Source organism: Triticum aestivum, chromosome 3D (assembly GCF_018294505.1).
Source record: "Triticum aestivum cultivar Chinese Spring chromosome 3D, IWGSC CS RefSeq v2.1, whole genome shotgun sequence".
Lineage (NCBI taxonomy): Eukaryota > Viridiplantae > Streptophyta > Magnoliopsida > Poales > Poaceae > Triticum > Triticum aestivum.
In genome coordinates, this window is record NC_057802.1 from 555,578,206 (window position 1) to 555,650,294 (window position 72,089).

General features: G+C 44.7%; 5 protein-coding genes across 5 annotated transcripts; all 5 read right to left on the minus strand.

The window, feature by feature from the left end:
- Positions 1-1,631: 1,631 nt before the first annotated feature.
- On the minus strand, positions 1,632-6,328 carry LOC123080448 (uncharacterized). Its single transcript, XM_044503376.1, has 2 exons — positions 6,104-6,328; positions 1,632-3,927 (listed from the first exon to the last, which is right to left on the minus strand). The coding sequence occupies exon 2, from the start codon at positions 3,919-3,921 to the stop codon at positions 1,840-1,842; it is 2,082 nt and encodes a 693-aa protein (XP_044359311.1). The 5' UTR covers positions 3,922-3,927; positions 6,104-6,328; the 3' UTR covers positions 1,632-1,839.
- A 2,189-nt stretch (positions 6,329-8,517) lies between these two features.
- LOC123080449 (autophagy-related protein 18a-like) lies at positions 8,518-10,207 on the minus strand. The gene is made up of 3 exons (XM_044503377.1): positions 9,970-10,207; positions 9,023-9,149; positions 8,518-8,933 (listed from the first exon to the last, which is right to left on the minus strand). Exons 1-3 carry the CDS (start codon positions 9,995-9,997, stop codon positions 8,843-8,845), a joined length of 246 nt encoding a protein of 81 aa, XP_044359312.1. The 5' UTR covers positions 9,998-10,207; the 3' UTR covers positions 8,518-8,842.
- Positions 10,208-10,889: 682 nt separating this feature from the next.
- On the minus strand, positions 10,890-15,813 carry LOC123080450 (uncharacterized). The gene is made up of 2 exons (XM_044503378.1): positions 15,508-15,813; positions 10,890-13,208 (listed from the first exon to the last, which is right to left on the minus strand). The coding sequence occupies exon 2, from the start codon at positions 13,200-13,202 to the stop codon at positions 11,106-11,108; it is 2,097 nt and encodes a 698-aa protein (XP_044359313.1). The 5' UTR covers positions 13,203-13,208; positions 15,508-15,813; the 3' UTR covers positions 10,890-11,105.
- Positions 15,814-31,892: 16,079 nt separating this feature from the next.
- Positions 31,893-36,553, minus strand: LOC123080451 (uncharacterized). The gene is made up of 2 exons (XM_044503379.1): positions 36,369-36,553; positions 31,893-34,188 (listed from the first exon to the last, which is right to left on the minus strand). The coding sequence occupies exon 2, from the start codon at positions 34,180-34,182 to the stop codon at positions 32,101-32,103; it is 2,082 nt and encodes a 693-aa protein (XP_044359314.1). The 5' UTR covers positions 34,183-34,188; positions 36,369-36,553; the 3' UTR covers positions 31,893-32,100.
- Positions 36,554-38,930: 2,377 nt separating this feature from the next.
- On the minus strand, positions 38,931-44,357 carry LOC123080452 (autophagy-related protein 18a). The gene is made up of 4 exons (XM_044503380.1): positions 43,194-44,357; positions 40,274-40,475; positions 39,327-39,453; positions 38,931-39,237 (listed from the first exon to the last, which is right to left on the minus strand). Exons 1-4 carry the CDS (start codon positions 44,253-44,255, stop codon positions 39,147-39,149), a joined length of 1,482 nt encoding a protein of 493 aa, XP_044359315.1. The 5' UTR covers positions 44,256-44,357; the 3' UTR covers positions 38,931-39,146.
- Between the last annotated feature and the right edge of the window lie 27,732 nt (positions 44,358-72,089).

Consider the following 72,089-nt stretch of genomic DNA (forward strand, 5'->3'; position numbering starts at 1 on the left):
ACATGCAGTGCCCCCTACCTCAGATCACCGTCATGTCGACACATGACAATGTTAACACAGTCTACATGTCTACGAATCGACGCAACGTCGGTGAAGTAAACACATCAAGATTGACTCAGCACTTGGACGCCGACCGCGGGCACATACAGAATCCTTCTTCAACCAGATACGGTGTCCCTCACCTCCTCCATCAATTGCGTACTAAAATCAGAAAATAGCCTGCTAAAAAACAGAAAATAGGAAGAAAAATAGCCCCGCAGGCAGCCATCATGAGTGGTTGGTTCATGGCTGCTAATTAAACAAGTTCTTTGTTTCATGTCATCATGCACATATGGGGGCCGGGCTGCTAAGAACGTATCTTACGATCTCTGGGTGGAAAGTGTGCAACATGCCAAAGTTAGCTCGATCAGGCAATGGATTACCAGTCCACCTAACTGGGGCCTCATCCGTATCGATGAGTAGTTTCGGACCTGCGATTAGCGTAGGTACGTGGAGGCGGCCCACCACAAACACATGGAAAATCATTTCCTCAAGCAGACTGCTTTGACAACGGCCTACTCTACAAAGAAACAGAAAACAAATCGCTAGCTCCCAGCAACCGTCAACGGTCTGATCCGTGAATACTAATTAAGAAATTGTTATATTATGTTTTGAGGGAGGCTGCTAACGAAGGTGTCGACTCCCCGGTTATATTAAAAAATGCCCAACATTTCAAATTGTCAATCGACTGAGCTGGAGCTATCAGGCAACGACTTTTGCACAGAACAGGTCACTACAAGGCAGCGCCCTCCACTCCATGCAAAGCCTCCTGTCTGGATGTTACGATCCTTGACACCGGCGTCACGCACAGAGGATTCGGGTCATAATTTGGATACAATGGGAATACAAATCAAAAGAGAAATAAAGGAGGAAGAGCAATGGAGGAGGGAAAAGTAGCCATGCAGCCATGCTACAGTTCAGTTCATCATCGATGCCTCCTGTCAGGCAACACACAGGTTCAATACATGGGCCAAGCCAGACATCAAATAGGCTTGCAGGCCCGAACTGTCTACCCGCTACTATCCTGTTACCAACCCAGGACCCAGGTCGTGACACTCTGTCGCCAAGATTTGCTACCCTGAGCGTCGCACAACCATGAAGACATTCGCATTGTGTGTCTGAGCTTCCAAACAGTCCATGTGTGTTGGTACTGCTAAGAAGAGGAGTTAGCTTGATTAGGGATGTAAATGATGCAATAAACGCCGTCCACAAGTCATGTTTAGTTAGTTTTTGCTAGCTCGATAGATCATAAGTGGGCTTAAATAGGACCCGGTTTACATCCCTAAGTTAACTTAAGCCTGTATGTACTCTTTTGCTTTTATGAAGAACAATGACTATGCTTACCGTTTTGAATTCAACTGTATAGTGAGTCCAAAATGGGAGCAACTAGCCTGAGCCCAAAACATCTGATTCCAGGGGCACAATCATAAAACAGTTTGCCTGCAATATGAAAGAAATCTTATCCCTAGTGCAACGAAAACAATCAAGCCCCCAACAAAAGCAAGTTCATATCACAACTCCACGAGGCGTTGTGCAACCAAAGCAACAAAATCAAATCCTGCTCCAGCCGGCTGCAACAGACCCATGGTACATACATAACCAATCCACATGGTATCATTAGTAGTACAAGCGTACACCAGATTATAGAGTTTCAGACAGGAAATACAACACATAATCACAATATTACACCAAACCAACAAGCGCAATGTCATCATAAACGCAAAGCCTTAAATATACAAATTGTGATGGATACACATAGACTGAGTGTAGCTCCTTGCAGCCTCGCCTTGAGACCTTGGTCTAGGGGATTATTGTAGTACTGGGACGCTCAAGAATACCGGCATGCATGAGCAAAGCCCAGACGTGAGTCACAAACTTGCCTCCTTCCGCAAGAAGTTCTATGTGACCAGCTACATTGTTAGATGGGGCAATATACACCATCATCTCGGCCCAGAAATCTGCCAGTAGGTCCCACCGGTTCGCATGATTGTCCATGCTCTCCAGCGCTTTCCCCAGCACAGCACCATAGGTGAACAATTTTCTTCCACCACCTACGACATACTCTAGTTCACTAAGTTTTCCATACTTTTCCCTTGGAGAGACGAGGTCATGTAGCATTTCTTTTGCTTCTTTTACCATCTCATCGAGAGCACACTTTGTTTCTGGTGCACTGCCTGGAAGCAACGTTGGTGCAAAGGCGACCAAGTAGGTACAATACTTGGACAAGATAGTGGCGACAACTTGATTCGGGTGCACATCGTGTGGGCGTTTGATTGTATCCAAGATCTCACAGAAGCTAGTCGCGACATGCCATGCCAGTATGGTGTCGGTCAGTGTATATTCATCGTTGATCTGGCATGCACCGCATAGTTCATCACTCATGCCGTGTCTCATTAGTGCGGAGGTTCCATGTGAAAGATGGCCGTTTGTCGAGTTTCTGATAGTCCGTGCCACTGCCCTCTTCACTTGCATTGGCAACTCCACAGGCTTGCCTGCTTTCTCAGTTGAAAGGAGATGCTTCAACTGACACCGGTAGCTGGAACTAAAGGAATCAAGAACCGAATATTGGCCAATAGTGTTGCGCCAATAACGAAGCCACTTGTGAGGTCGTCCATAACATAAAAGAAGCTTCTCAATACGGGTGTTCCCTTGCCATGATGGATGTGCTACGTACTTACAAACAAAGGATATTTTTCCCCAGTCAGAGACACAGTAAGACCATATCTGCAGGAACTGAGATACCGATAGTGCAGCCAACGCTATTAGGGTAACCAGGACATCTTTTGTGCTGGTTTCTACAAAACGACTGTCCAAAATAGAGCCGTGCCGGTTCAAAACACTAAGAGACCATGCACCAGCCGCTATACTGACCAATGTGAGGGTGAGTGAAAGAGCATAATACCTTAGCTCATTGCCATACATTATGAAGGCATATTTGGTGAACAAGAAATCGTAGAGGAAAGCCAACTCTGCTTCAATCACTTGAAATGCTCTTTGCAATAGCCCATCAAGAACAAGATCACGAGTCTTGTCAAGCCCAGATTCAGGACAAGTGTAGCCAAAGTATCGCCGAACCACCAGATGGAACAATGCGAATGAGAGACACAGATCCTTGAGACGACGGATAGGAGCACTATAGTAAGATGACAAGATACCGATGTTGTCACACCAAATGTTATCCAGTGTTATTGCATTTTCTCCAATTGTTGCCCGCCCAGAATGGATTAGAACCGGGTACTTGTATCCCTGCATGGTACGAGGGTCGTAGGATGTGCTGAGTATGTGCTCACCCTTCATGTAGCGGGCCAGCCACTTGATTCCATTGTCCGATGATGGTTTGCTTGCTAACAATGCAGCACCAAACTGCTCAGCCGTTTTAATTCCCAATAGAAATCCCACGACGAACAAGCAACCAATGGGAACAAGGCGACTGGAACTATGCTTCATACCGAATGTATAAATAAAACCACCTGATACCGTGGCACTGCACATCGTGAACAAGAGACAATCACAGTAGAGCTTCATGAGTTGCTTGTTTTGATCGAGCTTCTGGACAGACATTGAGCGGGTGCCTCCAAAAAGCATGGCCAGAAACATTGCCCACACCGGGTACAACTCGTTTTTAATTTTCCCCGCCTGCATCAGTCCCACAGTGTAGGAGAGAAGTGGGAAGGATAATATAAACACTCCGCCCACTCCATATCTTATAATGATGCTCCGAGATTGACGCCTCCTGGGCGAGAGAATGGCAAGGGCGATCATAAACACAGTCGCGACGATGACAAAACCTTCCACGCGGTGTACACTCTTCCTTGGTTCTAGATTATTGTTGACCCAACCCTCTGTGTAGTTTTTGCATACTTCTTCCATGATTGTATTCATTTCCTTCTGCATATGTTATTCAGGTAGAGAGTGTGAGTTTGATATACCGATTGGACAAAGGGAAATGCATACGAGCACTGGTGTGCATGGGGGTCGGAAGCCAGCTTTTATTTTGAAGATGCATTTTTCTAATTCTTAGGGGGCATGCACAACTGACAAGGGCTCCAATGGCATTCGGGAGAGGGGACCCTCCTGTGGGCATTTGGGCCGGTCCAATTTGTCATCCCAAACATTTTTTATATTAACTTTAGTTGACGTGAGGTGGCAACTTCAGTTGTTAAAACATGGCAACTTTGCCCCAGTTTGTTTTTTGTCAGAAAATTGTCATGTTTGTCAACCTTGCATGAACTAAAATTGCCACGAAAAATGTTCGGATTGCCATGCTTAAAATCCGAACGTTCAGGATTTATCATTTCTGTAAATCAAATATGCATGCATTGAGTAGTTTTTGAACTGTACATTTTTTGAGTTTTTTTTAAGTATACATGTATGCAAGCAAACAATTTTCTTACTCCACTAACAATAGATGGGCCCTTTTTCTAGTTCGCCCATGGCCCCTCGAAGATTAGGACCCTGTTTGGATCTACGCCCCGAGCTGCCCTGCCAAAAAATTGGCGTTAACCTGCTCGTGCGGGCGCGTTTGGATTGTCACCGAATAATTGGCACGCCCTGCATTCTTTAGCTGTACTAGTTCACTTTCACGCTAATATTTTGGCCAGATGCGGGCGGCCAAAACGGTCGCCAATTAATTGGCACGCCCGCAGTTGGCAGGGCCAACACCGGTGCGATCCAAATAGCCCCTATATATGACCGGCCCTAGTTTTTTTTCCTTCTACTTTGCTGTTGAGCTTCGCACTGACACATGAAAGTTGCGACAGCAGACAACAGCGAGTCTGACGTGTAAAACGCTGCAAGTTTCGGCTACAATGATCTTGTATTTTATCTGTCTATATCTTTTAATCCTTTAATTAACCTATCTATTAATTTTTATTAATAAAGGAAGGTGATATTCTTAGTCCACCATGCTATTTTGTAGTAAACCCTCGGATGTTTCTGGTAATCAAACAACAGTTCAGTTTAAGGTAGATTTTTGCTTTTGTAGAAAATCCCTTGATAATTATGGTAATCAACCTGCAAGTCAGTTTTAAGTCAGATTTTTGCTTTTGCAAAACCCCTATGATATTTGGGTTAATCAACCTCCAGTACTTATCAAATGCTTTTAAAAAATATTCATATATTTAAACTCTAACTTCATATTTAACATGTTGTATATGTGTAGAATTTGATATGATGTTATTTTACTTGTTAACCATTTTAAAAATGCTATTAAGGGTGCAACCTTAGTCAGTAATGCATGATCCGTCTTTCTTTCACACTGGTTTTGATCCGGATTGGAAAGGAATACCTCGGAAAACAAGCATTGAGCATGAAAGAAACCACCTATTTGTGCATGCACGTCTTGCCAAAACCTCACGGAAAAAAAAACCAGATCTCTCGTCTTGTACCAAGAGATATACGCCTTAGGATTGACAACATTTAAACGCGTTATGATTGTGTGAGCACTGAGCCTACCGTCGGAGAGGGTGGGAAGGATGATATGTGGCAGCAAGGATGGGATGCCATGTGTTGAAATAAACAACATGCACCTATTGGGGTCTTGAGTCGTGGTTACTGGGTTAGGATAGTGTGGTATTTTTTCCTGTTGGAACCTTAATCAGTAATTTCTAAATAAATATTAAAATTCTGATTCTTTATGTTTTTTTGTTAGTGTAGCAAGCATGCTTGACAATTTTCAAGTGAAACAAATAGTAGCGCATCATCGGTGGAAAAAAAGTTAAGTATAACATTTGGTGTTCGACTTGTTATTTTTGCATATGTCAAAATGCTTAACCTTTTCCCATCAAAATTTGCAGGTAACATTTGAGTGTGACAATGACCACATCTAATTTTTTAAATAAAAATACAAAAAATATTTTTGGTTGGCAGGTTCCGGAATTGGATTTCCGAAATATCACAAACTAGATTTCCCAAGATAACCTGCTATATCGTGCGGCAAAAGAGAAAATATCACCCGCTAGACTTCAAGACAATCTGCTATATTGTGCACGACCGAGTGGGTTTGTGCACGTTCAGCAGCAGAATTAGCTCCAGTATGCATGAATGGATTGAGGTGAGATCTTACCGGTGACCACTGAAGAGCGTACGTCCTGGTGCGGCTGCAGGAGAGGGACGTTCGTCTGGACTCCGGAGGGTGGAGGCTGGCTGATCTCCGGCTCTGGTTTGGAACACGAAGGAAGCTGGAGTAGCAGTCTAGCAGAATGAAGGTGGAGGGGGAGGCCTCTCTCTTTGTGCCCTACACTAAACTACACTGCGCAGGTCAATAATTGGAACCGAAACTCTGTTTCAGCATTGCCACTGTTTTAGCGTGGCCCAGCAACCAGCATTCAGACTCGTTTCTAAACAACAAGAATAATGTTATCAACCTACTGTTACGATAAGATCCGTTGTCCCACACGGATCTACCTACTGTTAATCAGCTCGGCTCCTAGCTCCACAATGATATTTATAAGAAATAATGTTATCAACCTACTGTTACGATAAGATCCGTTGTCCCAGGCACCTAGGCACCATGCAGGTAAGGCCCATACGATTGATCACTTTCCAAATATTGTTGAATACCATACCTGCCATAATAATGCATGTTATTATAATACCTTGCAATTTATTTCCATCTATAAAATGGCATCCTAGTTTCCTTATAAATATGTACGCATTATAATACCTTGTCTATGCTCTCTTGCTTTTGCCTTGTATTCGTAACCAGAATACAACGCGCACACACATATGCTGCACCCATCTTTATATTTTGGCTACTAAAAATAAAAAGATACTGCCATGCATGTAGAAAGATTTTGTCCTAGGTATCATATACCTAACACTAAGAATTTGTGTACATATAATAGTAGGTATATAACAGAAACATATAAATAATATACCCAAGGTACGATTGAGAGAAATGATACCTAAGAAATATATATCCAAAAACATATACCCCTGAATGATAATTAAAGTATGACAATGATAAATATATTTTTAAGTGCAAACTCAAGTCCCCGTAAAAAATATATATGTGCAAAAAAAAGTATATACCCATAAGTACATACTCAAGTCCTCGTAAAATATTTTTAAGTGTATATACCCATAAATGTACGTACCCCAACGTGAAATTTATGTGATATACCAAAATGTAAAATTTATTTGTACATACCCAACGTGAAATATATGTGTACATATCCCGACGTAAAATTTATACGTAAATACCTGACAGAGATGTATCCAAGGTATGATACTCGAGGAATATGATACTCGATAAATTATTCTACCATGAATTATGATATGTTGTTCATTGTCTTTGTTTCGGCGGCGACAATGACAGCGCTGAATAAAGATTCTTCAAATCCTTCCTTGACATGGCCATCGGTCCTATGGTTGGGGATGGATTTGGAAACCAGTCTGTTGAAGCAAGGATGGCGTGGCGGCGGCGGCATCCTCGTGGTGGACCTGTGTCCTCGGGCTCCGCCGTTGTGACGACGTTTGCTCCAGCATCGGCGCGGAGCTTGGGAGGTAGTCCAGGAGCGGATGCAGATTGTGGTCTGCATCGACGACATCTGGAAGACGGAACATGTGCTGGGTTCGTGGTTCGTGAATGGCAGGTATGGTTTCCTTCTGCAACGTCTTAGTCGCGGTGGGGTGCCATATCTGGAGTTCGATAGCGTGTCCGGGGTGTTGCCCCGGTCTGATTCGTTCAACGGTAAGGGCTTCACTTTTGGTGAGCCACCTTGGAGGTCCGCAAAGCTGCATATCAGCGATGAAGCCGCGTCGAGCTCGGGTGAGGAGGTGATCCATCATTCTTTTCTTCGGTGGCGGCTGTCGTGGTGCCGGAGGCAGGTGATGGGCGTTGGTATCAAGCTCAGATATGTTTTGCTATCTTTTTAGTTTTGTCATGTCGGTCCTTACGTGACTTATACTTTAATCTTTATGATATGAATGAGACACGTATTACCATGCAAAAAAATTATTAATAGGCCAATAATTATTAAGTATTTCTCACATACCTTACTACACGTTCATGCTTTGAAATTAGGAAGATTTAATGCATTGATGACTATCCATTAATTTAAACTATAAATGGTTGCTCCAATCTATATTACTTGTCGCGGCTTTACTCTACTACAACTTTCTACCAAAGCTGAACTAAAGTTACGACAAGTATATGGAATGGAGGGATTACTATTTTTTGCAACTAAACAATAATTTTACCTCAAAAATTGATCCTTATACTATGAAAATTTATGTACGCTCACTTGGGGATTAAGCCATTGACTTTCGCGGTAAGGAATGCCGAAAGCAAGAAGTGTCACAAACATGGGGCAAGTGGCCCAAGGTACCCTGGCTGCTGGGCTGATGCGTGGCAGGGACGCGTTGAAGGTGTGTTGCGAGTTATGAGAAGAACATTATGGCATCATAGTCAAAGAACTCGGGAATGCAAAACTCGTAGGAGTGGTACATTTGCAAGTCTTGCGCTCTTCATTGCAGTTCAGCTCAAGAGATGTGTCATTTCAATTTTATTTGAAGAGCAACAAGAGACCTTAGCAGAAAGACTTTCATGCCAAGGACATTGGTAAAATTCAACTAGCAAAAGTATTGTTAATCGAACACTCATAGATAAAAGATGCATTCTATCATTGTTCATCTGCACAAGGCTCCTTCTGACCCTCCACAGAGCACATTATGGCATCGTCACCAAAGGCATATATTTACACATAACATTAGCCCTCGGGTGAGCCGAGAGCTTACAGAGATACTGTACAGACAGCCATGGCACACAATGCAGACAAATAGTTGCTGCTTTATTATCTTGCTACGGTTGATCTGATGGTTTTAGGAAATTGTGGCATTCCAGCTGCTGCATTTCTCCTCCATTGACTGGGTCAAACTGGCACCGGTAGAAGCTGCAAGCCAAAAAAAATAGATACAAAGACCAATTGTTGGAAATCTAATCTTTTATTTCCAGAATTAGAGTTTAATTTCATGTATGTACCTTCCGTCCATGCCAACAACTGCCACGGTATTCTTCTCATGGCCAAATGCGACGATGTATTGCTCACCCTCATGGAGCCTGAATTGAGCAACAGACCACTCCGAGTGGAAATATTTAGGTAGCACACCTGCCATCAATGAAATAGACATGCTTTAGTAATAGATGAAAAACTGAAAAGTGTCTTCAGCACTTCAATCTCAAGATCCAGGTCAACTTCATGCAATCCCACTCGCACCTAAACATGCACTCAAGACCCAAAAAATATTTAGTTTGTGCATGCTCTAAACCATCAAAATACAGAACATAACCAAATGCAAGACACCAACAAGTGCAGACCAATCATGCTATGCTCATTTCCAAGCTTCGAGCAAAAGAACATATCAAAAGATATGTAAAGCAGTAACTTGGAGAAAGATAAGGAGTACGGGGCAAAAATTATCATGGGAACTAGAACCTAAAGAACATTTATGTATACTAACTACACAGTAAACCAATCAAGCATTATACGCAGTGTCAAACATGCTCAGAGAAACAGCTAACCAAAACGTTTTTCAGTACCCTTCATTTAAGTAGAAAATGCCACAAACAAATCTGAAAAGCTAAAAGGCTTGTTGTAATGGGGAAACTCCGCCAAAAAAAAGTGTATTTCATTATTGGACGTCAACAGTTCTTTAGTCTTACTTGCAATAGAAAGAAAGGAAATACATAGTATGCAGCAGTGAATACGGTTGATACAGCATTTGCTACAATTTAATTCATAACAGGAGCAACTCACCATTTATACGTTAACTATAAAAGCTTAGTTCTTGGTTTGTAAGTTATGAAGATGATTTTTTCAAGCGAATTACATGTAATGACATTAAACACACAAGAAGCTGAGAATAACTTCATTATTGCAAACAAGAAGATGTATGCAACTCAAGATATCTGAATGATTAGGAATTTACCTTTAATAAAGGAGAATGATGGACTCATGTGGGGAACATCAGCGTCTGGAGCTGGCAGAGGCTTATCATTTGTGGTCAAACCAACATTTATCTTTAAATTGAACACATGAATTGTTCCTTTATCACTAGATACAGCCAAATACTGTAAATTATTTGAGAAAGCCAAGCTATATATCTCTGCTCTGTCAGCACCTCTCCTTACCTGCAACAGAACAAAGCAGACAATAATTAAATGCTATATCCCCAGCAGCAAAGGTAAGGTCATGTGAGAGACTTCATGCATCATAAGTTTCCCACTAATTAGGAGTTCGCAAATTATAACTTGATATGTGGTGACCAACTCAGTGTCCTTCGTCATCATAATTTGGCAGTAATTTCAGAGTTCCACAGCCACAGGCACAACTTTGGTAAGTTAAATATTGGCAGTAATTTCAGAGTTCCAATCATAATTTGGCAGTTTCATCATAATTTGGCAGTAATTTCAGAGTTCCAATCATGCTATATAAGGGATGTAAATGATGCAATAAACGCCGTCCACAAGTCACGTTTAGTTAGTTTTTGCTAGCTCGATAGATCATAAGTGGGCTTAAATAGGACCCGGTTTACATCCCTAAGTTAACCTCAGCCTGTATGTACTCTTTTGCTTTTATGAAGAACAATGACTCTGCTTACCGTTTTGAATTCAACTGTATAGTGAGTCCAAAATGGGAGCAACTAGCCTGAGCCCAAAACATCTGATTCCAGGGGCACAATCATAAAACAGTTTGCCTGCAATATGAAAGAAATCTTATCCCTAGTGCAACGAAAACAATCAAGCCCCCAACAAAAAATAGTTCATATCACAACTCCACGAGGCGTTGTGCAACCAAAGCAACAAAATCAAATCCTGCTCCAGCCGGCTGCAACAGACCCATGGCACATACATAACCAAGCCACATGGTACCATTAGTAGTACAAGCGTACACCAGATTATAGAGTTTCAGACAGGAAATACAACACATAATCACAATATTACACCAAACCAACAAGCGCAATGTCATCATAAACGCAAAGCCTTAAATATACAAATTGTGATGGATACACATAGACTGAGTGTAGCTCCTTGCAGCCTCGCCTTGAGACCTTGGTCTAGGGGATTATTGTAGTACTGGGACGCTCAAAATACCGGCATGCATGAGCAAAGCCCAGACGTGAGTCACAAACTCGCCTCCTTCCGCAAGAAGTTCTATGTGACCAGCTACATTGTTAGATGGGGCAATATACACCATCAACTCGGCCCAGAAATCTGCCAGTAGGTCCCACCGGTTCGCATGATTGTCCATGCTCTCCAGCGCTTTCCCCAGCACAGCACCATAGGTGAACAATTTTCTTCCACCACCTACGACATACTCTAGTTCACTAAGTTTTTCATACTTTTCCCTTGGAGAGACGAGGTCATGTAGCATTTCTTTTGCTTCTTTTACCATCTCATCGAGAGCACACTTTGTTTCTGGTGCACTGCCTGGAAGCAACGTTGGTGCAAAGGCGACCAAGTAGGTACAATACTTGGACAAGATAGTGGCGACAACTTGATTCGGGTGCACATCGTGTGGGTGTTTGATTGTATCCGAGATCTCACAGATGCTAGTCGCGACATGCCATGCCAGTATGGTGTCGGTCAGTGTATATTCATTGTTGATCTGGCATGCACCGCATAGTTCATCAATCATGCTGTGTCTCATTAGTGCGGAGGTTCCATGTGAAAGATGGCCGTTTGTTGAGTTTCTGATAGTCCGTGCCACTGCCCTCTTCACTTGCATTGGCAACTCCACAGGCTTGCCTGCTTTCTCAGTTGGAAGGAGATGCTTCAACCGACACCGGTAGCTGGAACTAAAGGAATCAAGAACCGAGTATTGGCCAATAGTGTTGCGCCAATAACGAAGCCACTTGTGAGGTCGTCCATAACATAAAAGAAGCTTCTCAATACGGGTGTTCCCTTGCCATGATGGATGTGCTACGTACTTACAAACAAAGGATAGTTTTGCCCAGTCAGAGACACAGTAAGACCATATCTGCAGGAACTGAGATACCGAAAGTGCAGCCAACGCTATTAGGGTAACCAGGACATCTTTTGTGCTGGTTTCTACAAAACGACTGTCCAAAATAGAGCCGTGCCGGTTCAAAACACTAAGAGACCATGCACCAGCCGCTATACTGACCAATGTGAGGGTGAGTGAAAGAGCATAATACCTTAGCTCGTTGCCATACATTATGGAGGCATATTTGGTGAAGAAGAAATCGTAGAGGAAAGCCAACTCTGCTTCAATCACTTGAAATGCTCTTTCATAGTCCTGTTCTGTTTGCAATAGCCCATCAAGAACAAGATCACGAGTCTTGTCAAGCCCAGATTCAGGACAAGTGTAGCCAAAGTATCGCCGAACCACCAGATGGAACAATGCGAATGAGAGACACAGATCCTTGAGACGACGGATAGGAGCACTATAGTAAGATGACAAGATACCGATGTTGTCACACCAAATGTTATCCAGTGTTATTGCATTTTCTCCAATTGTTGCCCGCCCAGAATGGATTAGAACCGGGTACTTGTATCCCTGCATGGTACGAGGGTCGTAGGATGTGCTGAGTTTGTGCTCACCCTTCATGTAGCGGGCCAGCCACTTGATGCCATTGTCCGATGATGGTTTGCTTGCTAAGAATGCAGCACCCCACTGCTCGGCCATTTTAATTCCCAATAGAAATCCCACGACGAACAAACAACCAATGAAAGGAACAAGGCGACTGGAACTATGCTTCATACCGAATGTATAAATAAAACCACCTAATACCGTGCTGGCGCACATCGTGAACAAGAGACAATCACAATAGAGCTTCATGGGTTGCTTGTTTTGATCGAGCTTCTGGACAGACATTGAGCTAGTGCCTCCGAAAAGCATGGCCAGAAACATTGCCCACACCGGGTACAACTCGTTTTTAATTTTCCCGGCCTGCATCAGTCCCACAGTGTAGGAGAGAAGTGGGAAGGACAATATAAACACTCCGCCCACTCCATATCTTATAATGATGCTCCGAGATTGACGCCTCCTGGGCGAGAGAATGGCAAGGGCGATCATAAACACAGCCGCGACGATGACAAAACCTTCCACACGGTCTATGCTCTTCCTTGGTTCCACATATTTGTTGACCCAACGCTCTGTGTAGTTTTTGCATACTTGTGCTTCCATGGTTGTATTCATTTTCTTCTGCATATGTTATTCAGGTAGAGAGTGTGAGTTTGATATACCGGTTGGACAAAGGGAAATGCATACGAGCACTGGTGTGCAGGGGGGAGGAAGCCAACTTCTATTTTGAAGATGCATATTTAGTGTATATAGGCTGTAAAGATTTTGGAACTACATCAAATGCTAATTCTTAGGGGACATGCACAACTGAGAAGGGCTCCACTGGCATGCATGTCACTAACAATTATTCCATTCGTTCATTATTATAAGATGTTTTAACTTTTTTTGAATCAAATGTATATAGATGCATTTTAATGTGTTTGTTCACTCATTTCAGTTTGTATGTAATTCATATTGAAATATCCAAAACATCTTATAACAATGAATGAATGCAGTAATAGTTTCTGAACCACATTAAACGTTGGTGCATACAAATCAACTGATAAGCACCCCATCAACATGCATGCATGTCAATAATAGCCAATTGTGGTGAGGAGATCGTGTGATCCATGGTACAATGAACTAGGACGATCCCCCACACAAAAAACTAGGACGATGGAAAATCTAGGAATTTTGATTTGGGTTTTATTTATTCTCTAACAAGAGTATTATATTGTTTGGAATTAGCACAATGAACTTCCCTTGAATTGATAGTTATCTAACATATTTATTAATTTTAAAATCACCCACTATGCCTAGCCTAAATATGTTACTGTAATATGACGTACCTAAAGAAAATGAATTCACAATGAAGATAATAAAATAGATTAAAAAAATATGCATGTTACCTATCTAAGTTACTTTCAACAATGACTAGGCTTAAAATGAATGTGAGGCTCGCACATTAGCTTCCTCTTTGACCAATCTTCACTTCTTGTCCGTGACAAAAAAAGTCCGCTCTTTGAGCCCATCGGGAGCACCAAGTGCCACCACGCACCAGGACGTCGTCGCAGCCCCTCAATCCGGCCAGCATGGCAGCCGCCAGCCGCCGTATCCGGCTCGCGCGCGAGCTCGTGGGTGCAGCTACTGCTAGTCGCGGCCGCCGCAGCCGCCACCGCCACCGCCATAAAATACTGCAGGTGCTGCTCGCACATATTGCGTCGGCGGTGGCCAACCTCATAGATTCTTGTGCTCTGAATTCCGGCGACCTCGAACTCAAACTAGCGCACGATCTCCACTGGCGCAACCTTGAACTCGAACCAGCGAGTATTTCGGCGAGCGTTAACTTCGCCTACAGGCTACAGCATCACAAAGTCCTGCCCCATGCACGACTGTGGGCCAAAGGTTAAGGCCAGCATCGCGCTTGGGTGCTTCGTTGCTTTGCCCACGCTGCTTTTCGGCAGGACGGTGTGGATGGTGCGGCTTTGGCAAGTAAGTGTTGAGATCTACTCTTTCCGTCCCATAATATAAGAACGGATTTTAAACTAATATAGTTTGAAAAATGCTATTATATTATGAAACGGAGAGAGTAGTTACTGGTTGGTTGCCATTCTAGAAGTCTAGAAAAGTCATTGGCGGATGATGAACATAAGAACACTACCTATTTTATTTTAGGTTGCTGTAATTCTAAGCCGCCTTACGTTTTGTGTTTCTTAGCATTAACTAATTCTAAACCGCCTTAGTTTTTGTGTTTCCTAGCATGAAGTTGGACATAAGAAAGTCTTAGCCTCTACTTATACTAGACGATACCCCGCATGTTATTGCAGAAATGTTTTGCAATATATTCAGTGAGAATTGGTTGTATGAAACATGAATATGTATAGTAATAATATGAGAACTAAAACTAAAAAAATGGTTTATGGTGTTTGGATATTAATTGTATAATATAAATATATATTCAGTAAGAATTGGTTGTATGAAACATGAATATGTACGATAATAATATGAGAACTAAAACAAAAAGAAATGGTTTGTGGTGTTTGGATATTAATTGTATAATATAAATATATATTCAGTGAGAATTGGTGGTATGAAACATGAATATGTATGAAATAATATGAGAATTAAAACTAAAAAAATGATTTGCGGTGTTTGGTTATTAATTGTATAATATAAATAACATAATAGTATCTAAATTCCCATGCATGTTTGCATGTTGAGGTGCCTTTTTATTATGCATGGTTGCATGTTGTGGCGGGTCTTTCTCCATGCTTGTTGAATGATGAGATGACATACTTACATGTTGAGCGAAATAGCTTAGTGAAGGCTAGCTATTTAGATATAGAAGATACCAATTACATAACATGACGTGATGGAACTGACTAGTAGACAAGCATAACTTCAAAACGGAGCACCAAACGAATGAGCAGCAGTATATTACCGTAGCGGCCGGGCTTCGTCTCCGTCCTGCAGGCTGCAGCTAGGGCGCGTGCGCGTCCAATCCTGTCCTTTGGGCTAGCAAGGAATTAATTAATTAGGGAAGCAGTGGGAAGAAAACATGCAGGCTTGCTGGAAGGACCAAGGAGGCATATATTGGCAGGTGCGGCGAGGGGGCCGTCTATCTCCAAGTCGTCGCCCTTGTCGTCCAGTACCGCGCGTCGCTGCGACGCGCAGCACACGTATGACGGGCGAGTGGCCACAGAGGCATCCTGCCCTGCTTCCTCCCTCCGTGCCTATCTCTTATCACTCGCTCGCTTCTTGCTCCTCACACGTAGCTATTCCCTGTCTCCTCTATCTGTCACTGTGTATCCATGCATGTCACTTCGCTCCAAACCCTCGCCTATGACGACGGGCAGTCCTGATCTTGGGTGTTGCACGCCACGTGCGAGTGCGACCTGCCCGCCTACCAGATCCAGGTGGTGGCCATAATATCGGCGCTGCCGGCAAGCAGTGGCACTCAATGCAGCTGCAGCTGCTATCAGTCTTTTCTTAGAACGAAAGCTTAAAAAGAACCCGACTTTGAATTAACAAACCATCAACCGGCCAGGGATACAAAAGGCCATCGGTACAACCAGTTAACAACTGCGAACAGCCGCTGACAAGAACAGAAAAGAAAAAACAGCAGATACAAAGTGTTGCCGAAGCAGCTTACAAGCACCAAAGACTATAAGCCTTATAAAGATAAGCAAACTAAGCACTAGCTAGGAGTCGATGGAGTCTTCCATGTGAAGTAGATCAAGATGAGCAAACGGAGGGGTTCTTCCTACGGAGCCAAAGTCCAGCGATGGTCGCACCTGAAGAAAATATGCCCTAGAGGCAATAATAAAGTTACTATTTTTATATTTCTTTATTCATGATAAATGTTTATTATTCATGCTAGAATTGTATTGACCGGAAACCTAAAATACATGTGTGAATATATAAAAAAATACTGTGTCCCTAGTGAGCCTCTACTTGACTAGCTCGTTGATCAAATATGGTTAAGGTTTCCTAACCATGGACATGAGTTGTCATTTAATAACTCGAGCATTAGGAGAATGATATGATGGACAAGACCCATCCGTTAGTTTAACATATTGATCGTTCAATTTTATTGCTATTGCTTTCTTTATGTCAAATACATATTCCTTCGACTATGAGATTATGCAACTCCCGGATACCGGAGGAATGCCTTGTGTGCTATCAAAAGTCACACGTAACTGGGTGATTATAAAGATGCTCTACAGGTATCTCCGAAGGTGTTTATTGAGTTGGCATAGATCGAGACTAGGATTTGTCACTCCGAGTATCGCAGAGGTATCTTTGGGCCCTCTCGGTAATACACATCATAAGAAGCCTTGCAAGCAAAGTGACTAATGAGTTAGTTATAGGATGATGTATTACAGAACGAGTAAAGAGACTTGCCAGTAACGAGATTGAACTAGGTATGAAGATGCCAACGATCGAATCCCGAGCAAGTAAAATACCAGTGGACAAGGGGAATTACGTGAAGGAAATATGCCCTAGAGGCAATAATAAGGTTATTATTTATTTCCTTATATCATGATAAATGTTTATTATTCATGCTAGAATTGTATTAACCGGAAACTTAGTACATGTGTGAATACATAGACAAACATATTGTCACTAGTATGCCTCTACTTGACTAGCTCGTTAATTAAAGATGGTTGAGTTTCCTAGCCGTGGACATGAGTTGTCATTTGATTAACGGGATCACATCATTAGGAGAATGATGTGATTGACTTGACCCATTCTGTTAGCTTAGCATTTGATCGTTTAGTATGTTGCTATGCTTTCTTCATGACTTATACATGTTCCTATGACTATGGGATTATGCAACTCCCGTTTACCGGAGGAAACACTTTGTGTGCTACCAAACGTCACAACATAACTGGGTGATTATAAAGGTTCTCTACATGTGTCTCCGAAGGTACTTGTTGGGTTGGCATATTTCGAGATTAGGATTTGTCACTCCGATTGTCGGAGAGGTATCTCTGGGCCCACTCGGTAATACACATCACTATAAGCCTTGCAAGCATTGTAACTAATGAGTTAGTTGCGGGATGATGTATTACGGAACGAGTAAAAGAAGACTTGCCGGTAACGAGATTGAACTAGGTATAGAGATACCGACGATCGAATCTCGGACAAGTAACATACCGATGACAAAGGGAACAACGTATGTTGTTATGCGGTTTGACCGATAAAGATCTTCATAGAATATGTGGGAGCCAATATGAGCATCTAGGTTCCGCTATTGGTTATTGACCGGAGACGTGTCTCGGTCATGTCTACATAGTTCTCGAACCCGTAGGGTCCACACGCTTAAAGTTCGATACGGTTATATTATGAGTTTATGTGTTTTGATGTACCGAAGGTAGTTCGGAGTCCCGGATGTGATCACGGACATGACGAGGAGTCTCGAAATGGCCGAGACATGAAGATTAATATATTGGACGACTATATTCGGACACCGGGATGGTTCCGGGGGTTATCGCATATATACCGGTGTGCCAGGGGGTTACCAGAACCCCCGGAGGTTATTGGGCCTCATGGGCCCAAGTGGTGGAAGAGGAGAGGTGTCCAAGGGGCAGCCGCGCGCCCCTCCCCCCCCCCCCCCAAGTCCGAATTGGACAAGGAAGGGGGCGGCGCCCCCCTTTCCTTTCCCCCTCTGTCTCCTTCCCTCTCCTCTCCTACTCCAACATGGAAGGGGGGGTCCTACTCCCGGTGGGAGTAGGACTCCTCACGGGGCGCGCCAAGGGTGGCCGGCCCCCTCCCCCTCCTCCACTCCTTTATATACGGGGAGGGAGGCACCCCCTAGAGACACAACAATTGATCCCTTGGATCTCTTAGCCGTGTGCGGTACCCCCCTCCACCATAATCCACCTCGATAATATCGTAGCGGTGCTTAGGCGAAGCCCTGCGTCGGTAGAACATCATCATCATCACCACGCCGTCGTGCTGACGGAACTCTCCCTCAAAGCTCGGCTGGATCGGAGTTCGAGGGACGTCATCGAGTTGAACGTGTGCTGAACTCGGAGGTGTCGTGCGTTCGGTACTTGATCGGTCGGATCGTGAAGACGTACGACTACATCAACCGCGTTGTGCTAACGCTTCCGCTTTCTGTCTACGAGGGTACGTGCAGGCCCGGCCCTAAGGGGGGGCAGAAGGGGCGGCCGCCCCGGGCCCCCGAGTAGGAAGGGGCCCCCGATGGCTTGGTTATCTTATGTGTGTGATGTTTAGGAAAGAACTGTAATTTTGTTTGGAAATAATTATTTCCTGTGTTGACAGATCGCCTGATTCTAGAAAAGGTAAGGAATTATTTGCCATGTAAAGACGGACTGATTTTTATGTGTTTGACGTTTAGGAAAGAATTCTTTCCCATGTAACAGATTGACTAATCAATTCTCAATCAAAAATGGAAAGAACTGTAACAAACCGATTAATTATGGCCTTACCTCACGCGAGTGGTGTTCTCGTCTTTCTATTTCTTCTCTTCCAAAATTGGCAATGAATCGGCCATGCCAATGCCAAGTTCAATGTCATGTCACCCGCATCGTCTAATTGTGATTTTCCTCTGCTGGACGTGATTAGTGGACGAAGGTAATGCGATTTTTAAGATTCCATCAACCTCCTCTTCTTTTTATATAGTCTGGTATGATTGTTCGGTTCATGAAGTTTTAATCCGGGTACATATCTCTCACACACTCCAATTTAATGTATTGTTTGGGAATAGAAAAGGGAAACTGGGATTTCTGTTCGTGACTCGTACGCAGCAGCAAAAGCTTGCAAGTTCTATTTTCAAGCCATCAAGGTACCTTGTTCCATGTCGCTTTCTTGGCATTTTTTATTTACTTAGAAGTGTTCTTAATTTGTTGTATCATATGTGTGTGCTACTTAGCAAGAATGCTATTAATTTACTTGGAAAGTATCCATCCGACAAAGAGAAGAAAAAACATGCATATGAGTTGATTGAGTCCTAGAAAAGTCTTCTACTGCTTCCCCAGAAATAAAGAAAGTACTTCTGCTAAGGATTCAAGGAATTAGCTTTAGTTACTGTTGAAGAATGACCTAGCGAAATATTATAGGATGATAAAAATTTGAGTTGGCACAGAACAGTAACTAATTCACCTAATAAAAAAAGCATCGATTGAAAAGAATAAAAACAATATAAGTATCAACTGAAACAAGCAACCAACTTTTATGTGGCCTTTTTTTGAATAGTTGAGATGGCAAGGCAACATAAATTGTAGTGTAAAATGAGTATTAATTTGCAATTGGAATAGAAAAAACATATATATTTATATGGCTTTAGGGCCCCTTTTTGATATCTTGCCCCGGGCCTCCGAAATCTCAGGACCGGGCCTGGGTACGTGGACACACTCTCCCCTCTCGTTGCTATGCATCATCATGATCTTGCGTGTGCGTAGGAATTTTTTTGAAATTACTATGTTCCCCAACAGTGGTATCAGAGCCAGGTTTATGCGTTGATGTTGTATGCACGAGTAGAACACAAGTGAGTTGTGGGTGATACAAGTCATACTGCTTACCAGCATGTCACACTTTGGTTCGGCGGTATTGTTGGATGAAGCGGCCCGGACCGACATTACGCGTACACTTACGCAAGACTGGTTCTACCGACGTGCTTTGCACACAGGTAGCTGGCGGGTGTCAGTTTCTCCAACTTTAGTTGAACCGAGTGTGGCTACGCCCGGTCCTTGAGAAGGTTAAAACAGCACTAAGTTGACGAACTATCATTGTGGTTTTGATGCGTAGATAAGAACGGTTCTTGCTCAGCCCGTAGCAGCCACGTAAAACTTGCAACAACAAAGTAGAGGACGTCTAACTTGTTTTTGCAGGGCATGTTGTGATGTGGTATGGTCAAGGCATGATGCTATATTTTATTATATGAGATTATCATGTTTTGTAACCGAGTTATCGGCAATTGGCAGGAGCCATATGGTTGTCGCTTTATTGTATGCAATGCAATCACCCTGTAATTGCTTTACTTTATCACTAAGCGGTAGCGATAGTCGTAGAAGCAATAGTTGGCGAGACAACAACGATGCTACGATGGAGATCAAGGTGTCGCGCCGGTGACGATGGTGATCATGACGGTGCTTCGGAGATGGAGATCACAAGGACAAGATGATGATGGCCATATCATATCACTTATATTGATTGCATGTGATGTTTATCTTTTATGCATCTTATTTTGCTTTGATTGACGGTAGCATTATAAGATGATCTCTCACTAAATTTCAAGATAAAAGTGTTCTCCCTGAGTATGCACCGTTACCAAAGTTCGTCGTGCCCAGACACCACGTGATGATCGGGTGTGATAAGCTCTACGTCCATCTACAACGGGTGCAAGCCAGTTTTGCACACGCAGAATACTCAGGTTAAACTTGACGAGCCTAGCATATGCAGATATGGCCTCGGAACACTGAGACCGAAAGGTCCAGCGTGAATCATATAGTAGATATGATCAACATAGTGATGGTCACCATTGAAAAGTACTCCATCTCACGTGATGATCGGACATGGTTTAGTTGATTTGGATCACGTGATCACTTAGATGATTAGAGGGATGTCTATCTAAGTGGGAGTTCTTAAGTAATATGATTAATTGAACTTTAATTTATCATGAACTTAGTCCTGATAGTATTTGCATAACTATGTTGTAGATCAATAGCTCGCGTTGTTGCTCCCTGTTTATATTTTGATATGTTCCTAGAGAAAACTAAGTTGAAAAATGTTAGTAGCAATGATGCGGACTTGGTCCGTGATCTGAGGATTAACCTCATTGCTGCATAGAAGTATTATGTCCTTGATGCACCGCTAGGTAACAGAATTATCGCAGGAGCAATGCAGACGTTATGAATGTTTGGCAAAGCTCGGTATGATGATTACTTCATAGTTTAAGTGCACCATGTTTTACGGCTTAGAACCGGGACTTTTAAAATGTTTTGAATGCCACGGAGCATATAAGATGTTCCAAGAGTTGAAATTGGTATTTCATACTCATGCCCGTGTCGAGAGGTATGAGACCTCTGACAGTACTTTGCCTACAAGATGGAGGAGAATAGCTCAACCAATGAGCATGTGCTCAGATTGTCTGGGTACTACAATTGCTTGAATCAAGTGGGAGTTAATTAATCTTCCAGATAAGATAGTAATTGACAGCATTCTCTAGTCACTATCACCAAGTTACTAGAACTTCGTGATGAACTATAATATGAAAGGGATGACGAAAGTAATTCCCGAGCTCTTCGCGATGCTGAAATCGACGAAGGTAGAAATCAAGAAAGAGCATCAAGTGTTGATGGTTAACAAGACCACTAGTTTCAAGTAAAAGGACAAAGGGAAGAAAAAGGTAACTTCAAGAAGAACGGCAAGCAAGTTGCTGCTCAAGTGAAAAAGCCCAAGTCTGGACCTAAGCCTGAAACTGAGTGCTTCTACTACAAAGGGACTAGTCACTGGAAGCGGAACTGCCCCAAGTATTTGGTGGATAAGAAGGATGGCAAAGTGAACAAAGCTATATTTGATATACATGTTATTGATGTGTACTTTACTAGTGTTCATAGCAACCCCTCGCTATTTTAATACTGGTTCAGTTACTAAAGAGTAGTAATGTTGGAAATATGCCCTAGAGGCAATAATAAAATGGTTATTATTGTATTTCCTTGTTCATGATAATTGTCTGTTGTTCATGCTATAATTGTATTAACTGGAAACCGTAATACATGTGTGAATACATAGACCACAACATGTCCCTAGTAAGCCTCTAGTTGACTAGCTCGTTGATCAATATATGGTTATGGTTTCCTGACCATGGACATTGGATGTCATTGATAACGGGATCACATCATTAGGAGAATGATGTGATGGACAAGACCCAATCCTAAGCATAGCACAAGATCGTGTAGTTCGTTTGCTAGAGCTTTTCTAATGTCAAGTATCATTTCCTTAGACCATGAGATTGTGCAACTCCCGGATACCGTAGGAATGCTTTGGGTGTACCAAACGTCACAACGTAACTGGGTGGCTATAAAGGTGCACTACAGGTATCTCCGAAAGTGTCTGTTGGGTTGGCACGAATCGAGACTGGGATTTGTCACTCCGTATGACGGAGAGGTATCTCTGGGCCCACTCGGTAATGCATCATCATAATGAGCTCAATGTGACTAAGGAGTTAGCCACGGGATCATGCGTTACGGTACGAGTAAAGTGACTTGCCGGTAACGAGATTGAACAAGGTATTGGGATACCGACGATCGAATCTCGGGCAAGTAACGTACCGATTGACAAAGGGAATTGTATACGGGATTGATTGAATCCTCGACATCGTGGTTCATCCGATGAGATCATCGTGGAACATGTGGGAGCCAACATGGGTATCCAGATCCCGCTGTTGGTTATTGACCGGAGAGTCGTCTCGGTCATGTCTGCATGTCTCCCGAACCCGTAGGGTCTACACACTTAAGGTTCGGTGACGCTAGAGTTGTAGAGATATTAGTATGCGGTTAACCGAAAGTTTTCGGAGTCCCGGATGAGATCCCGGACGTCACGAGGAGTTCCGGAATGGTCCGGAGGTAAAGATTTATATATGGGAAGTCCTATTTTGGCCACCGGAAAATGTTCGGGATTTTTCGGTATTGTACCGGGAAGGTTCTAGAAGGTTCCGAAGTGGGGCCCACCTGCATGGGGGGACCCACATGAACGTGGGTAGTGGGGGCAAGGCCCCACACCCCTGGTCAAGGCGCACCAAGATCCCACCTTAGAAGGAATAAGATCATATCCCGAAGGGATAAGATCAAGATCCCTAAAAAAGGGGGATAACAATCGGTGGGGAAGGGAAATGATGGGATTTCTTTCCCCCACCTTTGCCAACGCCCCAATGGACTTGGAGGGCAAGAAACCAGCCCCCTCCACCCCTATATATAGTGGGGAGGCGCATGGGAGCAGCACCCCAAGCCCTGGCGCCTCCCTCCCTCCCGTGACACCTCTTCCTCCCGCTGCGCTTGGCGAAGCCCTGCCGGGATCCCGCTACTTCCACCACCACGCCGTCGTGCTGCTGGATCTCCATCAACCTCTCCTCCCCCTTGCTGGATCAAGAAGGAGGAGACGTCCCCGCTCCGTACGTGTGTTGAACGCGGAGGTGCCGTCCGTTCGGCGCTAGGATCATCGGTGATTTGGATCACGACGAGTACGACTCCATCAACCCCGTTCTCTTGAACGCTTCCGCTCGCGATCTACAAGGGTATGTAGATGCACTCCTCCCCTCTCGTTGCTAGCATCTCCTAGATTGATCTTGGTGACACGTAGGAAAATTTTGAATTTCTGCTACGTTCCCCAACAGTGGCATCATGAGCCAGGTTTATGCGTAGATTCTATGCACGAGTAGAACACAAAGTAGTTGTGGGCGATGATTTGTTCAATTTGCTTACCGTTACTAGTCTTATCTTGATTCGGCGGCATTGTGGGATGAAGCGGCCCGGACCGACCTTACACGTACTCTTACGTGAGACAGGTTCCACCGACTGACATGCACTTGATGCATAAGGTGGCTAGCGGGTGTCTGTCTCTCCCACTTTAGTCGGATCGGATTCGATGAAAGGGTCCTTATGAAGGGTAAATAGCAATTGGCATATCACCGTTGTGGCTTTTGCGTAGGTAAGAAACGTTCTTGCTAGAAACCCATAGCAGCCACGTAAAACATGCAACAACAATTAGAGGACGTCTAACTTGTTTTTGCAGGGTATGCTATGTGATGTGATATGGCCAAAAGGATGTGATGAATGATATATGTGATGTATGAGATTGATCATGTTCTTGTAATAGGAATCACGACTTGCATGTCGATGAGTATGACAACCGGCAGGAGCCATAGGAGTTGTCTTAATTTATTGTATGACCTGCGTGTCAATGAAAACGCCATGTAATTACTTTACTTTATTGCTAACCGTTAGCCATAGTAGTAGAAGTAATAGTTGGCGAGACAACTTCATGAAGACACGATGATGGAGATCATGGTGTCATGCCGGTGACGAAGGTGATCATGCCGCGCCTCGAAGATGGAGATCAAAAGGCGCAAGATGATATTGGCCATATCATGTCACTTTATGATTTGCATGTGATGTTTGTCATGTTTACATCTTATTTGCTTAGAACGACGGTAGCATAAATAAGATGATCCCTCACTAAAATTTCAAGAGATGTGTTCCCCCTAACTGTGCACCGTTGCGAAGGTTCGTTGTTTCGAAGCACCACGTGATGATCGGGTGTGATAGATTCTAACGTTCGCATACAACGGGTGTTGACGAGCCTAGCATGTACAGACATGGCCTCGGAACACAAGCAAAACACTTAGGTTGACTTGACGAGCCTAGCATGTACAGACATGGCCTCGGAACACAAGAGACCGAAAGGTCGAACATGAGTCGTATAGTAGATACGATCAACATGGAGATGTTCACCGATGATGACTAGTCCGTCTCACGTGATGATCGGACACGGCCTAGTCGATTCGGATCATGTATCACTTAGATGACTAGAGGGATGTCTATCTAAGTGGGAGTTCATTAAATAATCAGATGAACTTAATTATCATGAACATAGTCAAAAGGTCTTTGCAAATAATGTCGTAGCTTACGCTTTAGTTCTACTAAGATATGTTCCTAGAGAAAATTTAGTTGAAAGTTGATAGTAGCAATTATGCGGACTGGGTCCGTAAACTGAGGATTGTCCTCATTGCTGCACAGAAGGCTTATGTCCTTAATGCACCGCTCGGTGTGCTGAACCTCGAGCGTCGTCTGTAGATGTTACGAAACATCTGACATACACGTTTTGATGACTACGTGATAGTTCAGTGTGTGATGCTAACGGTTTAAAATTGTGGCACCAAAGACGGTTTTGAAACGTCGCAGAACATATGAGATGTTCCAAAGACTGAAATTGGGATTTCAGACTAATGCCCACGTCAAGAGGTATGAGACCTCTGACAAGTTTCTTAAGCCTGCAAACTAAGGGAGAAAAGCTCAATCGTTGAGCATGTGCTCAGATTGTCTGAGTACTACAATCACTTGAATCGAGTGGGAGTTAATCTTCCAGATGAGATAGTGATGGTTCTCCATAGTCACTGCCACCAAGCCTATTAGAGCTTCGTGATGAACTATAACATATCAGGGATAGACATGATGATCCTTGAGCAACTCGCGATGTTTGACACCGCGAAAGTAGAAATCAAAAAGGAGCATCAATTGTTGATGGTTAGTAAAACCACTAGTTTCTAGAAGGGACAAGGGCAAGAAGGGATACTTCATGAAACGGCAAATCAGTTGCTGCTCTAGTGAAGAAACCCAAGGTTGAACCCAAACCCGAGACTAAGTGCTTCTGAAATGAGGGGAACGGTCACTGAAGCAGAACTACCCTAGATACTTCGTAGATGAGAAGGCTGGTAAGGTCGACAGAAGTATATTGGATATACATTATATTAATATGTACTTTACTAGTACGCCTAGTAGCACCAGGGTATTAGATACCGGTTCGGTTGCTAAGTGTTAGTAACTCGAAATAAAAGCTGCGGAATAAACGGAGACTAGCTAAAGGTGAGATGACGATATGTGTTGGAAGTGTTTCCAAGGTTGATGTGATCAAGCATCGCATGCTCCCTCTACCATCAAGATTGGGGTTAAACCTGAATAATTATTATTTGGTGTTTGCGTTGATCATAGACATGATTGGATTATGTTTATCGCAATACGGTTATTCATTAAAGGAGAATAATGGTTACTCTGTCTATTTGAATAATACCTTCAATGGTCTTGCACCTAAAATGAATGGTTTATTGAATCTCAATCGTAGTGATACACATGTTCATGCCAAAAGATATAAGATAGTAATGATAGTACCACATACTTGTGGCACTGCTACTTGAGTCATATTGGTATAAAACGCATGAAGAAGCTCCATGTTGATGGATCTTTGGACTCGCTCGTTTTTGAAAAGATTGAGACATGCAAACCATGTCTATTAGTATATATGCATGAAGAAAGTCCATACAGATGGATCATTTGGACTCACTTGATTTTGAATCACTTGAGACATGCAAATCATACCACATGGGCAAGATGACTGAAAGGCCTCGTTTTAGTAAGATGGAACAAGAGAGCAACTTGTTGGAAGTAATACATTTGATGTGTGCAGTCCAATGAGTGCTGACGCACGCAGTGGATATCGTTATGTTCTTACTTCACAGATGTTTTGAGTAGATGCTGAGAATATTTACTTGATGAAACACAAGTCTGAATTATTGAAAGGTTCAAGTAATTTCAGAGGGAAGTTGAAGATCGTCGTGACAAGAGGATAAAATGTCTGTGATATGATCATAGAGATGAATATCTGAGTTACGAGTTTGGCACACAATTAAGAAATTGTGGAAATTGTTTCACGACTAATACCGCCTGGAACACCATATTGTGATGGTGTGTCCGAACATCATAACTGCACCCTATTGGATATGGTGCATACCATGATGTCTCTTATCGAATTACAACTATCGTTTATGGGTTAGGCATTAGAGACAACCGCATTCACTTTAAATAGGGCACCACGCAATTCCGTTGAGACGACACCGTATGAACTATGGTTTAGAGAAACCTAAGCTGTCGTTTTCTTAAAAGTTTGGGGCTGCGACGCTTATGTGAAAAAGTTTCAGGCTGATAAGCTCGAACCCAAAGCGGATAAATACATCTTCATAGAATACCCAAAACAGTTGGGTATACCTCCTATTTCAGATCTGAAGCAAAAGTTTCAGCTGATAAGCTCGAACCCAAAGCGGATAAATGCATCTTCATAGAATACCAAAACAGTTGGGTATACCTCCTATTTCAGATCTGGAAGCAAAAGTTTCAGGCTGATAAGCTCGAACCCAAAGCGGATAAATGCATCTTCATAGAATACCCAAAACAGTTGGGTATACCTCCTATTTCAGATCTGGAAGCAAAAGTGATTGTTTCTAGAAACGGTCCTTTTTCGAGGAAAAAGTTTCTCTCGAAAGAATTGAGTGGGAGGATGGTGGAGACTTGATGAGGTCATTGAACCGTCACTTCAACTAATGTGTAGCTGGGCAACAGGAAGTTGTTCCTGTGGCACCTACACCAATTGAAGTGGAAGCTTATGATAGTGATCATGAAACTTCAGATCAAGTCACTACCAAACCTCATAGGACGACAAGGATGCGTACTACTTCAGAGTGGTACGTAATCCTTTTCTGGAAGTCATGTTGCTAGACAACAATGAACCTACGAGCTATGGAGAAGCGATGGTGGGCCCGGATTCTGACGAATGGCTCGAGGCCATAAAATCCGAGGGGATCCATGTATGAAAACAAAGTATAGACTTTGAAAGAACTACTTGATGGTCGTAAGGCTGTTGGGTACAGATGGATTTTAAAGGAAGACAGACAATGATGGTAAGTGTCACCATTAAGAAAGCTCGACTTGTCGTTGAGATGTTTTCCGGCAAGTTCAAGGAGTTGACTGCGATGAGACTTTCTCACTCGTAGCGATGCTAAGAGTCTGTTAGAATTATATTAGCAGTTACTGCATTATTTATGAAATCTTGCAGATAGCATGTCAAAACATTGTTTCCTCGATGATTTTCTTGAGGAAAGGTTGTATGTGATACAACCAGAAGGTTTTGTCAATCCTGAAAGATGCTAACAAGTATGCAAAGCTCCAGCAATCCTTCTAAGGATTGGAGTAAGCATCTCGGAGTTGGAATGAACGCTTTGATGAGATGATCAAAGATTTTGGGTTTATACAAAGTTCATGAGAAACTTGTATTTCCAAAGAAGTGAGTGGGAAGCACTATAGAATTTTTGATGAGTATATGTTGTTAACATATTGTTGATCAGAAATGATGTAGAATTTCTGGAAAGCATCCAGGGTTATTTGAAAAGTGTTTTTAATGGAAAACCTGGATTAAGCTACTTGAACATTGAGCATCAAGATATATAAGGATAGATCAAAAACGCTTAATAGTACTTTCAAATGAATACATACCGTGACAAGATTTTGAAGGAGTTCAAAATAGATCAGCAAAGAATGAGTTCTTGGCTGTGTTACAAGGTGTGAGTATTGAGTAAGACTCGAGACCTGACCACGGCAGAAGAAAGAGAAAGGACGAAGGTCGTCCCCTATGCTTTAGACGTAGGCTCTACAATATGCTATGCTGTGTACCGCACCTGAAGTGTGCCTTGCCATGAGTTAGTCAAGGGGTACAATAGTGATCCAGGAAGGGATCACATGACAGCGGTCGAACTTATCCTTAGTATCTAGTGGACTAAGGAATTTTCTCGATTATGGAGGTGGAAAGGGGGTTCGTCGTAAAGGGTTACGTCGATGCAAACTTTGACACTAATCCGGATGACTCTGAGTAGTGAACCGGATTCGTATAGTAGAGCAGTTATTTGGAATAGCTCCAAGTAGCGCGTGGTAGCTGCATCTACAAGATGACATAGAGATTTGTAAAGCACACACGGATCTGAATGTTGCAGACCCGTTGACTAAAACCTCTCTCGTAAGCATAACATGATCAAACCCTAGAACTCATTGAGTGTTAATCACATGGTGATGTGAACTAGATTATTGACTCTAGTAAACTCTTGGGTATTAGTCACATAGCGATGTGAACTTTGAGTGTTAATCACATGGTGATGTGAACTAGATTATTGACTCTAGTGCAAGTGGGAGACTGTTGGAAATATGCCCTAGAGGCAATAATAAAATGGTTATTATTGTATTTCCTTGTTCATGATAATTGTCTGTTGTTCATGCTATAATTGTATTAACTGGAAACCGTAATACATGTGTGAATACATAGACCACAACATGTCCCTAGTAAGCCTCTAGTTGACTAGCTCGTTGATCAATAGATGGTTATGGTTTCCTGACCATGGACATTGGATGTCATTGATAACGGGATCACATCATTAGGAGAATGATGTGATGGACAAGACCCAATCCTAAGCATAGCATAAGATCGTTTAGTTCGTTTGCTAGAGCTTTTCTAATGTCAAGTATCATTTCCTTAGACCATGAGATTGTGCAACTCCCGGATACCGTAGGAATGCTTTGGGTGTACCAAACGTCACAACGTAACTGGGTGGCTATAAAGGCGCACTACAGGTATCATCGTCATGACATTCTTCGTCCGCTTGCATCGTCATCTTCAGTTCCATGCAATAAAACAATAAATGAGCATAATTTTAGTCACCTGTGTTAGTTTGGGTGCCATGTTCATTTCCCCTTTTCAGTCCTCGCTAGTTGCACGGTGCATCCTTTTGAACTTATACATTGAGATATCTGGACATCCCCATTAAAAGCCATCCAGCCTAGCTGTCGAACCGGCATTCTCGGGGTCATCCTTTCCATCGCGCTCTCCCTCACCTATAGGATTCGTCAACTTGAAGTGAAGAACGCTTTCCTGCATCGGTCGTTCTTCGAGGTCGTCTTCCGTTGCTAGCTTACGAGGTCTGTCCTCCCCCAACTATGTGTGCCGCCTCAACAACTCTGTCTACGGGGTTCTGCAGGGACTCTCTAGTACATGTCATTCACACGTCTGGACATCATCTATGAAGTGCAGTTCGTCTGCCTCCACATACATGACCAATGTAGTACCTCTTATGGGTACATGCAGTGCCCCCTACCTCAGATCACCGTCATGTCGACACATGACAATGTTAACACAGTCTACATGTCTACGAATCGACGCAACGTCGGTGAAGTAAACACATCAAGATTGACTCAGCACTTGGACGCCGACCGCGGGCACATACAGAATCCTTCTTCAACCAGATACGGTGTCCCTCACCTCCTCCATCAATTGCGTACTAAAATCAGAAAATAGCCTGCTAAAAAACAGAAAATAGGAAGAAAAATAGCCCCGCAGGCAGCCATCATGAGTGGTTGGTTCATGGCTGCTAATTAAACAAGTTCTTTGTTTCATGTCATCATGCACATATGGGGGCCGGGCTGCTAAGAACGTATCTTACGATCTCTGGGTGGAAAGTGTGCAACATGCCAAAGTTAGCTCGATCAGGCAATGGATTACCAGTCCACCTAACTGGGGCCTCATCCGTATCGATGAGTAGTTTCGGACCTGCGATTAGCGTAGGTACGTGGAGGCGGCCCACCACAAACACATGGAAAATCATTTCCTCAAGCAGACTGCTTTGACAACGGCCTACTCTACAAAGAAACAGAAAACAAATCGCTAGCTCCCAGCAACCGTCAACGGTCTGATCCGTGAATACTAATTAAGAAATTGTTATATTATGTTTTGAGGGAGGCTGCTAACGAAGGTGTCGACTCCCCGGTTATATTAAAAAATGCCCAACATTTCAAATTGTCAATCGACTGAGCTGGAGCTATCAGGCAACGACTTTTGCACAGAACAGGTCACTACAAGGCAGCGCCCTCCACTCCATGCAAAGCCTCCTGTCTGGATGTTACGATCCTTGACACCGGCGTCACGCACAGAGGATTCGGGTCATAATTTGGATACAATGGGAATACAAATCAAAAGAGAAATAAAGGAGGAAGAGCAATGGAGGAGGGAAAAGTAGCCATGCAGCCATGCTACAGTTCAGTTCATCATCGATGCCTCCTGTCAGGCAACACACAGGTTCAATACATGGGCCAAGCCAGACATCAAATAGGCTTGCAGGCCCGAACTGTCTACCCGCTACTATCCTGTTACCAACCCAGGACCCAGGTCGTGACACTCTGTCGCCAAGATTTGCTACCCTGAGCGTCGCACAACCATGAAGACATTCGCATTGTGTGTCTGAGCTTCCAAACAGTCCATGTGTGTTGGTACTGCTAAGAAGAGGAGTTAGCTTGATTAGGGATGTAAATGATGCAATAAACGCCGTCCACAAGTCATGTTTAGTTAGTTTTTGCTAGCTCGATAGATCATAAGTGGGCTTAAATAGGACCCGGTTTACATCCCTAAGTTAACTTAAGCCTGTATGTACTCTTTTGCTTTTATGAAGAACAATGACTATGCTTACCGTTTTGAATTCAACTGTATAGTGAGTCCAAAATGGGAGCAACTAGCCTGAGCCCAAAACATCTGATTCCAGGGGCACAATCATAAAACAGTTTGCCTGCAATATGAAAGAAATCTTATCCCTAGTGCAACGAAAACAATCAAGCCCCCAACAAAAGCAAGTTCATATCACAACTCCACGAGGCGTTGTGCAACCAAAGCAACAAAATCAAATCCTGCTCCAGCCGGCTGCAACAGACCCATGGTACATACATAACCAATCCACATGGTATCATTAGTAGTACAAGCGTACACCAGATTATAGAGTTTCAGACAGGAAATACAACACATAATCACAATATTACACCAAACCAACAAGCGCAATGTCATCATAAACGCAAAGCCTTAAATATACAAATTGTGATGGATACACATAGACTGAGTGTAGCTCCTTGCAGCCTCGCCTTGAGACCTTGGTCTAGGGGATTATTGTAGTACTGGGACGCTCAAGAATACCGGCATGCATGAGCAAAGCCCAGACGTGAGTCACAAACTTGCCTCCTTCCGCAAGAAGTTCTATGTGACCAGCTACATTGTTAGATGGGGCAATATACACCATCATCTCGGCCCAGAAATCTGCCAGTAGGTCCCACCGGTTCGCATGATTGTCCATGCTCTCCAGCGCTTTCCCCAGCACAGCACCATAGGTGAACAATTTTCTTCCACCACCTACGACATACTCTAGTTCACTAAGTTTTCCATACTTTTCCCTTGGAGAGACGAGGTCATGTAGCATTTCTTTTGCTTCTTTTACCATCTCATCGAGAGCACACTTTGTTTCTGGTGCACTGCCTGGAAGCAACGTTGGTGCAAAGGCGACCAAGTAGGTACAATACTTGGACAAGATAGTGGCGACAACTTGATTCGGGTGCACATCGTGTGGGCGTTTGATTGTATCCAAGATCTCACAGAAGCTAGTCGCGACATGCCATGCCAGTATGGTGTCGGTCAGTGTATATTCATCGTTGATCTGGCATGCACCGCATAGTTCATCACTCATGCCGTGTCTCATTAGTGCGGAGGTTCCATGTGAAAGATGGCCGTTTGTCGAGTTTCTGATAGTCCGTGCCACTGCCCTCTTCACTTGCATTGGCAACTCCACAGGCTTGCCTGCTTTCTCAGTTGAAAGGAGATGCTTCAACTGACACCGGTAGCTGGAACTAAAGGAATCAAGAACCGAATATTGGCCAATAGTGTTGCGCCAATAACGAAGCCACTTGTGAGGTCGTCCATAACATAAAAGAAGCTTCTCAATACGGGTGTTCCCTTGCCATGATGGATGTGCTACGTACTTACAAACAAAGGATATTTTTCCCCAGTCAGAGACACAGTAAGACCATATCTGCAGGAACTGAGATACCGATAGTGCAGCCAACGCTATTAGGGTAACCAGGACATCTTTTGTGCTGGTTTCTACAAAACGACTGTCCAAAATAGAGCCGTGCCGGTTCAAAACACTAAGAGACCATGCACCAGCCGCTATACTGACCAATGTGAGGGTGAGTGAAAGAGCATAATACCTTAGCTCATTGCCATACATTATGAAGGCATATTTGGTGAACAAGAAATCGTAGAGGAAAGCCAACTCTGCTTCAATCACTTGAAATGCTCTTTGCAATAGCCCATCAAGAACAAGATCACGAGTCTTGTCAAGCCCAGATTCAGGACAAGTGTAGCCAAAGTATCGCCGAACCACCAGATGGAACAATGCGAATGAGAGACACAGATCCTTGAGACGACGGATAGGAGCACTATAGTAAGATGACAAGATACCGATGTTGTCACACCAAATGTTATCCAGTGTTATTGCATTTTCTCCAATTGTTGCCCGCCCAGAATGGATTAGAACCGGGTACTTGTATCCCTGCATGGTACGAGGGTCGTAGGATGTGCTGAGTATGTGCTCACCCTTCATGTAGCGGGCCAGCCACTTGATTCCATTGTCCGATGATGGTTTGCTTGCTAACAATGCAGCACCAAACTGCTCAGCCGTTTTAATTCCCAATAGAAATCCCACGACGAACAAGCAACCAATGGGAACAAGGCGACTGGAACTATGCTTCATACCGAATGTATAAATAAAACCACCTGATACCGTGGCACTGCACATCGTGAACAAGAGACAATCACAGTAGAGCTTCATGAGTTGCTTGTTTTGATCGAGCTTCTGGACAGACATTGAGCGGGTGCCTCCAAAAAGCATGGCCAGAAACATTGCCCACACCGGGTACAACTCGTTTTTAATTTTCCCCGCCTGCATCAGTCCCACAGTGTAGGAGAGAAGTGGGAAGGATAATATAAACACTCCGCCCACTCCATATCTTATAATGATGCTCCGAGATTGACGCCTCCTGGGCGAGAGAATGGCAAGGGCGATCATAAACACAGTCGCGACGATGACAAAACCTTCCACGCGGTGTACACTCTTCCTTGGTTCTAGATTATTGTTGACCCAACCCTCTGTGTAGTTTTTGCATACTTCTTCCATGATTGTATTCATTTCCTTCTGCATATGTTATTCAGGTAGAGAGTGTGAGTTTGATATACCGATTGGACAAAGGGAAATGCATACGAGCACTGGTGTGCATGGGGGTCGGAAGCCAGCTTTTATTTTGAAGATGCATTTTTCTAATTCTTAGGGGGCATGCACAACTGACAAGGGCTCCAATGGCATTCGGGAGAGGGGACCCTCCTGTGGGCATTTGGGCCGGTCCAATTTGTCATCCCAAACATTTTTTATATTAACTTTAGTTGACGTGAGGTGGCAACTTCAGTTGTTAAAACATGGCAACTTTGCCCCAGTTTGTTTTTTGTCAGAAAATTGTCATGTTTGTCAACCTTGCATGAACTAAAATTGCCACGAAAAATGTTCGGATTGCCATGCTTAAAATCCGAACGTTCAGGATTTATCATTTCTGTAAATCAAATATGCATGCATTGAGTAGTTTTTGAACTGTACATTTTTTGAGTTTTTTTTAAGTATACATGTATGCAAGCAAACAATTTTCTTACTCCACTAACAATAGATGGGCCCTTTTTCTAGTTCGCCCATGGCCCCTCGAAGATTAGGACCCTGTTTGGATCTACGCCCCGAGCTGCCCTGCCAAAAAATTGGCGTTAACCTGCTCGTGCGGGCGCGTTTGGATTGTCACCGAATAATTGGCACGCCCTGCATTCTTTAGCTGTACTAGTTCACTTTCACGCTAATATTTTGGCCAGATGCGGGCGGCCAAAACGGTCGCCAATTAATTGGCACGCCCGCAGTTGGCAGGGCCAACACCGGTGCGATCCAAATAGCCCCTATATATGACCGGCCCTAGTTTTTTTTTCCTTCTACTTTGCTGTTGAGCTTCGCACTGACACATGAAAGTTGCGACAGCAGACAACAGCGAGTCTGACGTGTAAAACGCTGCAAGTTTCGGCTACAATGATCTTGTATTTTATCTGTCTATATCTTTTAATCCTTTAATTAACCTATCTATTAATTTTTATTAATAAAGGAAGGTGATATTCTTAGTCCACCATGCTATTTTGTAGTAAACCCTCGGATGTTTCTGGTAATCAAACAACAGTTCAGTTTAAGGTAGATTTTTGCTTTTGTAGAAAATCCCTTGATAATTATGGTAATCAACCTGCAAGTCAGTTTTAAGTCAGATTTTTGCTTTTGCAAAACCCCTATGATATTTGGGTTAATCAACCTCCAGTACTTATCAAATGCTTTTAAAAAATATTCATATATTTAAACTCTAACTTCATATTTAACATGTTGTATATGTGTAGAATTTGATATGATGTTATTTTACTTGTTAACCATTTTAAAAATGCTATTAAGGGTGCAACCTTAGTCAGTAATGCATGATCCGTCTTTCTTTCACACTGGTTTTGATCCGGATTGGAAAGGAATACCTCGGAAAACAAGCATTGAGCATGAAAGAAACCACCTATTTGTGCATGCACGTCTTGCCAAAACCTCACGGAAAAAAAAACCAGATCTCTCGTCTTGTACCAAGAGATATACGCCTTAGGATTGACAACATTTAAACGCGTTATGATTGTGTGAGCACTGAGCCTACCGTCGGAGAGGGTGGGAAGGATGATATGTGGCAGCAAGGATGGGATGCCATGTGTTGAAATAAACAACATGCACCTATTGGGGTCTTGAGTCGTGGTTACTGGGTTAGGATAGTGTGGTATTTTTTTCCTGTTGGAACCTTAATCAGTAATTTCTAAATAAATATTAAAAATTCTGATTCTTTATGTTTTTTTGTTAGTGTAGCAAGCATGCTTGACAATTTTCAAGTGAAACAAATAGTAGCGCATCATCGGTGGAAAAAAAGTTAAGTATAACATTTGGTGTTCGACTTGTTATTTTTGCATATGTCAAAATGCTTAACCTTTTCCCATCAAAATTTGCAGGTAACATTTGAGTGTGACAATGACCACATCTAATTTTTTAAATAAAAAATACAAAAAATATTTTTGGTTGGCAGGTTCCGGAATTGGATTTCCGAAATATCACAAACTAGATTTCCCAAGATAACCTGCTATATCGTGCGGCAAAAGAGAAAATATCACCCGCTAGACTTCAAGACAATCTGCTATATTGTGCACGACCGAGTGGGTTTGTGCACGTTCAGCAGCAGAATTAGCTCCAGTATGCATGAATGGATTGAGGTGAGATCTTACCGGTGACCACTGAAGAGCGTACGTCCTGGTGCGGCTGCAGGAGAGGGACGTTCGTCTGGACTCCGGAGGGTGGAGACTGGCTGATCTCCGGCTCTGGTTTGGAACACGAAGGAAGCTGGAGTAGCAGTCTAGCAGAATGAAGGTGGAGGGGGAGGCCTCACTCTCTGTGCCCTACACTAAACTACACTGCGCAGGTCAATAATTGGAACCGAAACTCTGTTTCAGCATTGCCACTGTTTTAGCGTGGCCCAGCAACCAGCATTCAGACTCGTTTCTAAACAACAAGAATAATGTTATCAACCTACTGTTACGATAAGATCCGTTGTCCCACACGGATCTACCTACTGTTAATCAGCTCGGCTCCTAGCTCCACAATGATATTTATAAGAAATAATGTTATCAACCTACTGTTACGATAAGATCCGTTGTCCCAGGCACCTAGGCACCATGCAGGTAAGGCCCATACGATTGATCACTTTCCAAATATTGTTGAATACCATACCTGCCATAATAATGCATGTTATTATAATACCTTGCAATTTATTTCCATCTATAAAATGGCATCCTAGTTTCCTTATAAATATGTACGCATTATAATACCTTGTCTATGCTCTCTTGCTTTTGCCTTGTATTCGTAACCAGAATACAACGCGCACACACATATGCTGCACCCATCTTTATATTTTGGCTACTAAAAATAAAAGATACTGCCATGCATGTAGAAAGATTTTGTCCTAGGTATCATATACCTAACACTAAGAATTTGTGTACATATAATAGTAGGTATATAACAGAAACATATAAATAATATACCCAAGGTACGATTGAGAGAAATGATACCTAAGAAATATATATCCAAAAAACATATACCCCTGAATGATAATTAAAGTATGACAATGATAAATATATTTTTAAGTGCAAACTCAAGTCCCCGTAAAAAATATATATGTGCAAAAAAAGTATATACCCATAAGTACATACTCAAGTCCTCGTAAAATATTTTTAAGTGTATATACCCATAAATGTACGTACCCCAACGTGAAATTCATGTGTATATACCCATAAATGTACGTACCCCAACGTGAAATTTATGTGATATACCAAAATGTAAAATTTATTTGTACATACCCAACGTGAAATATATGTGTACATATCCCGACGTAAAATTTATACGTAAATACCTGACAGAGATGTATCCAAGGTATGATACTCGAGGAATATGATACTCGATAAATTATTCTACCATGAATTATGATATGTTGTTCATTGTCTTTGTTTCGGCGGCGACAATGACAGCGCTGAATAAAGATTCTTCAGATCCTTCCTTGACATGGCCATCGGTCCTATGGTTGGGGATGGATTTGGAAACCAGTCTGTTGAAGCAAGGATGGCGTGGCGGCGGCGGCATCCTCGTGGTGGACCTGTGTCCTCGGGCTCCGCCGTTGTGACGACGTTTGCTCCAGCATCGGCGCGGAGCTTGGGAGGTAGTCCAGGAGCGGATGCAGATTGTGGTCTGCATCGACGACATCTGGAAGACGGAACATGTGCTGGGTTCGTGGTTCGTGAATGGCAGGTATGGTTTCCTTCTGCAACGTCTTAGTCGCGGTGGGGTGCCATATCTGGAGTTCGATAGCGTGTCCGGGGTGTTGCCCCGGTCTGATTCGTTCAACGGTAAGGGCTTCACTTTTGGTGAGCCACCTTGGAGGTCCGCAAAGCTGCATATCAGCGATGAAGCCGCGTCGAGCTCGGGTGAGGAGGTGATCCATCATTCTTTTCTTCGGTGGCTGCTGTCGTGGTGCCGGAGGCAGGTGATGGGCGTTGGTATCAAGCTCAGATATGTTCTGCTATCTTTTTAGTTTTGTCATGTCGGTCCTTACGTGACTTATACTTTAATCTTTATGATATGAATGAGACACGTATTACCATGCAAAAAAATTATTAATAGGCCAATAATTATTAAGTATTTCTCACATACCTTACTACACGTTCATGCTTTGAAATTAGGAAGATTTAATGCATTGATGACTATCCATTAATTTAAACTATAAATGGTTGCTCCAATCTATATTACTTGTCGCGGCTTTACTCTACTACAACTTTCTACCAAAGCTGAACTAAAGTTACGACAAGTATATGGAATGGAGGGATTACTATTTTTTGCAACTAAACAATAATTTTACCTCAAAAATTGATCCTTATACTATGAAAATTTATGTACGCTCACTTGGGGATTAAGCCATTGACTTTCGCGGTAAGGAATGCCGAAAGCAAGAAGTGTCACAAACATGGGGCAAGTGGCCCAAGGTACCCTGGCTGCTGGGCTGATGCGTGGCAGGGACGCGTTGAAGGTGTGTTGCGAGTTATGAGAAGAACATTATGGCATCATAGTCAAAGAACTCGGGAATGCAAAACTCGTAGGAGTGGTACATTTGCAAGTCTTGCGCTCTTCATTGCAGTTCAGCTCAAGAGATGTGTCATTTCAATTTTATTTGAAGAGCAACAAGAGACCTTAGCAGAAAGACTTTCATGCCAAGGACATTGGTAAAATTCAACTAGCAAAAGTATTGTTAATCGAACACTCATAGATAAAAGATGCATTCTATCATTGTTCATCTGCACAAGGCTCCTTCTGACCCTCCACAGAGCACATTATGGCATCGTCACCAAAGGCATATATTTACACATAACATTAGCCCTCGGGTGAGAGAGCTTACAGAGATACTGTACACACAGCCATGGCACACAATGCAGACAAATAGTTGCTGCTTTATTATCTTGCTACGGTTGATCTGATGGTTTTAGGAAATTGTGGCATTCCAGCTGCTGCATTTCTCCTCCATTGACTGGGTCAAACTGGCACCGGTAGAAGCTGCAAGCCAAAAAAAATAGATACAAAGACCAATTGTTGGAAATCTAATCTTTTATTTCCAGAATTAGAGTTTAATTTCATGTATGTACCTTCCGTCCATGCCAACAACTGCCACGGTATTCTTCTCATGGCCAAATGCGACGATGTATTGCTCACCCTCATGGAGCCTGAATTGAGCAACAGACCACTCCGAGTGGAAATATTTAGGTAGCACACCTGCCATCAATGAAATAGACATGCTTTAGTAATAGATGAAAAACTGAAAAGTGTCTTCAGCACTTCAATCTCAAGATCCAGGTCAACTTCATGCAATCCCACTCGCACCTAAACATGCACTCAAGACCCAAAAAATATTTAGTTTGTGCATGCTCTAAACCATCAAAATACAGAACATAACCAAATGCAAGACACCAACAAGTGCAGACCAATCATGCTATGCTCATTTCCAAGCTTCGAGCAAAAGAACATATCAAAAGATATGTAAAGCAGTAACTTGGAGAAAGATAAGGAGTACGGGGCAAAAATTATCATGGGAACTAGAACCTAAAGAACATTTATGTATACTAACTACACAGTAAACCAATCAAGCATTATACGCAGTGTCAAACATGCTCAGAGAAACAGCTAACCAAAACGTTTTTCAGTACCCTTCATTTAAGTAGAAAATGCCACAGACAAATCTGAAAAGCTAAAAAGCTTGTTGTAATGGGGAAACTCCGCCAAAAAAAAGTGTATTTCATTATTGGACGTCAACAGTTCTTTAGTCTTACTTGCAATAGAAAGAAAGGAAATACATAGTATGCAGCAGTGAATACGGTTGATACAGCATTTGCTACAATTTAATTCATAACAGGAGCAACTCACCATTTATACGTTAACTATAAAAGCTTAGTTCTTGGTTTGTAAGTTATGAAGATGATTTTTTCAAGCGAATTACATGTAATGACATTAAACACACAAGAAGCTGAGAATAACTTCATTATTGCAAACAAGAAGATGTATGCAACTCAAGATATCTGAATGATTAGGAATTTACCTTTAATAAAGGAGAATGATGGACTCATGTGGGGAACATCAGCGTCTGGAGCTGGCAGAGGCTTATCATTTGTGGTCAAACCAACATTTATCTTTAAATTGAACACATGAATTGTTCCTTTATCACTAGATACAGCCAAATACTGTAAATTATTTGAGAAAGCCAAGCTATATATCTCTGCTCTGTCAGCACCTCTCCTTACCTGCAACAGAACAAAGCAGACAATAATTAAATGCTATATCCCCAGCAGCAAAAGGTAAGGTCATGTGAGAGACTTCATGCATCATAAGTTTCCCACTAATTAGGAGTTCGCAAATTATAACTTGATATGTGGTGACCAACTCAGTGTCCTTCGTCATCATAATTTGGCAGTAATTTCAGAGTTCCACAGCCACAGGCACAACTTTGGTAAGTTAAATATTTTTAGATCAAAATGTGGGAAATCCGGTGGTTCTTTTTATCTGACTGATCTCGGTACTTGCTTCAATTATTTGAGCAATTTGGTGCTTGCAATACATGATTGCAACACCGGTTAAGTAATGATATATTACAAACAAGCAATGAAATCAAATCACCCAAATCATCGAATGCTCTGAAATCTTTACAAAGCAACAATTAATAGAAACAACAAGAAATAGCTTTAACATGAGGCCTGGTGTGTTTACAAGGGAACTTCATGATGGTGCGAAGAAAAACAAAAAAATGGATATTGGGGTGGACGGCGGGTGATGGTGCTATATTTTTTTCTCTAATACAAAAAGGAAGAACATTTCCGATCATAAAACCGTCCTATATGACAACAAGTTGCATACTACATTTTTTTATTAATCTATGGCCAACAGATTATACCAAGTTAACAACCCTTCAAAGATACACAAGAATGTACAGATCTTCACACCACCAAATAATGGGTACGGTTTCCCCAGTTGATGTGGAATCTGTACTGCAGACCCTCCAACCTCAACAATGCTAATTGTCCAAGGTTTCTAAGGAGAATTATGAGAAATTGACTACAGAGCATCCAATGTCGAGAATGTTTTTTGTGACCAAGATATCCAAGGGCATTATGAGAGACGGTCATGTTCAAAACCAGGGAATTCGCTTATTAGGTATCTTCCAGTTTTCAATACTAATCATGACAAATGAGTATAAGCAAAGCAAACCAAATGGTGTATGAAAGCGACATTATAGAGTACTGACCATGATGGACAAACAAAGAAGGATCACAATGTAACACTTCCAACGATGTTAACTTCCTATTAAACATTTCCTTCATTGAGAATTTCAAGGATTCATCATACATCAGTGCTAACATTTGATCCCAAGTGTCAGCAGCGATGTATGAGATGTACGTATTTACTTTACTAAGCAGATGGTTGGCATCATACTGCCAGATAAATGTTACACCCATAATTATAGGACAAATACCATTTCTGGTGTCAGTTCACAAATGGTAGTTGAATCGGTATGGGATAAAACTGGAAAGCACAATAAGGAATAAAGATCATCACTCTTGAACTAGAAAAGTATCAAGAGTTACTTTCCTTCTTTTAAGATGATCTTTATTATGAAGTCCCTGATGGGTCAATCAATCAGGTCCAGGTTGTTTAAGATATACTCCCTCCGTTCCTAAATATAAGTCTTTGGGGAGATTCCACTATGAACCACATACGGATGTATGTAGATGCATTTCAGAGTGTAGATTCATCCACTTTGCTCCGTATGTAGTCCATAGTGGAATCTCTACAAAGACTTATATTTAGGAACGGAGGGAGTAGAAAAATCCACCAAAAATTCTAGGGAAGAAGTTCGATTTATCCCATATTCAATTTTGTTTCAATTAAAAAACGACATTGGATTTTAAAGAACAAAGGAAAAAAAACATCAATAAGGGCTGATTGCTAACCAAGCAAGACTAATAAAGATCATGAAAACAACCAAACTAACTATCCAAAATATATAGTCCTACTACTAAGGCAACGGAGTACTAAACTTCTGCTCTGTCACATTAAATGCGGTGTAGAAAACGTAACGACACATGGTTTAATTTGTACTAATATCTTCTTCACTGTAAGTTTGACTGCACAAAAAATGTTAAGCTTACAAAGCTTCAATTTGGATGCTCATTGAAATCCTTCTAAACTGAAAGCTGTAAATTTCATAAACTCAGTTTGGGGAGCTTCCTTGTGTAAGATATCAGTAGAAGTAATCACTAATGCAATTTCAAACTTTCAATAATTGCAATTGCCGAACAAAATGCAGCATTGGCAGAATAGGTAGCACTTTATTGTTCAGTTGAAAAACTAACCAATGTTACAACATGTATTCCACCAAGAACGAAAAGAAAAGTTAAGCCTGTGATTGTTGTTCTAACAACTTAAGTCACATGGTAAGTGCAAAGCCAAACCTTTTTATAGCATAGTTGCCGCGTACTAGCACAATTAATCACAGACTAGTCCTACAGCTCTTACAATAATCATCCAGAAAATTCTCAAAGTAGCAGGGTGAACCGAACATCTGATTGCATCAGTCAAATATAAGACTCCCCATCATTTATCAACTTGTATCCTACGCTAAACACCGATGTATCATGGTTCAATTTGGACAACTATATTCTACGCTAAACACCGATGCGGCCATGCATCATGCATTACAAAACTTCAATCTGGATGCTCATTCAAATCCTTCTAACCTGAGAGTTGTAATTTTCGTAAACTCTGTTTGGGGGGCTTCCCTATGTAAGATATCAGTACAAGTAATCACTAAATGTGGTTTCAAACTTTTAGATTATCATCCAAAAAGTTTCTCAAGTCAGCAGGGTTTTTCCTTTTTCAGTTAACCCAACATTTGAATGCATCAGTTAAATATATTACTCCCCTATAATGTATCACTTGAATGAATGTATGTTGAGAAAACTTACTTCCTGGAGAAGGTTGCCCTCGGCAGCATTAAAGATCCTCACAAGTGTCCCCTTGGTGCTTGCGGTGGCAATGAGCCTCCCATCCTGGGACAACGCGAAGCACGCGACACGGGAGGCGTGCGCATTGATAAACTTGGTCTTCCTGGCACCATAGTGCTCGACCCTGATCTGCCCCTTCTGCGCACCAGGGCAAACCAACACAATGGACCCAGGCTGCTGCGACACAGAGCACAGGCCCTTGGGGTTGGGCGCTGTCTCAATCTGCTGCACCAGCTTGAGGTCGGCGAAGTTGTAGACGAAGATCTTGTTCTCGAGCACGACGACGATGCGGTCGCGGCGGAGGCGGACGCCGCGCACGGGGGACTTGAAGGAGAGCTCCCCGATGCAGCGGCTCTGGTGGTCGTCCCAGATCATGACCTTGTTGGGCGGGTAGTGGGGCGCGTCCCCGCCCCCGACGAGCGCCAGTATGTTGCAGCGGAAGAGCATCTCCACCACGCCGATGCCGCCGCCGCCCCCGCCGCCCGCGACGGGGGGCTGGTGGAGGGCCTGGGCGGCCTCGGGTTCGGCGGTGGCGGCGGGGGAGGGGCCGAGGTCGCGGCGGAAGATCTCGCGGAAGGGGTCGCAGTTGTAGATGCGGAAGCCCGTCTTGGTCCCCGCCGCGAAGCAGCCGTAGTCCTGGTTGTAGGAGATGTGGAGCAGGTCCGTGGCCGCCGGGAACGGCCTCTCCGTCTTGCCCCCCGTGGCGGCCGCGGCGGCGGAGGCGTCGGTGGCGGCGGTGGCGGAGGAGACCGAGGAGGTGTCGTCGGTGTCCTCCTCGCCGCCGGACGGGGTGGGCTCGATCGCGTCGGTGGGGAGGGGCGGCGGCTCCGGGCCCTCGTCCTGCTCGGGCTCGGGCTCCTCGGGCGCGTCTTCCTCCGGATCCTGCGCGGCCGCCGCCGGCTCCTGCGCGTCCGGGTCCCGGACCTTGGGCTTCCACACCTTGGTCTCCCGGCGCGGCTTGGGCTCGGGCGGCAGCGGGTGGTCGAGGAGCGGGCTAGGGTTTGGTAGGGCGGGCGTCGCCATGGGAGCGGATTGGAGGGGAGAGGGGAGAGTCGGGGGACGGAGAGAGGAGAGTCGGGGCGGCACGATAACTCTACCTCGCCTGGTCTGTTCTGGTCTGGCCCGCGGGGGTCGGAAGGAATAGTTACACAACTAGGAGGAAGCAGCCTAGGTCACTGGCAAGCGGGGCCCGCCGTGCCATTTGGGCCCTGGGCGCGAGCCCGCACCCGGCAGCGTAGCTTGTGCAGTGACGGTACCGGCGGGTCTGGGTTGGATGGCGTGGAGGGGGAGGCAAGGCAGCGCGTGCCTTTCGTGCCGTCCGGGCTATACTGTCTCGTGTACACGTACACCTGAGGGCCGTCTTCAACGCTGAACTGCAAATTTGCTTGCGCAGACAGATGACGCCGAAGATCGCCATCTAACGCTGTCCGCATACATTTCTATTTTTTTTAACTAACCAGACGAAATTCATGCAAACACGAGTATTTCATAAAAATCGGACGAGAGTCATGCAAATACGACGAATTTTCATTGCATTTCGAACATTTAGAAATAAAAAAGCGTTCGACCATAAACTCATCCTACGGCGATGGTCGTCGTCCACTTTCTTTGTATTCCGCACCGACAACCAAGTCATGCATCTGTCCTCTTCATGAACGGCGACGGGGTTCATGATCCGTGAAGTGAAGGTGCGGTCTCCGGCGAGGAAGAGTATAACATGGGAGACGGACCTGCCCGCTTGGGACACAATGCCCTGCCACCTCTCATGCCCTGCCTTCGCATCCTTGGAGGAGTATGCGACATGTCCGTCGTTGCACTGATGGACGTGAGGTCGATGATGGATATGGACGGTCCATCACTGTCCACCTGCAAGGGCGGCCACCTCATGTTTCATCTTCGGCGACAGACTATCCCACATAGTGTGTCCGCTCACGGTCATGGCAGATGTGGAGCAAAGGAGGATGTGTTGCGGTGTGAAGTTAGCCGGGTATGACCGCCTTTAAATAGCGGATTCCAATGAGCCCAAGAGTCTGGGTGCGTCAACACGTGGCGTCAGAGTTGGCTCCTCCGTAGGCGAGCCTGCTTATTGGCGGCATACGGACAAACGGGTATTGAACGGGCGGGGTAGATATACATCATGTCCCATGCAGCAAACATCACTCTGGCTTTGAACAGACGTTGACACTGGGGACACGGCGCAAGCGGCTCTCTAGGCCAAGGCGACGCTTCAATGCCGACGCTAGTGAGAGGTCGGTCTGCTATGGGTCCGCGTCATTGCGGAGCGGCCGCTCTACATCGGCATGAATGCAAGTAGCGAGGGAGGAGTGTTTTGGATGGGTCAGGACGGTCAGAAGCGGGCATGGCAGCGGTCGAGACGCCCACAAAGCCCACTCCTCCCATTTATGGGACAAAGCACATCTGCCCGTTGAGCGAACCGATATAAGACCGTGTTAGATGACATAACATTGCAAGAACCGTACAATTCGAATATATACATGCGGTTTGAGGGTTCGCTTGAAGATGCATGAGGAGAGAAAGATAAACGGGCGTGCACGAGCATCGTCGCGGTTCAGCAAGTGTGGACGATGTCCGCAGAGAACAACCGAACAAGTCTGAAAGTAAGAGCAGCTGAACAAGTGTGAAAGGTTGTCCCCCGTGGAGGCCTGGACACCGACCCGGCAGTGGCCGGAGCACGCAAACGTGCACGCACGGTGTGTTCCACTTCCGCGTCGGCTCTCTTGTTCCGAGGTGGGTAGTGCTCCGACACATCCGACGAGACAGCCAACAACCCCACCGCCACCCTATGCTATGTGCTTTGCTGATGGTTTGCCCACGTCGCCGCCGCGAGTCAATCAGTGCGTGATTGCTTTGCTTCCATCCCGTCGTCGGCCTTCTCTCCCAAGAAACAATCGGGTGGTGGCTGCCAACATGGTGGGAACACGGCTCGCCGCCCGGCCGGCGACAGAGATAATGGCGTGGGCCGGGCACCACCTCGCATGTCCACGTTGTTGGGCTTGCTACATTTTTGGATCCATACAAGTCATTCGTTCCTTCACATCGTTTCGGTCATGCATGTGGATGCAACGACCACGAAAATGAATCACATTTATGCTTCAAAAACCTTCTTATAATTATATTTATACCTAATAATAAAGCAAATTGGGTTTCCTTCGTCCGTCATGGCATTTTTCAGAAAAGTCCCTCTATTTTAGAGAATTCAACCCGCAGTCCTGTTTTAAGTTAAAACGAATTGTTATTTTTGTATTTTACATAAAAGTCCCTGCCTTTTTTCGAAATCAACCCGCCGTCCGGATTTAAGTCACAACCGAACCGTTATTTTACATTTTTTGAAACCCCCCTGATGTTTTAGGTAATTCATCCGCGGATCATATTTAAGTCAAACAAATGCTTTTTAAAATCATCCATATCTTTTAAACCGTAACTCCGATTTGAACATGTTATATATGAAATTTGATTAGAAAAATATGTTGAATATGAATATGAGATTATTTTTACCTGTTAAGTATTTTAAATATTATTTTGGAATATATTTGAGTCAACCAAATGACTTTCTAAATTATCTGTATCTTTTAAACCCTAACTTCGATTTTAACATATTATATATGAAATTTTATTAGAAAAATGTGTGGAACCTAAATATGATGTTAATTTGATGGAAGCAAACTTATAATTTATAGCGCAACATTCGGTTTTTTTCATACCGGCGGCAATCCGGATTGCAAATAAACACCCCACTATAACCATATACGGAAAAGAAAACATCGATAACTACATCCCGCACATCGAGGATGCATCACTTATGGCTGAGAAAGAGAGCTGGATGTCGAGAAGACTATAGGCAGGCGGTTTCCTTGACGCGTTGTTTGTTCTACAATGTTTCTTGGCGATTTATTATATCGAGGGTTTTGTGTTTCTTCATTATATTTTTCGTGGGACGATCCATGTATTTGTTATTTTTGTCTGGTTTCATCTTTCTTGCTACCAACCAACAAACATAGCTTGTACTCACTCTGTAAAGAAATATAAAAGCATTTAGATCACTAAAAAAACATTATATACTTTAGTGATGTAAATGCTCTTATATTTCCTTACAAAGCGCAGAATAAAATGCCTATGTGAATTAGACTGGCCCAAATAGAAAAGGCAAGAAAAATAACATAAGACACAGTGAACAAAACTATCACCCAAAGGCCAACCATAGAGCGAGGAAGCAACCACGGACCGAGACACCATCAAGATTAGGTGGTGGCTAGCACATGCACCTGCGTCGGAACATGGCTCACCAACCAGCGAAAAATTAATGTGTGGGAATATTGTGGTGCATGTTGTTTCCGGATATTGCAATACCTCACACCCAAATAGTTCTACATCTGTATATTTTATAGTTCAGCCCAGAAGGAGGTCAAAAAAAAGTTCAGATCAGAAGGCCCTTCAGAGGTTTATCACTACTATTTTGTTAACTACCTTAGGGAGTACTATGTGTTATTTTTCTTTTATTTAGGACTCATGGTGTTGCACGTGCAACACACCATTTCCTTAGTGTACAATATTCAAACTAAACCTTTCCACTCCGTAAAATAGAAGTATATCCACAATGATAAAACAAAGTATCATCGCGGAACAGGAAGTGCCATCTTGCAAGCTGAACAACATATCTACTAGAAAAAGCCTTCAACAGTTGTCTTGTTACCAAACCACCATTCTAATTGAATTACCGTCATGTTATTTTCACCCGATTTAAATTTAAGAGAAACTCATGCTTGAAAAATTACCAAACTACACAATGGTTTATAGAAAGGAGCCCTTGCTTTGCTTGAAATCTGTTTACTTTGTTTAGAATCAATCAGCGAATCTGTTGTCAAATTTTGTGTGATTTGACATTGAACTGACAATTCAAACATTATAAAAACTAATTATATACTTAATGTCTTCCAAATTTAGACATCGTGGCGAGCCATTAATGGAGATCAACGCGGCGATTTTATTCCCCGATCAGCTTTGCTTTCATTCTCTTCTATCCTGACTGATTTAGCTTATAGGTCAAGCCACCTACATTCATAGTGAGATATATCTAGGTGACTTTGTTTCCTTTGTTGACCATTTTTACCCAACTTTTTTGGTGACATTTCTTCTTGAAAGTATATTACTCTGATAGTGATGAAAGGAAGATAAATAACGAATCGATGAAATGGTAGAATCCCCAAAGGGATTAATTGATAAATTTTCCGGATCTAGTACTCTTTCGAGGGATTTGCTATAATTGTCCATAGTAAATGGTTGTATTTCTCTTGATCGGTAAATAGTTTGTAGTGTTAGTTTTAAAATCCTAAGATGAACGACCTATGCTATGTATTTGATATTTACTCTTTTTTTAGATACAAAATTTTGTGTGTCAACAAGGCCCCTTTCTCTCGTCCAACCCTTGCCCCGTATATTTCTTGGCAAGCAATATTATATTTTGATTTATTTTCATGGGGTCATCTTTTTTTTTGGAACTTTATTTCTCTAGCTATCGACCAACAAAACTAGCTGGCAACACCAAAAAATTCTACCTAAAGTAGGCGAACCAAAATAGAAAAATATAACAGACAAACATAAAATTCACAACTGGTAGCAGGACACCTATGGGAGATAAACCGCGATCTCTTCTGACACCCTTCTAGCGAGCCAAAAGCACTAGAGCACACTACCAACCCTTATCAAACACAACAAAAAAGGACCACATATAAACAAAAAGAGGAGCACACATTAACAAAGAACACACACATGTCAGAAAGGAAAGGACAGTATAAGCAAAAATACAATTCATTCACTTATTTTCTCTAAAAGAGCAGGGAGCCCTAGTAATTCACACATATCCATCGTTTGTAGCCATGTGATTCTTTTTATACGGATACTAGGACCATTGAATTGAACACATTTACACTTCCATCTTTTTATTAAAAGGTAGTACTCCAGCAATGTACAGTGACAAGGAACGAGGAGACATGCAGATGCTGCAATGAATATAATATATTCTCAAAGAGAGAATCAGCACAGTCCAGAAATTAGATATAAAAGACATTAATAACGTTTCAACAGAAATATCATAATATCCATAACTCAGAGTAGCTGGGTGCTGCAACTGCATGGGCTGCTAAGTGTCATGAATATATACAAGTACAAAGACACGAGCGCTGTCACGAACATAACTGCAATATCCAGGATATGAGTGTGCTCAAGCTACAACAAAACTATCGCAACTTCATGAACATCTACCCAAGTCAATGCTGCCCAAATCCAAGAATATCCAAAACATTAACATGTGCATCATGGGCGTTCACTGGCTGCATCCACGTCGGATTAGCTACAGTAGAAGACAAAGAGGTTTACTTCGAGAAGAAAGAGAGAGAGCGATTGGCCAGCGATGAGAGAAAGGGATTGGCCCCCAGTCCCCATTCCCCGATTTCTCTCCCTCTCCCTCTCCCTGCAGCCGCCGCCGCCACCGGCGACCTCCCTGCAGCCGCTGCCATCAGCCACGCCCTCCCCAACGCCTGACTCTCCCACCACTTTTCTCCTCCCCTTAGCTTCTCCTCACCATCGGCGACCTCTCCTTCCCTCGCACCAGATCGAGCAGCATCTCGGGCAGGGCAGAGCGGAGCGGCGATGGGAGGAGACGAGCAGACGGCGGCGCCGGCGCCCTCCTCGCCCATCGGCGCGCGACACCTGTCAGAGCCCCGTCGGCTCCGTCGATCTGCCAGACCTAGGTCGCCGGCGTGGCTGCTGTCTCAGGCGAGAAGAGGAGTGGTCGCGTTAAGACGCCGGGAGGGGAAACAGCCAACCGTGCTCAACGCCGTCCGCGGCAGCTGCAAATCGAGGCGGCGGCTGCAAATCGAAGGTCAGTGCGCGGCGGCCCTCTCTCCTTATCATCCCCTCTCGCTCGAGCCAGAGAAGGGGAGAGGAGGGCGAGATGAAGAGAGGAGGGAGATGGTGAGTCCATGGAGAAGGGCCACCGGGAGCAGATCCGGCCATCAGCGGCAAGAAGGCCACGCCCCCCTCTACCTCCGTGCCGTCACCCAGGTACTCATCCATCTTCCTTCTCTACCTGCTAATGGTTGTTTAAGTGTGTCTCATATACGCGTGTTCTGGTGTCATGTGGTATTAGGTTCAGGCATAGCATACTGATGCAATTGAGGTGCATCCGCTGGTGCCGAACAAAGAACATAAAAGCCATCTTCAGCACCAAACTATCTATGCATCGATTGGTTAACTGAGAATGGATTTTCAACACCCGTGTGCCTAGGCACCCGGTTATTGTTAGTGTTATAATATAAGTCATGTACCCCTTTGTATTTATCCCGTTGTATAAGGAGTTTCCTGCATATGTTCCACACCTGTACATGTATATATATCGGCCTATGGCCTCATGGGAATATAAGTTGCTTATTCCTAACATGGTATTAGAGCCCTAGGGTTTTTTTCGCACGCGCAACTCGTGCTCTTCGATCCAATTTCCGGCGTCGATTGCCGCTGCTCCTCTCTCCGGCCGACTGCTGCTGCTCATCTGTGTACGCACAACCACAACTCTCTTGATCGCTGTTGTGTTCGTCCGCACCCGATTCTCCGCTGGCCGCTGCTGCCCCGATCCATCGGCCTGTCCGGATCGGGTCGCGCCCTCCAAATCGGGTCGCCTTGATCCACTCCCCGCCTGCTGGGTCACCCGCCGCAGCCCAAGACGTGCAGTCTGAGGTGTTCGTCCGCTGCTGCCGTTCATAGCCTCCAGCCCCAGCTCTTTTCTTCGTAAAAAACAAAGGAGCGTACTGCTCCTACCTGGTGCTGCTACGTGCTACTTGCTGCTACGTGTTGTCTCCTCAGTTCCTCTCGATCTGGTGGTTTACGTGCTCCTACGCGGTGCTACTACTGCTCCTTGGTGCTGTGTGGTGCCTCAGCCGCCGATTGTCAGTGCTACTAGGGTTCCGATCGGTTGCCTGCCGCTTCCGGATCCCGTCCCGATTGGAAGCTCTCTCGTCAGATTCTGTTAAAAAAATGTCTGCTGCATCGGGCTATGTTGCTGTCCCTCGCTGTCCGGTGATCTTCGATGGTACTATCTACACCGAGTTCGCTGGCTTCATGCGCATTCACATGCGTGGCATCCGTCTCTGGGGTGTTCTTTCTGGCGAGGTCTGCTGTCCGCCACGTCCGGTTCCTCCGGTGGCCCCTACTCCGCCGACTCCACCGGTTCTTCCTACGGACGCTAATCAGGCCGCCAAGGATGCGGCTAAGCTTGCTGATGAGGCTACTGATCGTGCTTATGATGAGAGGGTTTTGGCTTATGAGGAGGCTCTTCAGATGTATCATGGTGCTTTGTCTGTTTACACCCAATGGCTTGATGATGATGCTCGTGCTGCAGCTGTTCTCACTGCTAGTGTTCTGCCTCAGTTTGCTTCTGAGTTTCTGGGTCTTCCTACTGTCTTTCAGATGTGGACCTGTCTTCGTCACCGCTATGAGCCCTCTGGTGATGCCTTATACCTTTCTGTGGTTCGTCAGGAGCATGCTCTTCAGCAGGGTGACTCTACTATTGATGACTTCTATGCACAGAGTTCTGCTATCTGGCGTCAGCTTGATTCTCTCCGCAGTGCTGGTTGTCGTACTTGCCCCTGTTGCCAGGCTGTCCAGACCAATTTGGAGTTTCATCGCGTCTACGAGTTCCTGTCTCGGCTCCGTAAGGAGTTTGAGCCCCGGCGTGCTCAGTTGTTTGCTCGTGGCCGTATTTCTCTCATGGAGGCGCTTTCAGAGATTCGTGCTGAGGAGACTCGCTTACGTGGTGCTGGTTTGCTGGAGGTTCCCTCTGTGCTCGCTACTCGGGCTTCTTCCACTCCACCTGCTGCACCGACCCATTCTCGCTCGAGTGCTCCGCCGCTCTTGCCCACTCCTTCTGGAGGCTCAAGTCGCCCCCGTCCACATTGTGACTACTGCAACAATGATGGTCACATTGAGTCCCAGTGCTACACAAAGCGGAAACACCTGCGCAAGGCGCGATCATCATCCTCAGGGACTTCGTCATCTCCCTCGACAGCTTCAGCCATTGCTTTGACTGAGCAGGATATTCTGAGACTTAAGCGTCTGCTCGCGGCTTCAGGTTCTTCCTCGACGGGTACTGCTGGTTCTGTGACTGATGCTTCCCGCACTAAGCAACCGCCCTCTACACAGTCAGGTACATCCCCATGGGTTCTGGACTCTGGAGCTTCTTTTCATATGTCTTCTCATTCTTCCACTTTGTCGTCTCTTCGATCGCTGGATTCTCCTGTTCATGTCTTCACTGCTGATGGTACTCCACTTTCTGTTGCTAGTAGAGGCAATCTTTCCACTCCTTATTCTGTTCCTGATGTTGCTCATGTTCCCCGCCTTACCATGAATCTGTTTTCTGCTGGTCAACTTACTGATTTTGGTTGTCGTGTCATCCTTGACGTCGACTCTTGTTCTGTCCAGGACCGTCGCACGCACACTCTGGTTGGGGCTGGCCCTCGCCGCCGTGATTCTCAGGGTCTTTGGGAGTTGGACTGGCTTCATGTTCCTTCCGCTGCCACCACCATCGCCAGTTCCTCCGCTTCTGTCGCCTCTGTTACTGGTTCCTTCAAGCAGTGGCATCATCGACTTGGTCATCTGTGTGGTTCTCGGTTGTCGTCTTTAGTTCGTCGAGGTCTTCTGGGGTCTGTCTCAGGAGATGTCTCTTTAGAGTGTTAGGGTTGTCGTCTTGGCAAGCAGATTCAGTTGCCATATTCACATAGTGAGTCAGTGTCTAAGCGTCCTTTCGATTTAGTTCATTCTGATGTATGGGGTCCGGCTCCTTTCGCTTCGAAAGGTGGTCATAAATACTATATTATTTTCATAGATGATTTCTCTCGTTATACATGGCTTTATTTCATGACTTGTCGTAGTGAGGTGTTGTCTATTTATAAGCGTTTTGCTGCCATGGTTCATACTCAGTTCTCTTCACCCATTCGTGTTTTTCGTGCTGACTCCGCTGGCGAGTATATCTCTAAGATGTTGCGTGGTGTTCTTGCTGAGCAAGGAACTCTCTCTCAATTCTCTTGTCCTGGTGCTCATGCTCAGAATGGTGTGGCTGAGCGAAAGCATCGACATCTTCTTGAGACGGCTCGTGCATTGATGATTGCTGCCTCTCTCCCGCCTCATTTTTGGGCTGAGGCCGTCTCCACCTCCACCTATCTTATCAATATAACCTTCCGCTGCTCTACAGGGTGGTGTTCCTTTCGAGCGTCTTTTTGATCGTTCTCCCGATTATTCGATGCTTCGCTTGTTTGGTTGTGTTTGCTATGTTCTTCTTGCCCCTCGCGAACGCACCAAACTGACCGCCCAGTCTGTTGAGTGTGTCTTCTTAGGCTACAGTGATGAGCATAAGGGCTATCGTTGTTGGGATCCTATCGGTCGTCGGATGCGTATCTCTCGAGACGTGACTTTTGATGAGTCTCGTCCCTTCTATCCATGCCCATCTTCCTCGATTTTTTCAGTGGAGGATATCTCTTTCCTCACTTTTCCTGACTCACCTCTCACCCCCGTCGCGACTGTGCCTATTCGTTCCACTCCATCTGCTTCTCCACCTCTAGTCGATTTGCAGCCACCCTCTTCTCCGGTCTCCTCGCCTAGCATGTCACCGGATTCTACACCTTCATCTCCGGTGACTTCTTCGTCGCCACCCCCCGATTCTCCCTTGGCGATTCCTCCTTCTATTGTACCCTCTTTTCCTCAGCATTACACTCGTCGTTCACGACCTGTGGATGCCTCATTGGATGAGTCGTCCTCTTCTTCTCAGCCTACCTATGGCTTGCGTTCTCGTCCTCGTCCGCCCGTTGATCGCTTTGGATTTCCCATCGCTGGTGCTGCTGTTCTTGAGCCGACTTCTTACCGTCAGGCTGTTGTTCATCCTGAATGGCAGTTTGCGATGGCAGAGGAGATTGCTGCTCTTGAATGCACTGGTACCTGGGATCTTGTTTCTCTTCCTCCCGGAGTCCGTCCCATCACTTGTAAGTGGGTCTACAAGGTTAAGACTCGCTCCGATGGTTCTCTTGAGCGTCACAAAGCTCGTCTTGTGGCTCGTGGTTTTCAGCAGGAGCATGGTCGTGATTATGACGAGACTTTTGCTCTTATGGCCCATATGACCACTATTCGTACACTTCTTGCCGTTGCCTCTGCACGCCACTGGTCTATATCTCAGCTTGATGTTAAGAATGCCTTTCTTAATGGTGAGCTGCGTGAGGAGGTGTACATGCAGCCACCACCTGGGTATTCTGTTCCTGATGGCATGGTATGTCGTCTTCGTCGCTCTCTCTATGGCCTTAAGCAAGCCCCTCGCGCCTGGTTTGAGCGTTTTGCCTCTGTGGTCACTACTGCTGGTTTTTCAGCAAGTGCTCATGATTCAGCATTGTTTATTCACCTTTCTCCTCGTGGCCGGACTCTTCTTCTTCTCTATGTTGATGACATGATCATCACTGGGGATGACCCCGAGTATATTGCCTTTGTAAAGGCCCGTCTTAGTGAGCAGTTTCTTATGTCTGATCTTGGACCTCTTCGCTACTTTATTGGGATTGAAGTCTCTTCTAACTCTGATGGCTTTTTTATATCTCAGGAAAAGTATATCCAGGATCTTCTTGCTCGTGCTGCTCTTACTGACGAGCGCATTGTTGAGACTCCCATGGAGCTCAATGTTCACACTACTAGGAAAAGGGCTATAGATGGAATGGCCACTAATGGCGCACCAGACAAACGGTGCGCCATTAGTAACAAATTTTATTTATTTTTATTTTGCCAGACATACTAATGGCGCACCAGGACATAGTGCGCCATTACTAGTTGTAACTAGTAATGGCGCACCAGCAACATAGTGCGCCACTAAAATATTTTTTTTATTTTTTACTTTTTTGCAAAACTACTAATGGCGCACCTGGTGCAGTGCGCCATTACTAGTTGAAGCTAGTAATGGCGCACTGCTCCCCGTGCGCCATTAGTGTATATTTCATGGACACTTGATCTCGATCCCCCTCCATCTCGCGATCGCTATCCCACCTCGCCAGATCCGGTCCCCCTCGCCGCCGAGCACCCCCTGCACCCTCTACCCCGCTCCACCGGGCGCCGCCGCCGACCCCCCGCACCCTCCCCCGCTCCACCGCCGCCGACGACCCACCGCACCCTTCCCTGCTCCACCGCCGCCGCCGACGACCCACCGCACCATCCCCCGCTCCACCGCCGCCGACGACCCACCGCACCCTAGCTCCCCTGCTCCACCGCCGCCGATGACCCACCGCACCCTCCCCGGCCCGCTCCACCGCCGCCGACGACCCCCTGCACCCTCTCCGGCCTGCTCCACCGTCACAAATGAATGCTATAGCTAATTCCTCCCTCTCCCTCGCCAGTCCCCCTTCGTCCCTCTCCCCCGCGCCAGTTCCTCTCCGTCCGCTCCCAATCCGCGCCCCCGCCGCCTCCCTCTCCCCATCCTCCCCTCTGACCCTACCCCACTCTCGCTGGAGCAGCGCCGCAGGGCCGACACCAACCTCGCCCTCGCCCGCGCGCGCCGCAACCTCCGCCTCGCATTCAACAGCTACATATTCTACACCAAGGACAAGGACATGAAGAGCGATGGTTATCAGAACTCCGGGGTAACGATGGAATCCTACACCGGTAACGACAAGGACAGAGCACCCCCCCGCAACCCCCGACGACCCACCGCACCCTCCCCCGCTCCACCGCCGCCGAGCACCCCCCGCACCCTGTTTTTATAAAAATTATTACTGTTTTTATAAAAAAATATTACTGTTATGATTTAAACAAGTTTCAACATATTTAAACACAAATAAATATCAAACAGCATTTTAAATGCATTTTTTATAAAAATTATTACTGTTTTTATAAAAATATATTACTGTTATGATTTAAACAAGTTTGAACATATTTAAACACAAATAAATATCAAACAGCATTTTAAATGCATAAAAAAAATTGGGAAGCCTAGGAATCGAACCCAGGACCTCCTAGTGTGTGTGCTGCGTGCTGACCAGTCGGGCTAGTGGGCGTGTTCTGATGGAGGTAGGGTTAGGTGGGATATAACCTGACCAGTCGGGCAGTAAGTAAAACAAAATTCTAATGGCGCACCAGGGGGAGGTGCGCCATTAGAATCGACGTACTTATGGCGCACCAGGGGGAGGTGCGCCATTAGAATTTTTATACTTGTTCCCCTCGCACTGTCGCCTCCCTCCCTCCCTCGCTCGCCAGATCCCCCACTCCTCGACCCCAACCGTACGCCGCCGCCCCCTTGCTCCGCCCCCTCCGTCCGCCGAGCCTGCACGCCGGCGAGCGCGGCCCCGACGCGCCCATCCCGCCTGCCCCTGCCGTGCTCCGCCACCGGCCCCTGCTCTCCTTCGACCGCGGCGAGCGAGGACCCGGAAGAGCTCGGATCCCGACCGCGACCCCTTCGCCGACCCCAACCCCGACCCCTCCGGCGACCAGGTACCTCTCCTCCTTCCTCCTTCCTCCCTCTCTCCACCATTCCCCATTCCCTCCCACCTGTCTAGCGCCGACTCCATCACCATGGACTGACTCCCTCGCAGTCGAGATCCGCCCCGTCGACGTCTAGCAGCCCAGCTCGACCTCCAGCCACTCCAGCTCCCTGGTGCGCCAAAAAGGTGGCAGCTCGTAGGTAATAACACAGAAGCTCAAGGTGACCAGGGCTCAAGGTACTAACACAGAAGCTGACAATGGCCCATGCTCTAGTTCTGTCCATTCTCTACCACTTCGAGGGTAACTTTGAATTTCAGAAATTTCCGAAGAAACAAAATATGAACTGTATGATACAATATAGAGCAGACTTGGTGAGTCAAGTTTTAGCTCCTTTCTCCGAACTTCATCTCGTAGCTGACAGTAATCCAAGGCCTGAAATGTCGAATAATATTTTTCAGATAAGTTAAGAAGATCATAGGGCCTCTGTATTTGAGAAATGCACACACCCATATTGTGAAGACATATCAAACTAAAAAACAATTGCGAGCACTTTAAAAGAGGGTCCTCTGTTTCTGTTATTTTCTAATTCACTATGACCACTTTGCACACACGCAGATGTAATCAACATAACAACATCTGTATTCATCAACCTCTGATATGGATATCATACTCGTGTATTCAGTGATGGCCTAGTGTACACAAAAGTCAGTCACACACCAAACATTGGGAATGCATAGCCTATTGGAGTATTCCTTCTTGAGCCAGGCTCGTAGCCTCGTACATTGCTTTCAGTATGGGTGTAGAATCTCTAGCAGATAGTTCACTAGTATAACAACAATGGTCATTGTTTAGTATTTGGCACTTCTGTTTAGGTTAAAACAATGTTATTTTTTTGTTCTTTTGCAAAGATTAGAGTGCAGCAGCCTTGTAGATTGTGAATAATTACTATATGATTCAGTTCTAAATATTTTGTTTTATGATCCCAGTGCAAAGGAATTCATATTTTAGTTTACATCTGTCTATGTAGTGTGTTGTGAAGGCCAAGTTTGAGAAGTGGTGGTGTCGCAGAGCAATCCTCTCCCTTGACAGGTACAATGTCCACTCTTCCACATGTCTTAGTTTTTTTAATGCAATTGCTTCATTGCCATATTACATCATTAACTGTTATATATTCCAAATCGTGCAAAACTTCAATAGGGCAAACCTTATGTGATGATACACGTTGTTAGTTGCTACTAGAAAGTGTTGAGAGATATTAAAGCGGTGTAACAATTGCTGTCGGGTTTAGCAACTGATATCTTCTTCATCTCCTTTTGCACTGCTTACATGTAAGGTATTGTAGTTTAGGTGCTTCTTTCACCAGCTGCAAAACAATGCAGCTGGTGCTTGATGCATGTGTTAATGCATGCATAATGCTAGTAAGCTCCTGTTATGGGTCTCAAGCATGAATGTACCCCAAGATTTCTATTGGAACTGGACATGTGTTAATGCAATTAGGTGCTTCTTTCACCAGCTGCAAAACAATGCAATTTCATACGTTTTCACCAGCTGCAAAACATCATAAAAATACCATTAGGTACTTCCGTAAACACAAAAATAGAAACAATGCAAGACATGGCTTGTCTCTGATCCTCTGTTTTCTTTTTTCATTGGTTGCATTTTGATCCTAAATGTCAATCAATAAGTCTATTATTAGGAATCAGCAAAGTTGATTATCTATTCTACATAATTTCTAATCTGATGTTTGCATTTCCTAACTGTAGCATTTTTTTCTCAGACCAAGGCAAATGAAATCGACTAAAGAAAGAAATAGCATTTACCAATTACCACTAACCATGGCACTATTGTTTCACCTTAGATCATATGTTTGTTCTCTGATACACATGTGGGAAACCTTCTAAACAACAACCTATTAATGGTAGTTGTTCTTTGTATTGTGGAATACATCACATGTTTTATAAATGGGGTCAGATGTATAATTAGTCGATGTATAATCCTGGTACTAATTGGTCTCTTCTGCTGCTTATCAGAGATGGGGGGAAGCAGCCACCGCCGCTCTGCCTCACCGGAGTACGAGTTGGATGCTTTCGAGTTCTCCAGTATCATACTTGGGACTTCAGTATCAGCCACGAGGCAGGTATATAAAACGAGAGATCTCCCCTTCACCCATCTCATTATGATAACTCTGTTGTTTGCTACATCACTCCTTGTCCCAAATTGCAGAGGCTGCCTGACACTTTTATGAACATGCTGGGTGAAGATCCGCCACATAATGTGAAGCTCCGACAGGCCGGCAGCGGGGTTCGCAGGCTGTGGGACGTGGAGTTGGTGATCGAGGAGGGCCACATGTACCTGTGCCGTGGCTGGGAGAAGTTCTACAGTGCCTACGACCTACGGACCAGGTACTTTCTTCTCTTCAGGTACGACGATGACGCCACAATGCTCATCGTGAAGGTTTTCAACACGACTATGTGTCGCATGCGCTACACTGACGACGAAGATGCCAGTGCGTTCTGCCTCTTCTTATTCCTCTACATTTGGCTTTGTCTCACATCGATTGTTAACGACCATTGTTGCATTTGGACAGGCAATGGGAGCAGCAGCAGCGATTATGGTTGTAGCAAAAGCAACAGCGATTCTGGCTTTAGCGAAAGCAGCAGCGATTCTGGCAGCAGCAAAGACAGCAAGAAGGATGATCCGGACTAGAGTGGGGGAGAAGAGGAGCAGAGTGGGCCGCTGCAGGATGACGATGGGCATCAGGCTGAGGATGACCTAGCGCTGGTGGTGGCTGACCAAGGGCAAGAGATGGTGGTGGCTGACCATGGGCAAGAGATGGTGGTGGCTTACCATGGGCAAGAGATGGTGCTGGCTGACCATGGGCAAGAGATGGTGGTGGCTGAGGATGACCTAGCGATGGTCGTGCCCGTCCTGCCTGAAGGTGGCCTCGCGATGGTGGTGGTGCCTGACAATGACCACGCACCGGTGGTGGCGCCGGCGATCCCACAGCTGGGCGACATGACCACGCCAATTGTGGTAGAAGACTACATCCCACAGCTGCCTCCACCGCCTCGCCGCTCTTGGCGCATCAGGCTGAGGAAGGAGACGGAGAAGAACAATGAGAACTGAACTATGTGAAACTTTTGTAATATGGTGTTGGATGGATAACGATGTTGGATGAACAATGTGAAACTTTTGTAATATGTAACGATGGAACTATGTGTTGGCTATGTATGTATATATGATGAAACTTGTGTGTTGGATATGATTGTTATATGGATGCTTGTTGTATATATAGGTGTTGGATATCTCATATGTGAAATAGTGACCTGAGATTAAGAAAAAAATGATTTTTTTTAAAAAAATGCTACTAATGGCGCACTTCCATCTGGTGCGCCATTAGTATACCAGTTACTAATGACGCACCTGTGGGATACTAATGGCGCACCCGTGGTGCGCCATTAGTATACCAGATACTAATGGCGCACCTGTGGTGCGCCATTACTAAAATATTCTAGTGGCGTGGTGCTAGTGGCGCACCAGTAGTGCGCCATTAGTAGGCAAAACTGGTGCGCCACTAGTAAGCCTTTTTCTAGTAGTGTCACCTCCGTGCTACTGATGGTGATCCTCTCCCTGACCCGACGCGTTATCGTCATCTCGTTGGCAGTCTTGTCTATCTAGCTGTCACTCGTCCGGACATCTCTTATCCGGTTCATATTCTGAGTCAGTTTGTCTCTGCTCCCACATCGGTTCACTATAGTCATCTCCTTCGTGTTCTCTGATATCTTCGGGGCACGATCTCTCACCGTCTATTCTTTTCTAGCTCCAGTTCTTTACAGCTTCAGGCCTATTCGGATGCTACGTGGGCTAGTGATCCTTCTGATAGCCGTTCCCTTTCTGCTTACTGTGCTTTTCTTGGCGGTTCTCTCATTGACTGGAAGACGAAGAAACAGATTGCAGTTTCCCGTTCGAGTGCTGAGGCTGAGTTGCGAGCCATGGCTCTTTTGACGGCAGAGGTGACTTGGTTACGGTGGTTACTTCAGGATTTTGGTGTTTCTGTCACTACACCGACTCTGCTTTTGTCTGACAGTACAGGTGCTATTAGCATTGCGCGTGATCCTGTGAAGCATGAGCTCACCAAGCATATTGGTGTTGATGCTTTCTATGTGCGTGCTGGTGTGCAGGATCAGGTTATTGCTCTTCAGTATGTGCCTTCCGAGTTACAGTTGGCGGATTTCCTGACGAAGGCCCAGACTAGAGCACAACATGGCTTTTATCTCTCCAAACTCAGTGTTGTTCATCCACCATAAGTTTGAGGGGGGGGGGTGTTAGAGTTATAATATAAGTCATGTACCCCTTTGTATTTATCCCATTGTATAAGGGGTTTCCTGCATATGTTCCACACATGTACATGTATATATATCGGCCTATGGCCTCATGGGAATATAAGTTGCTTATTCCTAACAGTTATCACCCCCGTCTGTCAAGAGAACAACAACTCGAGATCTGGACCAGGCCCTGTACCACTAGTTGTATTAGCAGGTCTAGGAATTCGTTAAGCGCGGACTGCAAATATTTGGAAGGAAACTGGGCCTAGGTGCCTAGCTGCTCGTGAAAGCTGAATAAAACTATTGCTTATTGATTGATTTGGTGCGGCATACAAGAGTATATAAGAGGGTACAAACCGACTTGGGGTAGGGGTACAAAACTGACTTGGATTAGAAGTCGTATACCATAATGACTACTCTAACATCCCCCCGCAGTATCAACGGCAGGCTCGACGACGTTGAGACTGAAACAGATATCTTGAAACGGCTTAGTAGGCAGTGCCTTGGTGAAAATGTCAGCAAACTGAGCCGTAGAGGGAACATGAAGCACCCGAACCTGACCAAGAGCAACCTTTTCACGAACAAAATGAATATCAATCTCAATATGCTTTGTGCGTCGGTGTTGAACTGGATTGCTGGTCATGTAGACTGCTGATATGTTGTCACAGTAGACAATAGTGGCCTGCTCAATAGGCCTGTGTAGCTCGGAGAGTAACTGCCGAATCCAGATTGTATCTGCAACGGCATGTGCCACAGCGCGATACTCAGCCTCGGCCGACGAACGTGAGACTGTAACCTGTCTTTTCGAAGACCAAGAAATCAAATTGTTACCAAGAAAAACACAAAAACCGGAAGTGGACCTTCGAGTGTCAGGACAACCAGCCCAGTCTGCATCAGAGTATGCGGTAAGCGAGTTTGGAGAAGAATTATTGAGGTGGAGACCATGATTGAGAGTTCCTTTTAAATACCGAAGAATGCGTTTAACATGATTATAGTGAGGAACCCGGGGATCATGCATATAGAGACATGCTTGTTGAACAGCAAAAGAGATTTCAGGACGAGTAATGGTGAGATATTGGAGAGCACCTGTTAGGCTACGATAGAGAGTAGGATCGGAAAAGGGTTCACCGGTAGCCGAAAGTTTAAAACTAGTATCGACAGGAGTGCGAGATGATTGACAGTCAAGCATACCAGCACGATTAAGAAGATCAAGAATATACTGGCGTTGGGAAAGAAAAAGGCTGGAGGAATCTCGAACAACAGCAATGCCTAAGAAATGATGAAGGAGTCCTAGGTCAGTCATAGAAAATTCAGATCTAAGAAGAGAGACAATATGATCTAAGAACTTTTGAGAGGAGGCGGTAAGAATGATATCATCTACATAGAGAAGTAAATAGGCAGTGTCAGAAGTTTGATGATACACAAAAAGAGAGGTGTCGGAGAGAGATGGAGTGAAGCCTATTGTTTGAATGAAGGAGGAGAAGCGTTGAAACCAAGCTCGTGGGGCCTGTTTAAGACCGTAGAGAGATTTCTGAAGAAGACATACATGAGTTGGAAAGGATGGATTTTCAAAACCCAGAGGTTGCTGGCAGTAGACAGTTTCTTGAAGGGAACCATGGAGGAAAGCATTTTTAACATCAAGTTGGTGAATGGGCCATGAAGAGGAGACAACAACACTAAGAACGGTGCGAATGGTGCTAGGTTTAACAACAGGAGAGAAGGTTTCTTCGTAATCAATTCCTTGTTGCTGAGAAAAGCCACGACAAACCCACCTGGCTTTATATCGTGAGAGGCTCCCATCGGAGTGGAACTTTTGGCGAAAAATCCATTTGCCAGAAACAATATTTGTATTGGGAGGACGAGGAACAAGTTGCCAGGTGTTGTTTTGAAGTAAAGCATTATATTCTTCTTGCATGGCAGCGGCCCAATTGGGATCAAGTAGAGCAGTTTTGTAATTCTTTGGAAGAGAAGTGAGAGATACGGAGGTATGAAGGTTTAGGCGGTCTTGGGGTTGATGAAATCCTGATTTGGCCCTAGTACGCATGCGATGATCATTAATCGGGGCTGCTGTAGGAATAGCACGAGGGGGTAAGGTGGGTACTGGTGAGTCCGGCGCAGCGGAAGAGTCGGACGAAGGAGTAGGGCTGGGTGGTGGAGTGGGAGCAGGGCTGGGTGGTGGAGTGGGAGTAGGGGCCGGGGGTGTTGGGGAGGGAGCAGGGGTCGGGGGTGTTGGGGACGTCTCGGGTGGGGTGAGTGTATGGTTGGGATTGGCTATGGTGGGTGTTAATGGTGGTGGTGATAAGTTGTGTTCGGCAGGTAGGGGAGTATATAGTTGGAAAGGACGGGGAGAGGGGGTGTTTGCGGAGCTAGGGGTGTTGGATGGTGTAGTAGTGCGTTGTGAGAAAGGAAAAATGTGCTCAGCAAACGTGACATGACGAGAGACATGAACGTGTCCGGTGTGAAGGTCGAGACAGCGATAGCCTTTGTGCTCGTCAGAGAAGCCGAGAAAAGCACATGGGATAGAGCGTGGTGACAATTTATTTGCAGAAGTGGCGTAGGCATTGGGAAAACAGAGACAGCCGAAAACACGAACCGCGGAGTAGTCGGGGTGGGAAAGAAAGAGGGAATAATAGGGAGTAGTGTTGGGTTTAGTTTTAGAAGGTCGAATATTTAGAAGGAAGGTGGCCATGTGTAGGGCTTCAGCCCAAAACTTGGGAGGCATAGATGATTGAATGAGGAGAGTGCGAACTATATCATTGAGGGTGCGAAGAGAGCGTTCTGCTTTACCATTTTGAGGGGAGGTGTAGGGACATGAGAACCTAAGCAGGATGCCATGTTGTAAGAAGAAAGTACGATTTTTAATGTTATCAAACTCGCGACCATTGTCACATTGGATAAAGCGAATTGGGAGGAAGAAGTGAACAGACACATAGCGTTGAAAATTAAGGAAAAGAGAATGGACCTCGGATTTGTTGCGTAGAGGAAAAGTCCAGACAAAGTGGGTGAAATCATCTAGGATAACAAGGTAGTATTTAAAACCCGAAACACTTGCAATGGGAGAGGTCCATAAATCACAATGTATTAATTCAAAGGGATAAGTGCTACAAGAACTAGAGGAACTAAAGGGAAGACGCACATGTTTGCCTAATTGACAAGACTCGCAAAACACAGAATTATGAGAGTCCCTATTACATGGTATGGTAAATTCACTAAGCATAGAAGCTAAGACGGCGGGGTTGGGATGGCCCAAGCGACGATGCCAGAGATCGACGGAGGCCAGCATGGATGTTGGAGGGGTGGCGGCAGGAACTCCATTAAGAGAATAAAGATCACCGGAGCTATTGAAGCGAGCGATCTCGGCCTTGGTCAGGTAATCCTTCACAGATAAACCAAAAGGGTCAAATTCAGCCGAAACTAGATTGTCGCAAGTAAATTGGCGAACAGAGATAAGATTTTTAATGAGGGCGGGTGCAACTAGAACATCGCGAAGTAAAAGAGGTTTGGTGGAAGAGGGAAGTTGAGCCTGACCAACACAATATATAGGAATAGATGATCCATCTCCAAGGATAATGGAAGGGAAAGGAGATTTAGTGCAAGAAGATAACCAATTACTAGATGCAGACATATGACTAGAGGCCCCTGAATCAAAGATCCAATCCGTACCTGAGTTTCCTTGTGCAGCAAAGTTATTCATGGCCTGGAGAAAGGCAGCTTGATCCCAGCTCGGCGTCGCAGGTGAGGGTGGCGTCGGAAGCAGTGCCGGCGGATACGATGGTGAAGGCAGTAGGGCCGGCTGGGGAGTGTAGTAGGCATTGGCCGGCTGTGGTGGGGGTGGCGTCGGGAGCAGGGCCGGCTGAGGTGTGTAGTAGGCGCCGCCGTCGGTGGTGTAATGACCATAAGGAGCATACGTCGGGGCGGCGTGATAGGCATTGGCCGGCTGTCGGGGGTTGAGAACCCCGGGAGCACCAGTAGGCGGCCGAAGGCCGGGTTGCCAGGCACCTGAGTATGCCGGCGGAGCACCGAGGGTGGACGGAGCGGACCAGGGCATGGGCCATGCTTGAACAAGCCCCGTCCAAGGATCATGAGGAGGCCGCCATGCAACCGCAGATGGAGCACTGGTGGGTGGTGCAGGACTCGGTGCTGGTGATGTCGTAGGCGGAACCGAACGAGTCGACGGCGGCCTGTAGATAGGGTTTTTGCCGCGGTAGTTCGGACTAGGACGCCAGCCTGGGGGCGGTTGAACAGATGACGATGCGGACGGCCCGGCGGCAGGAGCCGGCCTGGAAGGCGGCGCTGGTGTAGACGACAGAGGAGGACGAGCCGCAGCATGAAAGACCTTGGGGCGAGAGTCCTTGCGAGCTTGTGTTTCCGCCGCGAGTTGTAGCAAGGAACGAACTTCAGCGAAGGTAGGAGGGGGCCGTATCATCGGTATGAACGAGGCTTGCTTGTCAAAGTCTTCGCTGAGGCCGACGACGACGATATTGATTAGCTGTGAGTCGCTAACTGTATCGCCGAGTTCGCGGAGCTCATCACCAATGGTCTTAACGCGCTGGCAGAACAGGTTCACCGGGGCGTCTCCTTGCACCATATTGCGAAGCTCGGTGTGGAGAGCGTTTTTCCGAGCGTCGGTGTTGCTTTGGAAGAGCTGACGGAGGGAGTGCCAGATGTTGGCAGCGGTGGCGCCGTCGTGATCGAGCATGTTGAAGATCTCGGTGGTGATGCGGGTGTAGAACCACTGGACGATCGCGAGATCGTCTTTCAACCATTGCGGATCGTCGGGGCGGGGAAGACAGTTGGCGGCGACATGCGAGCGCAGGTTGCAGCGGCCGAGGTGGAGATCGAAGAGATGTCTCCAATGATAGTAGTTGTGGGCGGCGAGATCAAGAACTATGGGGATGTAGGGGCTGACGTCGGAGATTGTGTCAGCAAGAGATATTGGTGCGGCGAGGATGGGTGCAGGGTAGTTTTGTGGAGCTATGGTGAGGGCCGAGAGAGAAGCGGCCGCGGCGTTGGCAGCCTTGGCGATGAGTGCGGCCCGGCGCTCGAAGTAGCCGGGCGGCGGCGGCGGCGGTGGCGTTGGCGGAGCCATACCCTAAATCCTGGGACCGGTATCTGATACCATGAAAGCTGAATAAAACTATTGCTTATTGATTGATTTGGTGCGGCATACAAGAGTATATAAGAGGGTACAAACCGACTTGGGATAGGGGTACAAAACTGACTTGGATTAGAAGTCGTATATCATAATGACTACTTAGCAGCTCGCACTGTTTATCGTAGGGAAGAATCCACACCGTGCTTGTCTACATCTGGATTGACATGTCAGCTTGCTATCAAGAAAAGAGATACACCGGTCGGCCCTTGTAGCCCGCCGTCGCCCTCAACCACATTCACCACCCTCGCCCCCTCCTCACACAGAACCGCACAGATCCGTCGTAGCTGACCATGGATTCCGCTAGACCACCTGAGATGACATGGTTGCTGGACCCGTCGAACTCCACCACGGGCATGCATCGCCGATGGAAGGAATAGAGGAGCCTGCAGCCGCTCATGGTATCGACCTCTAGCGTCAATCACCACCGATCTGGATTTGGAGGCAAGCTTGAGGTTAGTGTCGATATACTTTATCGAATCCAGTTGCAATAGACCTCGTTTCTCACCTAAGCTCTTTTATCGGTCTGATTCCCCGCCCCCCATTTCCTGATCTGGAGTGGTAGACGGTAGCTCCACCGATCTGATTTTGCATGCATCTTCGGCCACGGCAACTCAAAGTCTGGTCCATGCCTGAATGTTGGAAACGCAGGTTTGCAGCCGGGAAGCCGTCCTCCATTCAAGTCTGCGTTCAAGTGTCCCAAAAATTAGCGGATTGTATTAGTTAGGATTCAGACTGTCAAGGCGTATGTATGGCACAATACTTATTCAGTTCTGTTCCACCGGGCGTATGCGTGATTGCAAGATTCGCTTCCTTCTGATACAATCTAGCTCGTTGTCCTGATGTTTTTTTCTTTTTTGTTGTCATAACTATCCGTTGAACCAGGAACCGAGCTCGTACTGGACGGCGGGGGCAACGCTAAGCAAAATGAGCTTAATGTGTTCAGGCAGAAGCACAAAGTAGTTTCAAGCCTGTATGCTAACGGGAACGCACAGTCGTCAATCATGAGTGAGCATTTGAACAGAGGGCAGTCCAATGAGTTGGAAACCGCATCAGGTAAGCAAATCAAGTGTGGTAGGTGCAAGAATCTAGGAGACAACAGGAAGAAATGGAAGGTTAGAGAGATGTAATGTTCCTCACTTGACCAGTTGTGGTTCCAATCTTCTAATTTTCGGTGATCATGTTTCCGATTTTGTTAAGCATGACTATACCAGGTGATCTTTGTTTTGGGACGTTCCTGTTAGCACCTCTTCGACGAACATCTTTTGTGTCATTTTGTTTAGATGGCATGATCAGTTGATCACGCGTCAGATGTGTTATGTATGATATATGCAATGGGCTTTCCCAGATATACATTGTCTTTTCGTCACTCAGTGGTGTTTATGTTGTATTGTCTTCGCGGTTACAGGGATTAGGCGGACATAAAAAAAACGCTTATACAAAGGGATTAAGTGTTTATCCAACAAAATGTTCAGAATAAAAAAAAACGCTTATTTCTTTTGTTTGCGGGGGAGAAAACGCTTAATATTACCTTTACCGGGTAGTGATCATGCGTGTTTATGAATTTTCTTATGACTCAACGCTCGGAAGGCGTGAAACAGTGTGCTGCTATGGGCAGAGCGGCCTTGACTCTGACTGGCCTGATGTGACCTGACGAGCAATTGTATTCTGTGTGAAGCGGAGCTGCGACAGAGGCGTGCAAGCCGGCTGTGATGGTGGCGTGCTCTGCTCCCTGAGTCCCTGTCGGCTTCGACCTCCAGCTCAAGCCGTATTTATTGGATGCTTGCTCATAAATCTATAACGCCAGTAAGCCGCCCAGCATGTCGCATGCATCGACGTGATTACACGTCTTTTGCTCATTGTGCCCAGGCGCGTCCCCACACATTTGATTTCCGTGGCTTGTAGATGCTCTTGACACTTGTACCGGGTACATATATATGACCGGGTAGGTGTACCTGATACAACATGATGATTAGACCATGTCAGTATGTGTTTCAGGTACAAGTTATAATCGTGTTGAGCCCTAGCGCGCTCGCGGGCGTTTGAGAGCCCAAATTTGTTGTTTGTGGTTTTTTACGTTCTTAGCACTTGTAACAGGTACATATGAGCGTGCAGGTATTCCTGGTACAACATGATTAGAATGACACTAGGAGATCTTCCTAGGGCAAGTTGTGTCCGTGATGTCCCGGGCGCGTCCGCGGCGCTTGAGGGCCCGAATTTGTTGTTCATGGCTTGTAGATGCTCTTAGCACTTGTACCTGCTACATATGCCGATGCAGGTATTCCCGGTACAACATAATTAGACTGCGCCAGTAGGTGTTCCGGGTACAAGTTATGGCCGCGGTGTACAATCTTCCAGTTAAAACACGTAATCCTGTTGTAGATTCAAAACTCTGATTTAGATTCTGAACTCGTTCCATGAACAAACATCATTCTTACTCCAGGTGCATATCCGGCTCAATGGTGTTCGGAGTACATATTTGTGGTGAACTCTGAACTTGTTCCGAGAACGACAGTTGATGATAGAGGAGGTATATATAAGCCTCGGATGGTGTTTCGAGTACACATTTGTGGTGAGTTATGAACTTGTTCCGGAAACAACAGTCGCTCTTGTTCCTGGTACATATAAGCCTCGGATGTTGTTAGGGGTATTTATTTATGGTGAGTTATGAACTTGTTCTAAGAACAAAAGTCATTCTTGTTCCAGGTACATACTAAGCCTTGGATGATGTTCCCAGTACATTTTTTTCGTGAGTTCTGAACTTGTTCGGGGAACACACAATTGTTCTTGTTCCAGGTGCAGATAAGCCTTAGATGGTGTTCAGGATACATATTTGTGGTGAGTTCTAAACTTATTGCGAGAGCAACATTTCGTTCTTGTTCCAGGTACATATAAGCCTCGGATTGTGTTCCAGGTACATATTTTTGGTGAGTTTTGAACTTGTTCCAGGAGAACATAGTCATTCTTATTCCGGCTACATATAAGCCTGATGGTGTTCCGATTACACATTTGTGGCAAATTCTGAACTTGTTCTGGGAACAACAGTCGTTCTTGTTCCACGTACATATAAGCTTCGGAATGTGTTCGGGGTATATATTTGTGGTAAGTTCTAAACTTGTTCCAAGAACAATAGCTGTTCTTGTTTCATGTACATATAATCCTCAGATATTGTTCTTGTTAGACATTTGTGGTGAGTTCTGAACTTGTTCCAGGAACACACAGTCGTGCTTGTTTCAGAAACATACAATCCCCGGATGATGTTCCGGGTACACATTTCTGATGAGTTATGAACATCATATGGGGCTTATATATACCCAGAACATCATTTGAGGGCTATATATACCTGGAACATCATGTCAGGCTTATATGAAACTGGAACAAGAACGACCGTGTGATTCAGGAACAAGTTTCGAACTCACCATAAATATCTATCAGGAACACCATCCAAGTCCTATATGTACCTGAAACCAGACCGACTGTTGTTCTTGGAACAAGTTCAGAACTCACCAAAAATAAATACCTCAACCACCATCCGAGTCTTATATGTACAAGTGAAATCTACGGCCCCCGGGTCTCTTTCTCATATATTTGCTTTTGCGATCTACTTTTCTTTTGCCTTTATTTTCAGATCTATTAAACTAAAAATACAAAAATACCTTGCTGCAATTTATTCTTATTTATTTTATTTGGCGTTTGATCTGTCAATTTACTACAAATGTATCTCACGTCCGTTTGCCTATCTTGAGGCGCCGTACCCCGGAAGGGATTGACACCCCCTTTAACACGTCGGGTTGCAAGGATTTGTTATCTGTGTGTAGGGGCTGTTTACGTTGTGTTGCTTGGTTCCCCTACTGGTTCGATAACCTTGGTTTCATATCTGAGGGAAATACCTACCGCCGCTGTGCTGCATCATCCCTTCCTCTTTGGGGAAAAGCCGGCGTAGCTTCAAGCAATATCAAAAGGAATTTTTGGCACCGTTGCCAGGGAGGATCTTCAACATATACAAGGTTCCTAATCAGAAATCTCATCTCCTTGCAATTTACATTATTTTCCATTTGCCTCTCGTTTTCCTCTGCCCGACTTCACCAAAATTTGTCGTTTTATTCGCCTCTCTTTTTCGTTCGCCGTTTTCTTGCCGGATCTGTTTTTGGGTGCAATCTTGTTTGCCGTTTTTATCGTTATGGATAGTTGTTCCTCTATCGCTTGCACTGTCGAGAACGAGGTTCTCAACTTTAAACAAAGGGGAGGAGAAAATTTAAAGGATGCCTGGTATAGAATTTGCAATGCTCATAATAGATCTACTCGTAAGAAATCTACCGTTGTTCTTCTTCGTTGTTTTTATGTTGGCATCACCACTTGGTATAGATCCGTCCTTCACACGATTACCGGTGGAAATTTCTTGCTGTGTCCCTCTCTTGACGCCTTTAATGCTATGGGAAATTTAGTTGGCTCACCACCTCTCATGATAAATGAAACAACTTTGACTCTTGAGCATGTTATGGAAAGCCTAGATGCTATTGAAAAGAAAATGCTCACCGAAGATCATATGGAAATTGTAGATAAAATGATGCATAATTTTGCCACCAACATTGGGTCAAAACCGGGAGATATTTTTAAGTTGCTAAAACAAAAGGGTACCGTAATCCATGAAAGAATAGAAGAAAGCCCATCTCGGATCGATAAATTATAAGCAATTTTTAATAGTATACGCATGGCTTTTACTTCCGCTAAAACTATCGCAAAAACTCCCGTGAAGATTGGCAAAGTTACTAGGAACAAAAGTGCAACTTCAAGTAATAGTACTAAAGAAGATCTTAAGATGATTGGTATTCACCCGGATTTTGTTGAAGTGATAAGAGATCCTTTTTGCAACAATGAAAATTTTGAATTTATTCCTAGGAGTGTTGTTATTGAAAATCTTTATGCTAAATCTTTGAGGGATTCTAAGTGTTTGATTGAAGAGTTGGACAAGGATGAAAAAACTTATATCCTTGCTTTATGCCTAGCTAAGGGCGTAAAACTACAGCGCTTGTTGGGAAGCAACCCAATGAATAAAATTTATTTTTGCTTTTTTTTTTGTTCTTGAGTGTTTGCACAATGATGCTACTGTTATGATTGTGTTTTTTGTGTTTTAATTAGTGTTTTTCCCAAGTAAAGCCTTTAGGATCTTCTTGGGCGATATTTGTTTGATCTTGCTGAAAAACAGAAAATTTTGCTCTCACAAAAACAATTCTTATTTTTTTACCAGAGAGCGATAAAATATCCATTCGAATTGCAGTAGATCAATATACAAATTTCTTAGGTCGTCCTAATTTTTCAGAATTTTTGGAGTTCCATAAGTTTTCTAAATAGTTAGATTGCTATAGACTATTCTGTTTTGACAGATTCTGTTTTCTTTGCGTTGTTTTCTTATTTTGATGGCTCTATGGTTTTATTTGATGAGTTTTTGCCATAGAAAAGTTTGAATACAGTAGATATAACGCAAAAACAAAATATGAGTTGGTTTGGTGCAACACTTATAGTAGTGATATATTATTCTTTTACTAATGGATCTCACGAAGGTTTTGTTGAGTTTTGTGTGATTGAAGTTTTCATGTTTTGGGTTATCTTATGATGGATGAAGGAATAAAGGATAGAAGAGCCTAAGCTTGGGGATGCCCCGGCATCCCGAGCTATTATCCAAAAATGAGGAACCAACTAAGCTTGGGGATGCGCCCGAGTGGCATCCCCTCTTTCTTCTAACGACCATCGGTATTTTACTCGAAGCTATATTTTTATTCGTCACATAATATGTGTTTTTCCTGGAGCGTCTTGTATGATATGAGTCTTTGCTTGTTTTATTTTGTGTTTTAAGTCTTGATCCCTTACTGG

Coding starts and splice junctions, on each gene's coding strand:
- LOC123080448 (XM_044503376.1), bottom strand. CDS start 3,921: ATGAATACAATCATGGAAGAAGTATGCAAAAACTACACAGAGGGTTGG.
- LOC123080449 (XM_044503377.1), bottom strand. CDS start 9,997: ATGAGTCCATCATTCTCCTTTATTAAAG. Junction 9,150..9,969: donor ATCATTCTCCTTTATTAAAG/GTAAATTCCTAA, acceptor CATTGATGGCAG/GTGTGCTACCTAAATATTTC. Junction 8,934..9,022: donor GTTGTTGGCATGGACGGAAG/GTACATACATGA, acceptor TTTGGCTTGCAG/CTTCTACCGGTGCCAGTTTG.
- LOC123080450 (XM_044503378.1), bottom strand. CDS start 13,202: ATGAATACAACCATGGAAGCACAAGTATGCAAAAACTACACAGAGCGT.
- LOC123080451 (XM_044503379.1), bottom strand. CDS start 34,182: ATGAATACAATCATGGAAGAAGTATGCAAAAACTACACAGAGGGTTGG.
- LOC123080452 (XM_044503380.1), bottom strand. CDS start 44,255: ATGGCGACGCCCGCCCTACCAAACCCTAGCCCGCTCCTCGACCACCCG. Junction 39,454..40,273: donor ATCATTCTCCTTTATTAAAG/GTAAATTCCTAA, acceptor CATTGATGGCAG/GTGTGCTACCTAAATATTTC. Junction 39,238..39,326: donor GTTGTTGGCATGGACGGAAG/GTACATACATGA, acceptor TTTGGCTTGCAG/CTTCTACCGGTGCCAGTTTG.